Source organism: Mangifera indica, chromosome 8, assembly GCF_011075055.1.
Source record: "Mangifera indica cultivar Alphonso chromosome 8, CATAS_Mindica_2.1, whole genome shotgun sequence".
Lineage (NCBI taxonomy): Eukaryota > Viridiplantae > Streptophyta > Magnoliopsida > Sapindales > Anacardiaceae > Mangifera > Mangifera indica.
Window position 1 is genome coordinate 10,639,654 of NC_058144.1, and position 71,540 is coordinate 10,711,193.

The 71,540-nt window shown below is 30.6% G+C and overlaps 7 protein-coding genes and 1 pseudogene across 14 annotated transcripts; all 8 read right to left on the bottom strand.

The window, feature by feature from the left end:
- Positions 1-2,013: 2,013 nt before the first annotated feature.
- On the bottom strand, positions 2,014-6,170 carry LOC123224184. Of its 3 annotated transcripts, none has more exons than XM_044647773.1 (6): positions 5,661-6,170; positions 4,433-5,317; positions 3,873-4,067; positions 3,602-3,753; positions 3,053-3,163; positions 2,014-2,384 (listed from the first exon to the last, which is right to left on the bottom strand). In XM_044647773.1, exons 1-6 carry the CDS (start codon positions 5,814-5,816, stop codon positions 2,324-2,326), a joined length of 1,560 nt encoding a protein of 519 aa, XP_044503708.1. In that variant the 5' UTR covers positions 5,817-6,170; the 3' UTR covers positions 2,014-2,323. The 3 variants fall into 3 exon arrangements, with proteins under 3 accessions (XP_044503708.1, XP_044503706.1, XP_044503707.1); XM_044647771.1 differs by having other exon boundaries at positions 4,433-5,326; positions 5,625-6,170; XM_044647772.1 differs by having other exon boundaries at positions 4,433-5,326; positions 5,661-6,169.
- A 1,713-nt stretch (positions 6,171-7,883) lies between these two features.
- LOC123223968 lies at positions 7,884-11,259 on the bottom strand. Its single transcript, XM_044647460.1, has 6 exons — positions 11,247-11,259; positions 10,619-10,697; positions 9,087-9,205; positions 8,497-8,611; positions 8,284-8,385; positions 7,884-8,157 (listed from the first exon to the last, which is right to left on the bottom strand). Exons 1-5 carry the CDS (start codon positions 11,257-11,259, stop codon positions 8,301-8,303), a joined length of 411 nt encoding a protein of 136 aa, XP_044503395.1. The 3' UTR covers positions 7,884-8,157; positions 8,284-8,300.
- Positions 11,091-14,794, bottom strand: LOC123224450 (pectin acetylesterase 8-like). 2 transcript variants are annotated; one of them, XM_044648108.1, is made up of 13 exons: positions 14,595-14,794; positions 13,942-14,063; positions 13,775-13,857; positions 13,301-13,430; positions 13,113-13,192; positions 12,928-13,014; positions 12,724-12,848; positions 12,565-12,625; positions 12,362-12,415; positions 12,203-12,280; positions 11,810-11,915; positions 11,575-11,720; positions 11,091-11,438 (listed from the first exon to the last, which is right to left on the bottom strand). In XM_044648108.1, exons 2-13 carry the CDS (start codon positions 14,060-14,062, stop codon positions 11,298-11,300), a joined length of 1,212 nt encoding a protein of 403 aa, XP_044504043.1. In that variant the 5' UTR covers position 14,063; positions 14,595-14,794; the 3' UTR covers positions 11,091-11,297. The 2 variants fall into 2 exon arrangements, with proteins under 2 accessions (XP_044504043.1, XP_044504042.1); XM_044648107.1 differs by lacking the exon at positions 14,595-14,794 and having other exon boundaries at positions 13,942-14,071.
- Positions 14,795-27,032: 12,238 nt separating this feature from the next.
- LOC123222482 lies at positions 27,033-30,101 on the bottom strand. Of its 3 annotated transcripts, none has more exons than XM_044645279.1 (6): positions 29,863-30,101; positions 29,713-29,782; positions 28,237-28,346; positions 27,648-27,762; positions 27,434-27,535; positions 27,033-27,306 (listed from the first exon to the last, which is right to left on the bottom strand). In XM_044645279.1, exons 1-5 carry the CDS (start codon positions 29,924-29,926, stop codon positions 27,451-27,453), a joined length of 444 nt encoding a protein of 147 aa, XP_044501214.1. In that variant the 5' UTR covers positions 29,927-30,101; the 3' UTR covers positions 27,033-27,306; positions 27,434-27,450. The 3 variants fall into 3 exon arrangements, with proteins under 3 accessions (XP_044501214.1, XP_044501213.1, XP_044501215.1); XM_044645278.1 differs by having other exon boundaries at positions 28,237-28,355; XM_044645280.1 differs by lacking the exon at positions 27,648-27,762.
- Positions 30,102-30,258: 157 nt separating this feature from the next.
- LOC123222481 (pectin acetylesterase 8-like) lies at positions 30,259-34,013 on the bottom strand. 3 transcript variants are annotated; one of them, XM_044645276.1, is made up of 13 exons: positions 33,786-34,013; positions 33,133-33,254; positions 32,966-33,048; positions 32,490-32,619; positions 32,302-32,381; positions 32,118-32,204; positions 31,914-32,038; positions 31,755-31,815; positions 31,552-31,605; positions 31,393-31,470; positions 31,000-31,105; positions 30,765-30,910; positions 30,259-30,628 (listed from the first exon to the last, which is right to left on the bottom strand). In XM_044645276.1, the coding sequence occupies exons 2-13, from the start codon at positions 33,251-33,253 to the stop codon at positions 30,488-30,490; spliced, it is 1,212 nt and encodes a 403-aa protein (XP_044501211.1). In that variant the 5' UTR covers position 33,254; positions 33,786-34,013; the 3' UTR covers positions 30,259-30,487. The 3 variants fall into 3 exon arrangements, with proteins under 3 accessions (XP_044501211.1, XP_044501212.1, XP_044501210.1); XM_044645277.1 differs by having other exon boundaries at positions 33,875-34,006; XM_044645275.1 differs by lacking the exon at positions 33,786-34,013 and having other exon boundaries at positions 33,133-33,262.
- An 11,056-nt stretch (positions 34,014-45,069) lies between these two features.
- LOC123222532 (putative ankyrin repeat protein RF_0381) lies at positions 45,070-46,869 on the bottom strand. The gene is made up of 2 exons (XM_044645369.1): positions 46,560-46,869; positions 45,070-45,811 (listed from the first exon to the last, which is right to left on the bottom strand). The coding sequence occupies exons 1-2, from the start codon at positions 46,679-46,681 to the stop codon at positions 45,202-45,204; spliced, it is 732 nt and encodes a 243-aa protein (XP_044501304.1). The 5' UTR covers positions 46,682-46,869; the 3' UTR covers positions 45,070-45,201.
- A 2,682-nt stretch (positions 46,870-49,551) lies between these two features.
- LOC123223969 (probable polyamine transporter At1g31830) lies at positions 49,552-57,095 on the bottom strand. The gene is made up of 2 exons (XM_044647461.1): positions 56,955-57,095; positions 49,552-51,208 (listed from the first exon to the last, which is right to left on the bottom strand). The coding sequence occupies exons 1-2, from the start codon at positions 57,093-57,095 to the stop codon at positions 49,781-49,783; spliced, it is 1,569 nt and encodes a 522-aa protein (XP_044503396.1). The 3' UTR covers positions 49,552-49,780.
- Positions 57,096-63,406: 6,311 nt separating this feature from the next.
- LOC123224371 lies at positions 63,407-64,946 on the bottom strand (annotated as a pseudogene).
- Between the last annotated feature and the right edge of the window lie 6,594 nt (positions 64,947-71,540).

Genomic DNA, 71,540 nt, shown 5'->3' on the forward strand with positions numbered 1-71,540 from the left:
CAATCATCAAATAAATAAAATTTTGAATTAATGTTCATACAAATACTTGGGTATAATGAACTTCCTTCGTCGATTTCAATATGGAGAAAATGAGAATTTTTAATCTTTATAAGGATTAGTTATGATATTAGTTTGTAAAAAGCATTAGACATTATATAAATGACCGTGAAAGTATTTTGGTATTTAAATTTGAGTTTTGGTATACCTATATAACCCTTAAAAAGTTGGTCAATTTCGTGTGCACCTCTTAACTTTTGGTCATTTTAATTAGGCTAAAAGACTTATTCCCACCCAAGATTCAGTTCATTTCCAAACTCCCACTCACTAAGTTTTGAAAACCCAAATACCCGCTCATTAACTGTTAAAATTAACAAAATTCGTTAGTTTCATTGGTATAATTATCATTTAGCCTGTAATATTAAAAAAAATAAAATTTTATTTTTTTTTTCTCACCTTAATTTTAAGAACTAACAATTTTCATCCATCCTAAATTTTGAAAAGTTATATTTTTCCCTGTTAAGGTTTTATCTTTTTTCAACCATCTTCTTTGTCATTAGCCGCTTCTTCAATCCACCCATCTTCTTCTCCGACAGTCTCTCTCCCTTCTAACACATCTCATGGACCGAATGGCAATTGAAGCCCACCCATCTAAATCAATTTTGAACAAATGGCGAATGACAATTCGATTTTGAACAAAACCGAATGAAGACAAAACTATAGATAATCAATTATAGACTCTTTGTTTACCTTATAAAGAGCGTCGATTTGGAACGAAATCGAACGATTGTGACATAAGACAAATCAGCACGGCGAAGTGTGAGAGACAAAAATGCGTTAGTGTTGGACGAGGGTTCGACTGCCATTCATTCAACGAAATACACCAGGAGTAAAAGCGAGTGTCGAAGAAGAAGATGGGTGGGTTGAAAAAGTGGCTCACAATAGGAAGATGGCTAGAAAAGTTGAAAAAATAAAATAAAATCCTAAAAGAGAAAATGTAACTTTTCAAAACTTTTGTTGGGATAAATTATTAGTTTTTAAAATTAAGATAGAAAAATAAGATAAAAATTTATTTTTTTAATATTACAATTTAAATAACAATTATACCCTTGAAATTAACGAATTTTGTTAATTTTAACCTTTAATTAATAAATATTTAAACTTTCAAAATTTAGCGAATGAAAATTAAAAAATACACTAACTCTTGGGTGGAAATGAGCCTTTTGGAATTTTCATTAAATAACCAAAAAGATACTCTACTGAACACGTTTATGCTGTAACAATTTTGTTATTTGAACCCAAATTCCAAAAATGATTACTAAGTTGAAATTAAAAAAAAAAAATCAAGAGCCGTTTTAATTCGGAAATTTTTCTTAATTTCAATGCGTTGTCGCTTTTTATAAAAAAAAAAAAAGGCAATTATATATGTGTGTGTGTGTGTGTCCTGTTTCCAATCTCCTTTATCCCGCACTCAAATTCTATGAAAGGCATCAGAAGTTTTGTTTGTGTTTTATTCAACAAACTTAGAGGTTTGGGTCAAGGAATTCTATGTACCTGAATTTGATTTTTGAGCCTAACAAGTAATGCAACAGCTGTTGCACTTCACAAACTCAGGTTCGACTGGATTCCCCTGAGGTTGAAGGCAAATTATTTTGATTCTAAAAGCTTCAGTTTTTCATAGAAAAACAAACCACCAGAAAGCTTTATGATAAGCAGTTCTTGCATTCACATTTTACCTTAGTTTTGCTGTTGTCCTCTGCTACTTCAGCTTGTTCTGCAAAACCATTTTCTTTTGAAACTAAATCTAATAGAGTGCATGTTTAAAATGATTTATCCGTACATGTTTTACAGGACTGCAAAGTGACATAATGCCATTTTATTATACTAATTTTCAACGCAATTCTTTTGATAATAGCTAATATGCACTTCTAGTCTCCTTGTTCTAACTTGGGCGACTTCAACTTTTGATCATTCTTAGTGGAGCAAAAATGGAAATAACCTTAAGTAGACGAGAAATTGGCAACTTGAAACACATCAGACATTTTTCTGAACAAATCAATGACATTTTGGGACCATGTAACAAATATCAATAATCAGAAATAACAAGTACTCTCAATCGGGCTCCGGCTACGTTTCCGAATGCAAGTAGATCAGTCCATTTCTACTGAGTTTGGATATTTGTATTGTGCAATCAAAGCCATAAACGTACACCAAACCAGCCACACTGGTAGAAAAGGCAGAACTTACTAAAACCTGCCAACTAGAGAACTTAAACTACTGCTCAGGAGTTCTAATTGTCTTTGAAGAAGAGAGCACACCGGGCACCTTAGTTCTCCTTCAGCAAGAAATACGATTTGCAGATATCTCCACGACAAAGAGGACAAACTCTGTAAGCAATTGAGAAGTTAGTATGATGTCTCAACACAAATATTACCAAAACAAAAGACAATTAATGTCTGCAAGTTTCACAACAGTGGAAACCTAATTCAAATGCAATCAACCTGAAAAATAATAATTTAAGATAACCATAAATTTATCTAGGAAACAATGTTCGTGCAATTTCTATGACAAGTAACATTTGAAATAGAGCAATATGCATAGTTTGAAATTGAATGAAAACAGACCAGCATATAACAAGATAAAGCCAGGTGGGTTTGCTTTAGGTCCCAGATTCAAAGAATTATACAAGATAAATAAGTTGGAAGATCAAAAGCATATGCAACTAATGAAGGCATGATAATGATAAGATTCTGGGGTTGCAATTGGTGTTTCAATCAGTTTCCAATATGTATTGCCAACATAAATATGCCTCATTGTTATTATGCCTAGTAAGTACAAACTATAACAAAAGATAATAAACTTATCTATCTCAGTTTTCCAAGATAATTTTTATTTATAGTTCATCAATTTAAATAAATGTACATTAAATTTCATGGGTCTAGGGCAAAGTGGCTCAACTAGCATACTGATTTAAAGAAAACATAAACATCTTTGTACTAATCATATATTAAGCATTAAAACAATAAGCAAAAGAAATCCATCCCCTAAGTCAGACCTGTGAACCTCCTTGAGCCATTTATCTATGCAAGTTCTATGGAATTCATGATGACAAGGCAGTACCCGCACACTGTCACCTTCATCATACTCCACAAGGCAAATGTAGCATCTGTGAATTTGAGTGATAGGCAAGGCAAACAACCATTAGAACAAGTAGATGCTAACTGAAACATTGTTTCATTGTAAGCACTACCTAATGATAAACTTTTTTACAAGTGTATTAACTTCTAAAACCTAACAAAAATTCAGAATAATACATGTTGTGCAAATAAAATATGAGAACTAAAGGCCAATTGTTACCCCACATGGAAAACTTCCAAATTTGAGTAAGAAAATAAAATGGTCAAAATATAACGAAATATTTCTACTTTGTAAATTAATATACACACACAGATGGCTATTCATCTTCAAAAAAACACAACAGATATGTTTTCATAATTTTTCAGAATAATCCACCACACCTGTTACTAAAATAAAAAGAGAAACCATCTCCATCAAAGATCTTAATTACAAGGAACGCTAACCTCTGGAGGAACATAATACTTACTGTGCAACCTCCTCGTTATAATGTTTCTGTGACTTGGTGTAAGATTTGACTGGCAAAGATTCCACAACCTCTTGAGGTGCAGGAATAGATCTTAATGAAGACAAAGGCCGAGAGGATAACACCACAGATTGCTGATGTATTTCATCCAGAACCTAACAAAAATAAGCCGAAGAAACTCAAACTTATATGAAAATAGAGGGAGGGTGGTGGGGTTGTGTGTGGGGTGGGTTGAGGAGGAAGTGAGATTACAATGTTAACATTACAACATTACCTCAAATAGTGCTTCAGCTAACATTACAATTCTCGATATGCTAGCTCTAGCGTTGGTATCTTCATTAGAGCTGGCATCTCGATTACTCACACGACATGTGCAATGGCCCGTTCTATTTTGACCAAATAAGATACAAGACCTCGCATGCCCAGACAGGTTCTCAAAACGACTTCCCAACCGTTGAAGAGCACGAACCTAAACAATGTATGTGCTTATCACTAATCTAATTATGTAACATCATAATAAAGAATGATATGGAAGCAATTCTAAGATGAACAAATTATTCATAATGGCTTTATGGAAGAATGGAATATTGGGCAGCAACTAAGATGTGCACAGCACAATTTACATTTAAATAGGCTATATAAGCCAGTGTTACTCTTTGAGTTTTTTCCTATATTAGCCCACCATATGCTTCACAATCATACTACAGAACAAAAGCATGCATTTATCCACTGAATATTGTGACATGAGGATGGATGACATTTCATTACTCAAAGTTATCAAGCATGTGATAATATGTCGTGTTCTCTGATTGAGAAACTGAGCAAGAAACAAACCTGAGAGCGTATTCTTCTCCTTCGTTCAAGGAAATTTGATCTATGTTCCAATAAATCATGATACCTGGCATCTCTTGATTGTGAAGTTTCAACCTCATGATCTTGTATGTCGAACAAGGTGCTAGACATACTGGATGGTGGATAACCAGATGTTGCTGGAAAAGTACCAGCATTACCTTCAGAAGTTGGAATTCTATTGTCACTGTCAAAGAGATACCTCCCACCGCTTTGATTACCATCTCTCACTTCTCTCTCTTGTTGCAAAGGACAAAATGTTAAATCAGTCAATGATGATCGGCGAAGAACTCTATCACGGAGTCTCCCCACACTGAGAGTTCGGCTAAAACGAACATTCCTTTCAACAGGTTCCTGGGCTCCACTCTGTCTAGTTCCAATGTTCTCCAACTCATTCAGAACTCTAGGAGAATGTAAATTTCCTTCAACACCTGTTCTAGTGCTACTACTGTATAAGGAAGAAACAGTTTGATTGTCTTGCAAATTATCCCAATTTAACTGATAATTAATCGTACTATCTTGACAACTCGTCTGAGTTTGAGGAAGCAAATCACCACCTTGTTGCGCTTCAATCCTATCAATAAAGTTACCACTACCATAACCAGAACGTGGTTGAAGCTCTGGTTCATCGGAATAAGCTCTTGATGACCCTAAACTGGTTGCTCTGCTTAATCTAAAGTTTATATTACCAGGAGTGAAGCTAAAGCGTGACAGAAAGCAATTAGGTGTAGAAGATGATCGACTAGAATTGCTACCATCAACCTCAGCATTTGAAGATATACACGAGATGTCATTTTTTACTTTCCTGTCACTATCAATTTTCAACTCATCTGACTCCATCTCAGCCTCGTCCGTACCCTCCTCTGTATGCTGCTCATACTAAAACAGGGCATTCAAAAAATAAACATCTCCATTGTATAAAATACTAATTAAGTAATGAATACTACTACACTGCACGATGACGAACTCCCAAGAGCCGGTAACATTACCAAGTCTAGTAACCCTAGCCGATTGTATAAGCTTTTAGTTTACGTTATTTTACCAGCAGTGAAATAAACATTTCCACTTTCAATAAACAAATAACAAAACGGCATGAGTCACTACAAAAGTAAGTGGCCGTCAACATTACCGGAGTATCGACTCCAAATATTCAAATTCAAACGGCTGGTAACCTTACCGAGTCAGGTACCCTAGATAAGTCAGAGTGACGAACCTGGTCTTGACGGCCATCGCAGCAAGATCCAGATGGAGCGCCGAGACAAGAAGACTGAAAAGCCCAGCCGACTCTCGATTTTCGAGTCTTGCTAGACGAAGCCGACGCTGCCGCCGATTGATCAGAAGCAGCAGCTTTACTTCCACTGGATCCCATTGATGGATTAGGAAACGAATTAACAATTACATAGAACAAAGGGAAAAGGATGGAGCATTCAGATCTAGCAACTCCAAACACATTAATTATAGAGATTTTTCTTTGCAGTGAAATGAAATGTGAGGAAAAAGACAGAGAGTTTAGGTGAAGAATGAGACAACGCAACTTGTAGAGAGAATAAGAGAGATTTTCATTACAAATGAAGTTATCGTTCCGTTCCGTTTGGTTTCCTTTTCTCTGTGTATGAAGTCTGTGGGAGTTTGAATTTGTATTATTGAGATAGCGAGAGGCCTAGAACAGGCAGCAAAATAAGAACATGGCTTTTCTTTGCTTTGGTCCTCACATTCTCTGCCCGAATTTTTGGGACAATTTTCAATTATTTATTTATTTATTTATTTTTGTTAATGGCAAATTGGACTGCAGACGTGGAAGTCATCTTCCAATCACAATTTGACTTGTCATATGCTGTGTCCTGACAGCATCCTCGTCACTTTCATTGTAACTTTATTATGGATAAAATCACTTACCCCCTCAAGTTTCATCAAATTAACAAATTATGTTAGGATTTTAAGATAAAGAATAAGACACGTTAGAAAGTTTGAGTTATAGTTTGGGGTTTATACGACTTTAGACTCTCCAACTTAATAGATAACTTTTGAAGTGTAATTCTCCTAAGGTTTATATTATTTAATATCAGACTAATTCTCATGTCTCTCAGTTGTAATCGTATAATACAAGTGTTAACACCGGTATTGTAATGTTCACCTGAAGATAGCAAAGAGCTAGCGCATAACTAACCCGTATGGGCATTAAAACCAGAGAATGTGATGATATATTAAGATCCCAAATATAAAATATAAGACTTAAATCCTATAGTTAAAATAGGAAGTATAAGGTATAAATCTTAGATCTCATATTAAAAAGTATAAACTTCTAATATCAGATTTATATAGTTGTAAACTCTCCAATTTTAATAACTAACTTTCGAGATATAGTTATTCTAAGGGTCACATAAAATTCCTTCGCCATGACTTTGATTAATGTTTCATTTGCCTCGAACTTAATAAAATTGCTATCATTTTTTGCCATAAAGTTACATCTTTCACAGCCTTTGAGACATTGAAATGATCAAACATATAGATGAGATTTATTCTCCATAGACATCTATTAAAAATTAAGTCATTTTTAAAACAATCTCTTTTGCAACATCATGCACAATCTATCGAAATACTTTTTCAAAATTATCAATAATATAATTGTATGTTAGACTCACATTGGTTGGGAATTGATTTGGTTAAGTGTGAAAAAAAGTTTCACCACATTTGGGATGAGAGAGACTAGATAACGTAAGTAGAGGGTTTTGAACCGTTTACTCATCTCGAGAGCCATTAACTTTCTACATTGCCCATAAATTCAGATTTGTTTGATGAGATGTGAAAGTTGTAGTTTGATAACTCAATGTGTTGATTGTGGGAGTATTGCTAGAAATCCCATTGGGAATTGATTTGGGTGTGTCTTGCTTCCCTGTATCTAATCCCGTCACATTCTCCATCATTTTCACCACAAAATTTCCTCATCCTCAACATTATGTTCTAATCCTAACCAGCCCTTTGCTTCTGTCAATTCATGGCTTCACCAGTTCTCCAAGCAAGTCAAGTTCTTGATGTAAGGATGATCACAGTCCCGTGGCAATGACTCTCTCTTAATCGTTTTGGATAGAAATTGTTCATGGTACACTTGAAAGCCTAGCTCCAAGACAAAGTCCCATCGACTTTTAGGTAGTGTTAAAGAGATTAAGCACCAGTATAATAAAAGATTACTTCACACCAAACATCGCTTTAGTGTGTATTTGGCTTAAATAATTTTTTATTACAAAAATAAAAAATTGGTATATATATAAAACGTAATTAAATGATTTTAAATTAACAATAAAATAATATTCAATCACATGATGATAAATATAAATATGTATCTATTTATGTATTTAAAATTGGTATATATAGTATTTCTCAATAATTTAAATACTATTTGTTTGAATGGAATGAAATTATAAAATTGTTAATAATCTAATAAAAAATCAGCCAAGTGAAACTTGTGTCACTGCAAATGTTGGTTAACATTAATCAAGATAATTTTTTGTTTTATGGAGCTTGAGCCACATTAAAATCCCAAGAGATGGACACCAGAAAGCTCAAGAAAAGACTTGCTCTGAAAAGATAACTCAACCTGGGGCACAATAATCGTACAAGTCGAACCTAGTATTAAGTCAGAGGGAAATATACTATAGCAACTTTTATGCTGCTAATGTGATTTAGCTTTCACCCAAATGGACTGCCCCATGCTGAGCCTCATGCCATAATCATAAACAATACAAAGGAAAGAAAAAAGCAGTGTTAACAACCAACAATAAATATAAAAAATCTGTACACTTTTAAGTACATAAAAAGGTAAATGCTTTTAATTGTACCATTTTGGAAGATAAGGCTAAAGATTTCTTCGACCCAACTGCCATATAAGTTGATCAACAGACAACATAGCACGAGATGCTGAGCCAATTGAGCCATCATACCTGCCACAAAGTAATGTAAAAAGCACTATCCTTCGTACGCTCTTGGTTCTTCATTATAATTACACAAAGTAAAAATATGAATATGTTGAAACTAATACAGATAACTCTTACAGAGCAACTAAAAGGAATGCCTTTGTCTGCATAGCAATAGCACCTTCACCAGCAGGTTTTAATGTGTTCATGCATCTTGCACAAAACCAATTCTCATGAACTGAAGTAACCACATCTGTCATGAGAATTCCATCATTATTTCTGAAATGCAATAAATGAACCATTGAAATGGAAAAGAAATATAAATTCAAGAATAAATATAATCAAACAATAAAGTTAGAGCCCAATTATTCGAAAAGAAATCTGATTCCCATCTTTTGTAGCCAGCCAGCCACATCATAACTGACCATCCAAATTACGATGTAAAACATGCCCTGTTAGCATTCCATTCTACAGGGAATTTCCAAGAAAGAATTTTACCAACCATATCAAGCCAATATTTTTATCCTACGATATTGGAAACAAATACAGCATATGTAGGTTTAAAACAGACAAGGGGGAGATAAAGACGATGAATGTAAAGAAAATGAGAAATGCGATTAACTATCAAAACCTCAAAGCAGAGCCTTAGCAAGGCTACTTAGTATTTTTCTTTTCTAATTCAGTTCACAAATATTACGACGGACATCTGTAGCAGTAGCACATCTTACACTGGTTTGGCCCAATGATGAAGCTTTGAGTCTGGAGATTATTTTGTTTGATAAAATCAACAAATTGACTCAATTCAATGGGATTAACTTTTTGTCCTTCCTGCTCAGCACTGCAAGCACCGAAACCAACCGTTAAATTTAGTACTTCTAAGCAAAACAAAATCATCTAATACAACAGAATGAGCATATCTCCTGTAACATTAAAATGGCGATTTGTAAAAAGAGAAATTTGTAACTTGCACCATTAAAGGCATTAATAGTCATGGATAAGTATACAAGCCTTTCTCAATGAATCACCATAGCCTCCATCATATAACAAAGGAAAGACACCAACCACGAAAGACTGAATTTATTTCTTGGCCATTGATCCTATAACCTAAACAGATTAATGTTATGACACTGATAGTTATCTTTCTGCATGTTTTATGTAGATTTCAAAAGAATGTTGGACCTGGATCTTGTCTTCAAATTGGGTATTCAAGATACAATTAACAATAATAAGGATAATGTTTTCCTGAGATGAAACTTATAAAAGAATGCTTTGCATATGAGGACCTGGGATCTCCAAAAGTATTCCCAACTTGAATTGTACATTTTCTTCTCATTTTCAACTATATTCCTAGCTGTAAGGTGTCTTCAGTTTTGACTAAAGTCTTGTGACTTTAAACAAATGGGATTCAGAAAGTTTTTAATAGAATATCATTGTTTAGCTTCTCCCTTTCAAGGCCCTAAAATGAATGTTTGGTAATACCACCAATTTCATTGAACAAGATCCCTTGCCCTGAACCAAAGATCAAAATCAAATCTTTTCTTCAACATCTGCATCAACAAAGATAAAAGCCACCGGCTTTGCAAACATTAGGTGATGGAATAAATTTAACAAAAGCCAAGAGGTTAATATAACAATACAAGGATGAGAATATGAACACAGAGTTTAACGTCATAGTCTAGCCATGGTAGTTTAACCATATGAATAACTTGTGTCAGACAAGTATCTTAATGGTTTCTCCCTAATGGCAGACATCTTATCGATGAATTCTAAAGACACAACTATGGCATTGAATACTTAGCATTTCATAATATGTCCTAGAAACCAAAACTCACATGTAGCCTCTCTTGGAAATCTACCAAAAAAAATTTCTCAAACACGATAAGATCTTACTCTTTTGGAGAAATATTCACAAACATGGGTACAACAATTATTAACACCTGAATTAACAAAAAATATCATCACTATATTTTTCCAGCGATTAATCAGAAAGGGCTCCTTTTCCCTCCAATTCAAATATATTAGTGTAATATCCCTTCAAATTATTGACAACGTCAACATAAACCGCGTTTAGCATAATAAAATTTACTATGCTCTCCATGAAAATTTTCAAAATTACAGCAGTGGCTAAGCCTAATATCCCCGATGAAAATTCTAACGTGAAAGGACTAAAAAAATAACAAATTTTTTTCTTTTTAAAAAAAAAAAGGTGTGGATTTATATAGCATAGTTAAACCCAGAACTTGAGGTGAATGAAACTTACATGGTAGACAACAAGCGAGAGGGTCCATTGGGGTCATAGTTAATGAGCAAAGCTGCCTTCAGTGGCTCCCCTACAAACCCTGAACTATATCAAATTCTGAGATTAACTTTAAGAATAATGCCACCAGAAAGCTTCAATCCATTGTAAGTAACAAGGTTTCGGGGAGAGACCCAGGGCCACATCAAATTTGATTCGGTGAAGACGAAAATCCTGTAACTGTTTCGCTTGAATCTAGCATTAAACGGGTTTTGAAGCCCATTGCTTTAAGTAAATGGGGTGCCTATAGCGATTAAACCTTTGTTCAACGGTGCTTGTATGTTCAACAAAATTGCCAGTTTATTTTAAATTATTATTTATCGAAGCTTTTGTTTTTTTTAAATTAAATGGATCAAATTTGTTTTTTCAATAGAAAAAACTTTGTAACAATAGACTTTGATGCATCACTTTGTATCAAAATTACTACTGTCTTACGTTGATCACAAACAATGTATTTCATTGAGATAACATTAATGCATTACATAAAAATTAGGGAAGACATCCAGCACACAGATTGGGGTGTACTGCTTGTCTTTCTTTATTTCATACACTTGATCAATCATACCATTTTTTTTTTCTTATTCTAGCTTACATTCGATAATCATTTCTGGAATCATAACTTTGGTTGTACCTTGACACAAATCTATATATCTATCTCTAGTTGATGAATGGAATTAGGATCGAAAACACGGTTGTGGCAAGTCGGGTTGCAAGGATAAGGGCAATCAACCTTTTGGAAAGGACTCCGGTCATAAAACCAGTCTCCCACTGCCTTAGCAATTGACTGCAGAATCGATTTCAGATCAGAAAAATGAACTAATATGTCACCATATGAAAGAAAATCAAAGTAATAATAAGATTACATATGTAAAAGGATCGACATTATGCATAAATAAAGAGGAGATAAAGCAGACTCTTACCATCTTATCGAGAACCGGAGAGTCGTCCCCTAACCATGTCTCCTGCGTTTCAGTTTGGCAATGGGCATAGCAAGAGTCTATAAACATCCCTTTATTTGCTGATTTGCCAAGTCCAGAAATTGCGATCAAGAATTGATTCCTGAAATCTGAATATAAACCTCAGTATGAGATCCCAGGATACAGTGTTCAACAAGAGTTTGTAGCAATACTGCAACTTATCTATAAAGAAAGTTACCTTGCATTGTTTGCAGCTGAGAAGCTGAACACTTGTTTATATCGAGCTTGCAGCTGTGCCAAGTTCCATGGGGATCAGCAACACCCGGTGCCAAAATGTTCTTTATCTGTTTATACGTATCACATTTTGAAAGGATCAGAGAAATTGAAAGAAGCATCGCCTTACAGGGGAAAACTTTGAAGAAAAAATTACATGTATGCTCAGATTTCGCATTGTATCATATCATTGAAGAAAACAAAATTCAAAACCAACTGAATGTAGCTATTTCCTTTTAATATTTTTCAATTCTAAAGATAAAATTCAAATTCAACACCTGCTGCCTTACATTTTTCATGTAAACGGAAAGAAACCAAGCATATTAATTGTGCTTCTCAAAGCCAGTAATGTACTAACCTGCCATGAATCATAGGCTGCATTTACAAGAAATATTGGTGTAGCTATTTCCCTCGCCATGTATTGTGGGAAGAAACACTGTCATTTTATTGGGAAGAACCAGTAAGAACCAAGAGGAGACGACATAAAGAGTGGAAACATTCAAATTGCGAAGCCTACCAATCCTGGTTTCAATTTCGAAGTGCAGTATGCTGGCAAATTCTTAGCCGATTGCTGCACAAGATTTAAATCAATTGTCAGAGAGGTATTCCAGGAAACATATATCAGTGACAATCAGCAGAGCATTTCAATCCATAAAGAAAAGTGTAATGAATCATAATAGTGCATTAGTGTGCAAAGGTAAGTGAGAAAGAGGACAGTACGTGTGTTGCGACCACTTCACTGTAAAACTGTTCAATGTGATTTGCTCCAGAAACATCCTTCCTGTTTAACAAAACTTTAGTATAAATTATAGAAAACCACCGCATATGAAGGAACTCTACAAGCATGTAAGGTTAGGTAGAAGGTTGAAATGAGCATACGCATTGATAAAATAACCAGCATCTGCAAAGCATTTCACTTTGGTGCCCGTGGGAAAGAGACCTCGGAATTTATCACAATGCAAAATCGAAGTCAATCCACCAGCTGAACAGCCGGACAGAACAGCCTATCAAAAGTTCTAATAAGTTACCTAGAAAACTAACGATAACATAATTGAAAAAGAAAAATAAACAGAAATTTCTTACATTTTTAGCGTTCTTCATTCCTTTAGCCATTAGATCCTCCATGATGGCAAGAAAAACCCTGGCTCCTCTGTAGTGAAGATTAGTTGCCTGATAAAACTCTAGTTAATAAATAATCCCAAAAAGACTCAAAAGATTTTTTTTTTTTTTTAAATCTAGCTTTAGTTGTTGGTGAAAAATAAACTTACAGGATTTACAGCTTCCACATCGCCAGTAAATGATGCCCCATCACAGTATCTAACCTTAACTTTATTCCAATCAAAAAAATCTAGAAAAAGAAAGATAATTTGATTACATATACAGATAAATTTAAAGTTCCAGAAAACAGATGACAAAATTGAACAAGATGTCAATTTTATGAAACAGAAGGCCATACCTGGGTTAAACTTTTGCTTGTTGCTCAGCATTCCTGAAAATGCAACTTTCTTGACCATTTTCGTAGATGAACCTAAACGGGTACTTTTGCGGGAAAGACAAGTTGAGGCATTGTTGCACCAGCCACCACCCTATGACCAAAAGAAGACAAATTTGGAGATGGGCTAACCAAAAAATGATATATATCTGAAAACTTTGTAACTCTATATCTTTTGATGTAAAACTTGTTAAAGCTACCCAAACCATAGACAAAGAAGTTCTCTGGAAGTTAAGTAGCTTAATAAATAGGCCTATGGCTTTAAAATTCATAAGATCAAGCATCCTTATTATAAACACAGAGTAGATTTGAAAACATAAAGCTAACTGTAAATCTGAAGCAAGAATACCAAAAAAAACTGAAACTTTACTGCTCTTAAACACAAAACAAAATTTTCGAAATAATTTCAATCTTCCTCATAGATGGACTAGAACATACCTCAATATGCACCAACCAATTGTTTACCCCAGCACCAAACCCCGGACTGAAATGGTAAGCAGGCGCACTACCATCCAAACAAACTGTAAAACATATCAAGCTTTAAAGCAAGTTTACAAATTCAGAATATACTAAAAAAGAAAATTGTGAATTGCTATCATTCTCACCGGCTCCTTTTGCTACAGCACTGTCAACATAGGTGATATCCACATAATAGCCATCTGTTTTCAGGATTATCAGTCCACAAACTAAAAGAATTAACAATTGGCCCAATCTTGAAGCAACCATCCTGTCCATTTCAAGAATTGTGTTATTACATCATATATACTCAAGAACAGAACAGAAAATTATCAAAAAAGAAACTAACTTGCTGGCAAATTAACAAATCAATAAGCATACACATACTTGAAAATTAACTAATAAAAGAAGTTTTCATAGATCTGAATGAAGCTAAATTCCAAAGGAAAACCAAACCTTTTTATATTAAAACCATAAATTATAACACAATCTAAGTCTCAACTCAATAAACAAAATCCCATTTTGGCATATTGTTTACGGCTCAACAGTTAACTATTTAACTTCCCATCAACGTAAATTCCAAAAAAAAAAACTTGTATAAAATTATATATACTGAAAAACAATATATCTCCAGCTTCTGCATGATCAAAACTCCAGTTAATCACTTATATCTCACAAAAGAAAAATTAAAACTTCAACATTCAAAAGCCATTTTGCATATAGAATAACGTAAAGTCGTGACTTATCTCCATAACTCAGCATAATTACAACGGGAAGAAAAGAATATTCACGGCTTTTTTACCTTTAAAAATGCTAATGGGAAGATATCAACTTCCAAATTATTCTATCAATCTCAGAGAGGCACCGATAAAGAAAGAATGTGGAACGAACCCAGTTCAGCGCATTAGATTTAAAGCTTCAAAAAAACAAAGAACGAGTGACTTGAGCTACTGAAACTACCCAGAGGAAGCAATGGTGAAACCTTCTGCTCTCAAGAGTTATGGTTTTTATATTCATATTTATAAGGACTTTGTTTTGAGTCTATGAGCAGAGAACCCGAGAGCGGACACTGATTTGGCTAACAAAAAAACATTTTTTTTTAATTTGGAAAAGAATAATAATTTGAATTTGGACATGTTTCGGGTTGGGTCAACCCGACCCAAGTATTTACTAAAAAACATGCACACCGAAAAATCTTATCGGTTTACGCGCTTCACAATAAATGAGCGGTTCAGATGAAAGACAAAGAATGTGCGTATTGTATTTATTTTAATTTTTTCGTGTGTGCGTTCCCACTGTAGTTACCATGAGCCTTCGCCGCTTCCTTTGGTAGTACACAGATAAGGTGAAAGTGGATCCGGGTCAGACTGTGTTCATGTCCTGCCAACTTTTTTCTCATCTAATTTCAATTTTTTGACTTTTGGGTTAAAAAATAAACTCAATCAAATCAACGTCAATTATTTCATTAATCAAAAAACAAAAAAATTGATGGATAAGTTTTAAAATATAAACACGTAAATGACAAAAATAAGTTTTTATTATATTTATAAATTTTTAATTTATTTAATATAATAATTATAAATTTAATTATTATATAATAAATTTATTTGATCAATAAATACGGCTTTGATTATCAATCATCATATAATTTCTTATAATAAATAGTAATTTATTAATAATTATTACATATAAATTGATATGATTAATGTTTTATGAAAAAAAGTCAACCTTATAGTTATTATTAGATGAATGAAAAATATGGGTTCTCTAACATTTCTTGAAATAAATCTAATAAGTGAAACTTACTGAAATAGAAGTTGTCGGTTTGCATGGTTGAAAGGGTCATGTTTTGTCGTATGTAGAGACAGTAAAAAAAGTGGGAATTAATATTTGAGAATTTGTGCCTAACTTGTTTAGGGAGGACAACAAAGAGATGGTATTGGATTATTGTTTACATTTTTTTTTAATGAGAAATTTTATTTAAATTGAATTATCGTATTAGGTTGAAACCAACATTATTGAATAAGATAAATTATGAATCTAATAATCAATTTTATAACTAGTAAAAATTAAAAGTTTAATATTAATATATCCTTATTTGAACCCTTTTTTTTATAGGCCAAATGAGTATATTTCACCGAAAATTTGATGTAAATCTAATTTTGTATTCGTTAACTATCGAAAATCTAAACTCTCACCCGTTAGTTAAATTTTATTATTATTATCAAAAGTAAAATTATCATTTAAAAATTTTTATTTAAACTTATATTTTTTATAATCTCTAAGTTTTCAAATTTTTATTTTTACTCGTAAACTCATATTTTTCAAGTTTAAAAACTTATTTTTTTCTCTCAAGTCTAGGGTTGAAAACTTTTTTCCGTATCTTACCCCCCAACATTTTAGAAAGTTGTAGTTAAACCCAACTTTATTTCTCTTTCTCCTCCCTCCTAGTCACCCTCTCTTTGCTATCGGACTATCTTTGTCAAAGATGAAGACGAAGGGTGAACTCATTTAATGACACATATAAATGTGTGTTATTATATACTCAAAATAAATATATATAGTATTACTCAATTATGATATATTTTTTAATGAATGAATTAAATTTTGATTTTTTATTATTAAATTGGATAAAATTTTCAACTTTTCCACTAAATTATCAAATTTTATTATTTTTCTATTAAATATCCTATTCTTTTACTATTCTATATTAAATATATTAAACCATCACTTGAATTTGAATAAAATTTAATCTCTTTAATTAAAAAAAAAAAACTTTGATTTTTCATTAAAAATAATAATTCCATCCCTCTAAATATTATTATTTTAAACATTAATTTCTATATACATGATGCATGCCTAATTTGCCATGTGAAAAAACAAAAAAAAGAAATTTGGTTAAAAAATTTATTACTTTTGGAAAGTGCTATCATATGTGGAAAATTTAATATAGAATTTCTATAAATCAAGAGTATTAAAAAATTTAAAAAAAAATTGACCATAAAAGCTTGAAAGCAATGTGAAAGGAATATCTCGCGACGTTTTAAATGCAACTGAGTTGTAAAGGCATGCTTTATGGGAATGTCAATTTTACTTCTGTATAAACGTAACCATATTATTATTATTATTATTATTATTACGAGTAAAATTAATAAAATTTAAATAATTTTAAAATTAAAATTTAAATAATTTTTTTTATTTATAATATTTTAATTTATTTAATATAATAATTATAAATTTGATTATTATATTTTAGATTTATTTGTTTAATAAATATTAATAAAATTCTCAATTATTAAATATATATATATATATATTAAAAATCTTAAAAAATAATTTTATATATAGATATATATTAAATATTAATAATTAAGGACATTAATATATATTTACTTGTTAATTTTTTATATTATAGGAATATCTACTTAATATTTAATTTCAAGTTTAATAATAAACTCATTTGATAAAAGGGGGTTGGTGGGATTAATATTATATTAGAGAGCACCGTATTATATAAGTAAATTATAATTTGATCAAGGCAGATCTAGTGACCGACGGTGCACGAACATGTCAACAACGTGCACGTGATTGACGTTGATTACAGATTGCCTCATATGGAACCCATTTAAACGAGTGAGCGCCATGCATTTCACAACAACGTTTATTGGTAATGAATTGACCTGCGTTTGTTAGCTGAGCTGTAACTTGAAAGTTGAAAGCTGTCACCCACTGAAGTTGTTGATTCCGCGAATTCTCAATTTAAGCGCGTAGATGCACGACCCAATCTAGTATTTCTACCTGGCAAATTAAAGTAAAGTGGAATTCGAGTGCGCGGAGAATCGGATCCGGATAGAATAATGGAACCAAACCAAACAGGTTGAATCCAAGGAAGTCTTAGAAAGAATTAAGTTATTATTATTTTAGCACTATCACTTGTATATATTTTATTTTATTTTTATATAATTTAAATATATAAATAATTTATTATTATATAAATTTTTAAATTAAATTATTGATATATTTAGAATATAAATAATAATATATTATTATATAATTAAATAATTTTAAATTAAAAATAAAATAATACCCCATCCTAATTTTGTCTGATTTAATTTAGCGGCGTCAGCTGAAAAACCTTAGGGCTAGTCAATTGAATTTTCTAAAAAGGGAGAAAACATGGCCATTTCTTTCTTTCTTTCTTCTCTTTTTTTTTTTTTTTTTTTGTGTGGGAAACAACGTTTTTAGAAAGGCAATATAAACCACAAAACGACGTTTCCTCTTCCTTAAGAATTAAGGCATGAAAATTCGCATGATTTTGTTTTGTTTCCTGACTGTTTTATGAATACTAAGAAGCAAAATCACTGTTATAGAATTTTTGAAAATTAGTAGAATGGTAAATTTTTTTTTTAAAAGTAATGTTATATAAATAAATAATATATAATTTTATATATAAATAATAATATATTATTATATAATTAAATAATTTTAAATTAAAGATAAAATAATTTTTAATCCTATAACGACATCTGATTATTCGTGTATATAGTTTTGTTATTTGAAAATATGTAAGAAGCTAGGGTTAGGGTTGATCCGAACATAGTTAATTCAATTTCAAAAACCAGATCAACTCTAACTTATTTGATTCAAATTCAAATTGAATCCAAGCTAAAAGGTTTAGTTTGTTGTTCAAAACGAATCAAACTCAAACTAAAAAGTATTTAACTCGATTCGATTCGAATTTATAACTCAATTCGATTTGGATGAACTCAAATTTATAATTCAAATTGATAGTTTAAAGTTATAGTTTGGTTTAACTCAAATTTACGGTTCAGTTTAACTCAAATTCATGGTTTGAATTAGTGATTTATATATTATTTGAGTAAAATAATATCATTTTATCAATAAACTATGAATTTATACTACAAATTGAAACTATCAATTTGAATTATAAATTTAAGATAAACTAAGTCACAAATTTAAATTATTGATTTAATCAAATTTAAATTATCTTCAATTTTAATTTGACAAACTCAAACTAGAGTTTATTCTATTTATACTAAATTTAAATTAAAAAATATTTATACTCAATTTAATTCATATCCACCCTTAGATAGGGTTAGCCATCTAAAAGTACTTAAGTATTATTTTATTTAGGAATTAGATAATAAAAGTAAATTAGATTTGAACAAACAATTAGTTCTTGAATTAATAAAAATTAATGAAGATCATTAAATGTGATTATGACTAATTCAGGCACTTTACTGTGAAGAAAATGACAATTATTAATAATAGTGACACTCGAACTGCACAAGACCCTTTCAGAGGAAAGTGGGCACAGCCTGATCGAATAATACAATTTGTTTGGACCATTTGGAGAAAATAAGTGTGCATGGCTTAATCAATTTCAAGTTCCACGTCTCTTGTTTTCTTGATCATCTTTTGTTCTTTACCAAAAATCCTAAATAAAAAATTAATGTCAATACTTTCTTTAACATACGTGTTGCTGTTTATTTGCTTTCTTGAAACTCAAAATATAAGGCAAAGAGGCTTATTCCCACCCAAGTTAGTGTAATGGTAAACGTTTAGTTAAATTTTAAAAAAATCCACTTATTAACGATTAAAGTTAATAAAATTTATTAAATTTAAGAATATAATTATTATTTAATCAATAAAATTTTATTTTATTTTTTCATCGTAGTTTTAAAAACTCAAAATTTTTTTTAATATAAGTTTTAAAGAGTTATATTTTCTTTTTAAAATTTATTTTTTCTTTCATATTTTTCGGTCATTGGAACCGTCTCCAACAACCTTCTTCAACTCAATGTCTCTACCTTTCGACGCAAATGGAGCACTCTCTCTCTTGAAAGATCGACCATCTTTATCGCGACAAAATTGAAGCGAACATGACGGAAACAATTGCTTCTTCAAATGAATCTCAATGATTTTTCAACGATGATGGATTTTGATGAAGACCGTTGTTGACAAAACCTATATATTCTATAAAAGATATGTGTTGTTGTTTATTTGGTTCCTAAATACTCAAAATTAAAAGTGTCAATGGGTCGGCTTCGACTTGGCTCATCAGACTAATAGGTCAGGCCGGACTCAAAACCCAAACAATAATGGGTTTTCGGGTCGGGCTGACCTATTAATATATAAAGGTCTAAGGCTTGGCCCATATAATAATGGGTCTTAATCGGGATGGTCTGGGTTGGGCTTTAAATGGGTCGGCTCGACCCATTTAATCAATATTTAAAAAAAATTATGTAAAATTTTTAAACACAAATTATTTTTCAATTATTAAAACTTAAAGCAATACTCGAATATTTTTTTTGTAATCTCTCACTTATGATAGAGGAATATCGTGGTTATATGATGAAAAATATTATAAACTGATAACATAGTATAAATAAATTAATTTACATACTGTATAAATTATAAAACATAAATAAATATATACTATGATAATATTCAAATTAATTGAATTCATTTGATACTTGATCATTTTGTAACAATAAAATAAAAATAAAAATAAAATTATAAATACAAAAAATTATTATTTGGAAGAGAGTTGATGAGAGAAAATGAGATTGAAAAAATAATGAAATAATTGAGATTGAGATATTTATAAATAAAAGTGAAAATGAAGAAAAATTGAATGAGTTTATATAGAGAAAAAATAAATAAATTAAAAAAATATATTAAGGAGGCCAAGGCTTCTGCCATAAGGCTTTTGCCTTGTAGCGGAAGTCTTCTGCCTAGCGGAAGTCTTCTGCCTGGCAGAAGGAAGCACACAAGATAGAAGTAAGAAAAATTTTTTTATTTTATTTTTAAATAGTATTAGGTCGGGTCGGGTCAACCCATGAGTTTAATATTAAAACCTAAGAGCCAATCTAATAGGCTCATGGGCCTAGTCTAACATGCTACAATGTTAAATTGAGTCGATCCAATTGGCATGTTTATCTCAAAATATAACCGATATATTCTATGAATATATATATGCCCAAAACACACAGTTAAGTTATTCCTTATTATTTGATCTTCGATTGGTCAAAAGACTTATTCCAACAGAAGTTTTAGTTTATTGTCTATTCTCATCATAAAGCTTCAAAAATCTAAATATTTATTTATTAATTATTAAAGTTAAAAAATTTTGTCAATATTAAAGATATTATTATTATTTAATTAGCATCATAAGAAAAAAATAAAAATTTATTTTATTTTTCTATCTTAATTTAAAAAGTAACAATTTTTTTTTACCTAAATTTTAAAAAATTATATTTTTCTCTTTATTAGAGTTAATTACTCAAAAGGGCAACACATTTTCCTATAACCTTCTTTCTTTGCTCCGGCCACCTTTAATGGCCTTTTTTCTTCACTTTGTTTACCTTCAACAACCTTTTTTTTTTTTTTGACACTCTCTATCACTCATGACAACCCATCTTCTTTGGAATCCCCCTAGGGTTTCATTTCAAATAAAGATGAAAAATTGATTCATCTTCATCGCCAATTCTTCGCTTCATCTAATCTTCATTGTCAACTCTTTGCTTCATCTTCATCGTTGTGAGTCAAAGACAGATGAATCGGCTCTTCATTGTGCACTCTTCGTCTTTGTGCCTTAAATATATATCATTTTCATCTTACATTCAAAATTTTGTCACTTTTACCATTTCAATGCAAATTAACATAATTTTATTATAAACTGAGGCTTACATATATAGCTATAGCATTGTTAATCTTTATATATAAAGTTGTATTTCTATAGAACAACAGTTGGTAATCATTCAAACTAGGGTTTTCTCATAACTTGGGCTGTCCTATTAATTTGTTTAGATTTATTTACATTGATTAAGTGCTCGGTTAGGCTGTTAACATAAAATAATATTATATATACATATTTTTTATACACAATTTAGATATATAGATGATGAATTATCATATTATTAGATGTTATTATATTTTTAATTCAAAATTATTCAATTATATAATATCAAATTATTCATATATTTATTTAAATTTTGTATAAAAAATATATACATATAATTTTATTGGTTAAGATATATGCTGTCAGTTTTTTCATTTAAGGCTTCCTTGTGAGACAACTCTTTTAATTAATAGGATGTATTGGAGAGAATATTTTGATTGAATGATTGAACGTCAAGATGAAAGTGATAAGGAGTTTGTGGATTGTATGAAAAAATGGATTTATGGAGGAGTATTAAATCGTCAAGTTGCCATCCATCTGGTGACATGAGAACCAATTAGACAAAGGCAGACCTTATCTCGAAAAGAGTATTTGATTTAGGAAATTTTTTATTAGTAAAATTGAAAAATTATCTTAAAAATAAATTATTTTTTTAATTATTTGGTATAAATTATTATTATGTTGGATAAAATTTGATAAATTGATAGGTATAAATGATTATTGTGTTTGATTAGAGATAATAAAAAATATTAACACATTATTTTACTTAAATATTTTTAGGTATAATTATTCTAAAATATTTTTTATATTATTTGTTATATTAATAAAAAATGAGATTATTTTTACTCTAAAAAAGTTCATAAATCAGAATACTCTTTATATTATTTATTACATCACCATTGATAATAGATTATTATCAGAATCTTTTATTATTTATAAATCAAATAAAATAATATAAGTAATAAAAGTTAAATTACTAAAGTAATCTTTAATACCCCCTAAAGAGTTAAAATTTTCATCTAAGGTTTGGTTAATTCCCAAATTTTCACTTGTTAAGTTTTAAAAATCTAAATATCTATCATTCTATTAGAATTTTTTATTAGGATTAAAGATAAAATTATCGTTTAACAAAAAAATTAAAATTTTATCTTATTCCCCCTTTAATCGTAATAGTAAATTTTAATAAAACGTTAATTATTCGAGTTTTTAAAATTTAACAAGGCCAAAGGACTATTTCCCACTCAAGGTATGCTGCAATCTCAAGTTTTCACCCTTTAACTATGGAAACACCAAACACCCACCCATGACCGGTTAAATTTAACTGTGGTAAGGGTAAAATCATCATTTTCTCTATAATATTAAAAAATAAACTAAAAATTTATCTCTTTTTGCCCTCCTAAACTTTAAAAACTAAAATTTTTCCCCAGCCTAAGTTTTAAAAAATGACAGTTTCACCTTAGGGTTTCGTTTTGAAATTTCCGGTGACATCTCCGGCTCTATTACTGACGGCTTCTCCCTCTCAAAGCATCCTCTCTTTCCGATGATCTCTTTCCTCCCATTTTGAAATCTTTGACGTCGATTCAACGTCCAAATGGGAGGAAAGAGATCGTCGGAAGGAGAAGATGCTTTGGGAGGGAGAAGCCATCAGTAATAGAGACGGAGATATCACCAGAGATTTTAAAACGAAACCCTAAGGTGAAACTGTCATTTTTTAAAACTTAGGCTGGAGAAAAATTTTAGTTTTTAAAGTTTAGGGGGCAAAAAGAGATAAAAATTTTAGGCGTTAGAGTTCTGTTAAATTTAACCAGCCATGGGTGGATGTTTGGTATTTTCATAATTAAAAGATAAAAACTTGATATTGCAACATACCTTGGGTGGGAAATAGTCCTTTGGCCATTTAACAAATGAAAGTTTGAAAATGGAGCAACCCTTAAGTGGGAATAAGTCTTTTGGCCTATTGTTAATGTTGAAATATGAAGTACAGATCTCTTAACTCTTAAGCTGTTTTCTTCTACGTAACACTCAATGAAATTATAATCAAGCTCTTCCATTTATCTTAGTTGCTTATAGCAATATGTGTCATACTCAATAATTATATACTAATACATTGAAATTTATATCCTTATTTATACTGTTTATAATACATGTATTATTACTTTATAATAATTAATTGGCCAAAGAACTATTTCCCACCCAAGGTATGCTGCATTCTCAAGTGTCTCTCCTTTAACTATGAAAATACCAAATACCCACTTATAAGCAGTTAAATTTAACGGAACCCTAACACCTTAAAATTTTATCTCTTTTCCCCCCTTAACCCCTAAAAACTAACCATTTTCCCCTAGGCCAAGTTTTGAAAAATAGCGTTCCCCCCCCTAGGGTTTAGTTTTCAATCCCCGACGCCAAATCCGGAGCCATTGCCGACGAGGAAGCCTTCCCGACGCACCACCATGCTCCGACGGCCTCTCTTCTCTCCTCTGGAATGCCGATCGGCCTAGATCTGGCGAAGACGACTACCTGAAACGACAAAGCTCTTTGTCTGGCACGAAGCTCTTCATCGGGAGACGAGGCTCTTCATCTTCCCAGACGAAGACGACGAGCTCGTCTCTGTCTGGAAAGATGTCGCGTCTTCCCAGACGGAGAAGAGGTAGTCGTCGTCTAGGAAGACGAAGAGCCTCGTCTCCCGACGAAGAGCTTCGTCGTTTCAAGTAGTCAGTTTCGCCAGATCTGGGGCTGATCGGTGTTCTAGAGGAGAGAAGAGAGGTCGTCGGAGCATGGTGGTGCGTTGGGAAGGCTTCGTAGTTGACGATGGCTTCGGATTTGACGTCGGGGATTGAAAACTAAACCCTAAGGTGGGGAACACTATTTTTTAAAACTTGACCTATGGAGAAATGGTTAGTTTTTAGGGGTTAGGGGGGGGGGGGGGAGATGGGGATTAAATTATAATTTATTTTTAATATTACAGATAAAATGACGATTTTACCCTTGAATCCGTTTTTTTTAACAGCTCATGAGTGGGTATTTGGTATTTTCATAGTTAAAGGGGGGAAACTTGAAAATACAGCATACCTTAGGTGGGAAATAGTTGTTTGGCCTAATTAATTGGATAAACATAAATAGAATGAAAATTGAGGACTAGAAAATAAATGAATTGGGGTATTAAACACCTTCTTGAGGCCAATAACTATAGAGCAATGTTATGTGTATCTATTTTTGGTATACAATTTATGTACATAGTGATGTGTCATCATGTAATTAAGTGATTTTAAAACATGTGTCATATATGATAAAGAAATATCTAATCATATGATAACATTTTATCTATGTATATAAATTATGTATAAAAAATAGATACGCATAATTTTATTGATAACTATAAGCCCAATTGTTCCAAATATTTTATCCTTATGTAATCTAGTCTAATTAGACATAGAAGAACCGTCTTTGTCCATTTCTTTGAGCGCTAACAACAGCTCCTGAGTGGCTGATATGGGAAGATAGATGGAAAGGGCTGGCTATCGAAATAGGGGAGATGGTCAAAGAATAAAAAAAACCTTAGGGGCACAAATAACTTTAGAGGTTAACAGTATAGCTCTAGTTATCATCTGATGCCAACAATAATTGTCTTTTTAGTTTCATGGGCGGTGCAAAGAGCACAATGCTATCTGAAGAAGACCTCCAGTTTGGCTCTTCGAGGATTTACAGCTCGTCAGTCTATTGCTACCCCCATCAGAACACACTGACAATATGGCGCTTTAAGGATTTAGGGTCATAGGCATCTAGTAGGGTGGCTACAGTAGCAAACCAAGCCTCTCATGGGTCATGTCAAAAATAGGGGCTCATGCTGAGCCTGGGACCGGCCCGGCCCCTTGTCTAGTTCCATGCCTCACATGATTCCAACGAGCTGAAAATTTATTTTCCTTCTATCATTGGCCAAAGCTTAGAAAAATGTATGACAACCCTCTGCCTATCTTTCAACACAAATCTTGGACCGAGCAGTTTTGCGAAAAAGTTAACAGTTCTTTCCACGGAAATGTTTCTGAATCCAGCTCTACTACGGATTATAAGATTGGTAAATCCGAAATTAAAAACAGAATAATATCAAAATAACAAAATTATGTTACGATTTTAAGAGTAAAGAATAAGACTTGAATCTCACATTAAAAAGTATGATTTATAGTATGAGGTTTATATGACTTTAGACTCTCTAACTTAATAGATAACTTTTAAGGTGTAATTCTCCTAAGGTTCATATTATTTAATATCAGAGTAATTCTCATGTCTCTCAATTGTAATCATATAATACAAGTGTTAACACCGGTATTGTAATGTTCACCTGAAGATAGCAAAGAGCTAGCACATAACGAATCCGTATGGGCATTAAAACTACGAAATGTGATGATATGTTAAGATCTCAAATGTAAAGTATAAGACAAAAATCTTATAGTTAAAATAGGAAATGTAAGGTATAAATATTATATTTCATATTAAAAAGTATGAACTTTTAATATTAAGTTTATATAGTTGTAAACCCTCCAATTTTAATAACTAACTTTGGAGGTATAGTTCTCCTAAGACTTATATAAAATTCCTTTGCCATGATTTTGATTAATGTTTCACTTGCTTTGAATTTAATAAAATTATTAGCATTTTTGTCTTAAAGTTACATCTCCCACGGCCTTCGAGACATTAAAATGATTAGACATATAGATGAGATCTATCCTCCATAGACATCTATTAAAAATTAAGTTATTTTTAAAACAATCTCTTTTGTAACATGATGACAATTAGTGGAAATACTTTTTCAAAATTATCAATAATATAATTGTATGTTAGAATTCTCATATTGGTTGGCAATTGATTTGGTTTAAGTGTGAACAAAAGTTTCACCAAATTTGGGATGAGGGAGACTAGATAACGTAAAGTGGAGGGTTTTGAACCGTTTACTCATCTCGAGAGCCATTAACCTTCTACAGGGCCCATGAATTCAGATTTGTATGATGAGATGTGAAAGTTGTAGTTTGATAACCCAGTGTGTTGATTGTGGGAGTATTGCTAGAAATCCCGTTGGGAATTGATACCAGCCCTTTGCTTCTGTCAATTCATGGCTTCACCAGTTCTCCAAGCAAGTCAAGTTCTTGATGTAAGGATGATCACAGTCCCGTGGCAATGACTCTCTCTTAATCGTTTTGGATAGAAATTGTTCATGGTACACTTGAAAGCCTAGCTCCAAGACAAGTCCCATCGACTTTTAGGTAGTGTTAAAGAGATTAAGCACCAGTATAATAAAAGATTACTTCACACCAAACATTGCTTTAGTGTGTATTTGGCTTAAATAATTTTTTATTACAAAAATAAAAAATTGGTATATACATAAAACGTAATTAAGTGATTTTAAATTAACAATAAATTAATACTGATGATAAATAAAAATATGTACCTATTTATGCATTTAAAATTGGTATATATAGTATTTCTCAATAATTTAAATACTATTTGTTTGAATGGAATGAAATTATAAAATTGTTAATAATCTAATAAAAAATCAGCCAAGTGAAACTTGTGTCACTGCAAATGTTGGTTAACATTAATCAAGATAATTTTTTGTTTTATGGAGCTTGAGCCACATTAAAATCCCAAGAGATGGACACCAGAAAGCTCAAGAAAAGACTTGCTCTGAAAAGATAACTCAACCTGGGGGCACAATAATCGTACAAGTCGAACCTAGTATTAAGTCAGAGGGAAATATACTATAGCAACTTTTTGCTGCTAATGTGATTTAGCTTTCACCCAAATGGACTGCCCCATGCTGAGCCTCATGCCATAATCATAAACAATACAAAGGAAAGAAAAAAGCAGTGTTAACAACCAACAATAAATATAAAAAATCTGTACACTTTGAAGTACATAAAAAGGTAAATGCTTTTTAATTGTACCATTTTGGAAGATGAGGCTAAAGAAATCTTCGACCCAACTGCCATATAAGTTGATCAACAGACAACATAGCACGAGATGCCGAGCCAATTGAGCCATCATACCTGTCACAAAGTAATGTAAAAAGCACTATCCTTATTAAGCTATTGGTTCTTCATTATAATTACACAAAAGTAAAAATATGAATATGTTGAAACTAATACAGATAACTCTTACAGAGCAACTAAAAGGAATGCCTTTGTCTGCATATCAATAGCACCTTCACCAGCAGGTTTTAATGTGTTCATGCATCTTGCACAAAACCAATTCTCATGAACTGAAGTAACCACATCTGTCATGAGAATTCCATCATCATTTCTGAAATGCAATAAATGAACCATTGAAATAGAAAAGAAATATAAATTCAAGAATAAATATAATCAAACAATAAAGTTAGAGCCCAATTATTCGAAAAGAAATCTGATTCCCATCTTTTGTAGCCAGCCAGCCACATCATAACTGACCATCCAAATTACGATGTAAAACATGCCCCGTTAGCATTCCATTCTATAGAGAATTTCCAAGAAAGAATTTTACCAACCATATCAAGCCAATATTTTTATCCTACGATATTGGAAACAAATACAGCATATGTGAGTTTAAAACAGAGGAGGAGATAAAGATGATGAATGTAAAGAACATAAGAAATGAGATTAACTATCAAGACCTCAAAGCAGAGCCTTAGCAAGGCTACTTAGGATTTTTTTTTTTTCTAATTCAGTTCACAAATATTATGATGGACATCTGTAGCAGTAGCACAACTTACACTGGTTTGGCCCAATGATGAAGCTTTGAGTCTGGAGATTATTTTGTTTGATAAAATCAACAAATTGACTCAATTCAATGGGATTAACTTTTTGTCCTTCCTGCTCAGCACTGCAAGCACCTAAACCAACCTTTAAATTTAGTACTTCTAAGCAAAACAAAATCATCTAATACAACAGAATGAGCATATCTCCTGTAACATTAAAATGGCGATTTGTGAAAAGAGAAATTTGTAACTTGCACCATTAAAGGCATTAATAGTCATGGATAAGTATACAAGCCTTTCTCAATGAATCACCATAGCCTCCATCATATAACAAAGGAAAGACACCAACCACGAAAGACTGAATTTATTTCTTGGCCATTGATCCTATAACCTAAAAAGATTAATGTTATGACACTGATAGTTATCTTTCTGCATGTTTTATGTAGGTTTCAAAAGAATGTTGGACCTGGATCTTGTCTTCAAATTGGGTATTCAAAATACAATTAACAATAATAAGGATAATGTTTTCTTGAGTTGAAACTTATAAAAGAATGCTTTGCATATGAGGACCTGGGATCTCCAAAATTATTCCCAACTTGAATTGTACATTTTCTTCTCATTTTCAACTATATTCCTAGCTGTAAGGTGTCTTCAATTTTGACTAAAGTCTTGTGACTTTAAACAAATGGGATTCAGAAAGTTTTTAATAGAATATCACTGTTTAGCTTCTCCCTTTCAAGGCCCTAAAATGAATGTTTGGTAATACCACCAATTTCATTGAACAAGATCCCTTGCCCTGAACCAAAGATCAAAATCAAATCTTTTCTTCAACATCTACATCAACAAAGATAAAAGCCACCGGCTTTGCAAACATTAGGTGATGGAATAAATTTAACAAAAGCCAAGAGGTTAATATAACAATACAAGGATGAGAATATGAACACAGAGTTTAACGTCATAGTCTAGCCATGGTGGTTTAACCATATGAATAACTTGTGTCAGACAAGTATCTTAATGGTTTCTCCCTAATGGCAGACATCTTATCGATGAATTCTAAAGACACAACTATGGCATTGAATACTTAGCATTTCATAATATGTCCTAGAAACCAAAACTCACATGTAGCCTCTCTTGGAAATCTACCAAAAAAAATTTCTCAAACACGATAAGATCTTACTCTTTTGGAGAAATATTCACAAACATGGGTACAACAATTATTAACACCTGAATTAACAAAAAATATCATCACTATATTTTTCCAGCGATTAATCAGAAAGGGCTCCTTTTCCCTCCAATTCAAATATATTAGTGTAATATCCCTTCAAATTATTGACAACGTCAACATAAACCGCGTTTAGCATAATAAAATTTACTATGCTCTCCATGAAAATTTTCAAAATTACAGCAGTGGCCAAGCCTAATATCCCCGATGAAAATTCTAACGTGAAAGGACTAAAAAAATAACAAAATTCTGAGGTGAATGAAACTTACATGGTAGACAACAAGCGAGAGGGTCCATTGGGGTCATAGTTAATGAGCAAAGCTGCCTTCAGTGGCTCCCCTACAAACCCCGAACTATATCAAATTCTGAGATTAACTTTAAGAATAATGCCACCAGAAAGCTTCAAATAAGGTAATTACCAGAAGACCCAACACCGACCGGTGCCCACTTCTCCCAAGTTTCATGTACGAAGCTCCAATCCATTGTAAGTAACAAGGTTTCCGGGAGAGACCCAGGATTACGTCAAATTTGATTCGGTGAAGACGAAAATCCTGTAACTGTTTCGCTTGAATCTAGCATTAAACGGGTTTTGAAGCCCATTGCTTTAAGTAAATGGGGTGCCTATAGCGATAAAACCTTTGTTCAACGGTGCTTGTATGTTCAACAAAATTGCCAGTTTATTTTAAATTATTATTTATCGAAGCTTTTGTGTTTTTTTAAAATTAAATGGATCAAATTTGTTTTTTCAATAGAAAAAACTTTGTAACAATAGACTTTGATGCATCACTTTGTATCAAAATTACTACTGTCTTACGTTGATCACAAACAATGTATTTCATTGAGATAACATTAATACATTACATAAAAATTAGGGAAGACATCCAGCACACAGATTGGGGTGTACTGCTTGTCTTTGTTTAGGTGTACTGCTTGTCTTTGTTTATTTCATACACTTGATCAATCATACCATTTTTTTTTCTTATTCTAGCTTACATTCGATAATCATTTCTGGAATCATAACTTTGGTTGTACCTTGACACAAATCTATATATCTATCTCTAGTTGATGAACGGAATTAGGATCGAAAACACGGTTGTGGCAAGTCGGGTTGCAAGGATAAGGGCAATCAACCTTTTGGAAAGGACTCCGGTCATAAAACCAGTCTCCCACTGCCTTAGCAATTGACTGCAGAATCGATTTCAGATCAGAAAAATGAACTAATATGTCACAATATGAAAGAAAATCAAAGTAACAATAAGATTACATACGTAAAAGGATCAAGATTATGCATAAATAAAGAGGAGATAAAGCAGACTCTTACCGTCTTATCGAGAACCGGAGAGTCGTCCCCTAACCATGTCTCCTGCGTTCCAGTTTGGCAATGGGCGTAGCAAGAGTCTATAAACATTCCTTTATTTGCTGATTTTACAAGTCCAGAAATTGCGATTAAGAATTGATTCCTGAAATCTGAATATAAACCTCAGTATGAGATCCCAGGATACAGTATTCAACAAGAGTTTGTAGCAATACTGCAACTTATCTATAAAGAAAGTTACCTTGCATTGTTTGCAGCTGAGAAGCTGAACACTTGTTTATATCGAGCTTGCAGCTGTGCCAAGTTCCATGGGGATCAGCAACACCCGGTGCCAAAATGTTCTTTATCTGTTTATACATATCACATGTTGAAAGGATCAGAGAAATTGAAAGAAGCATTTGCCTTACAAGGGAAAACTTTGAAGAAAAAATTCCATGTATGCTCAGACTTCGCATTGTATCATATCATTGAAGAAAACAAAATTCAAACCCAACTGAATGTAGCTATTTCCTTTTAATATTTTCAATTCTAAAGATAAAATTCAAATTCAACACCTGCTGCCTTACATTTTACATGTAAACGGAAAGAAACCAAGCATATTAATTGTGCTTCTCAAAGCCAGTAATGTACTAACCTGCCATGAATCATAGGCTGCATTTACAAGAAATATTGGTGTAGCTATTTCCCTCGCCATGTATTGTGGGAAGAAACACTGTCATTTTATTGGGAAGAACTAGTAAGAACCAAGAGGAGACGACATAAAGAGTGGAAACATTCAAATTGCGAAGCCTACCAATCCTGGTTTCAATTTCGAAGTGCAGTATGCTGGCAAATTCTTAGCCGATTGCTGCACAAGATTTAAATCAATTGTCAGAGAGGTATTCCAGGAAACATATATCAGTGACAATCAGCAGAGCATTTCAATCCATAAAGAAAAGTGTAATGAATCATAATAGTGCATTAGTGTGCAAAGGTAAGTGAGAAAGAGGAGAGTACATGTGTTTCGACCACTTCACTGTAAAACTGTTCAATGTGATTTGCTCCAGAAACATCCTTCCTGTTTAACAAAACTTTAGTATAAATTATAGAAAACCACTGCATATGAAGGAACTCTACAAGCATGTAAGGTTAGGTAGAAGGTTGAAATGAGCATACGCATTGATAAAATAACCAGCATCTGCAAAGCATTTCACTTTGGTGCCTGTGGGAAAGAGACCTCGGAATTTATCACAATGCAAAATCGAAGTCAATCCACCAGCTGAACAGCCGGACAGAACAGCCTATCAAAAGTTCTAATAAGTTACCTAGAAAACTAACGATAACATAATTGAAAAAGAAAAATAAACAGAAATTTCTTACATTTTTAGCATTCTTCATTCCTTTAGCCATTAGATCCTCCATGATGGCAAGAAAAACCCTGGCTCCTCTGTAGTGAAGATTAGTTGCCTGATAAAACTCTAGTTAATAAATAATCGCAAAAAGACTCAAAAGATTTAAAAAAAAAAAAAATCTAGCTTTAGATGTTGGTGAAAAATAAACTTACAGGATTTACAGCTTCCACATCGCCAGTAAATGATGCCCCATCACAGTATCTAACCTTAACTTTATTCCAATCAAAAAAATCTAGAAAAAGAAAGATAATTTGATTACATATACAGATAAATTGAAAGTTCCAGAAAACAGATGACAAAATTGAACAAGATGTCAATTTTATGAAACAGAAGGCCATACCTGGGTTAAACTTTTGCTTGTTGCTCAGCATTGCTGAAAATGAAACTTTCTTGTCCATTTTCGTAGATGAACCTAAACGGGTACTCTTGCGGGAAAGACAAGTTGAGGCATTGTTGCACCAGCCACCACCCTATGACCAAAAGAAGACAAATTTGGAGATGGGCTAACCAAAAAATGATATATATCTGAAAACTTTGTAACTCTATATATCTTTTGATGTAAAACTTGTTAAAGCTACCCAAACCATAGACAAAGAAGTTCTCTGGAAGTTAAGTAGCTTAATAAATAGGCCTATGGCTTTAAAATTCATAAGATCAAGCATCCTTATTATAAACACAGAGAAGATTTGAAAACATAAAGCTAACTGTAAATTTGAAGCAAGAATACCAAAAAAAACTGAAACTTTACTGCTCTTAAACACAAAACAAAATTTTCGAAATAATTTCAATCTTCCTCATAGATGGACTAGAACATACCTCAATATGTACCAACCAATTGTTTACCCCAGCACCAAACCCTGGACTGAAATGGTAAGCAGGCGCACTACCATCCAAACAAACTGTAAAACATATCAAACTTTAAAGCAAGTTTACAAATTCAGAATATACTAAAAAAGAAAATTGTGAATTGCTATCATTCTCACCGGCTCCTTTTGCTACAGCACTGTCAACATAGGTGATATCCACATAATAGCCATCTGTTTTCAGGATTATCAGTCCACAAACTAAAAGAATTAACAATTGGCCCAATCTTGAAGCAACCATCCTGTCCATTTCAAGAATTGTGTTATTACATCATAAATACTCAAGAACAGAACAGAAAATTATCAAAAAAGAAACTAACTTGCTGGCAAATTAACAAATCAATAAGCATACACATACTTGAAAATTAACTAATAAAAGAAGTTTTCATAGATCTGAATGAAGCTAAATTCCAAAGGAAAACCAAACCTTTTTATATTAAAACCATAAATTATAACACAATCTAAGTCTCAACTCAATAAACAAAATCCCATTTTGGCATATTGTTTACGGCTCAATAATGAACTATTTAACTTCCCATCAACGTAAATTCCAAAAATAAAAACTTGTATAAAATTATATATACTGAAAAACAATATATCTCCAGCTTCTGTATGATCAAAACTCCAGTTAATCACTTATATCTCACAAAAGAAAAATTAAAACTTCAACATTCAAAAGCCATTTTGCATATAGAATAACGTAAAGTCGTGACTTATCTCCATAACGCAGCATAATTACAACGGGAAGAAAAGAATATTCACGGCTTTTTTACCTCTTAAAATGCTAATGGGAAGATATCAACTTCCAAATTATTCTATCAATCTCAGAGAGGCACCGATAAAGAAAGAATGTAGAACGAACCCAGTTCAGCGCATTAGATTTAAAGCTTCAAAAAAACAAAGAACGAGTGACTTGAGCTACTGAAACTACCCAGAGGAAGCAATGGTGAAAGCTTCTGCTCTGAAGAGTTATGGTTTTTATTTTCATATTTATAAGGACTTTGTTTTGAGTCTATGAGCAGAGAACCCGAGAGCCGACACTGATTTGTCTAACAAAAAACTTTTTTTTTTAATTTGGAAAAGAATAATAATTTGAATTTGGACATGTTTCGGGTTTGGGTCAACCCGACCCAAGTATTTACTAAAAAACATGCACACCGAAGAATCTTATCGGTTTACGCGCTTCACAATAAATGAGCGGTTCAGATGAAAGACAAAGAATGTGCGTATTGTATTTATTTTAATTTTTTCGTGTGTGCGTTCCCACTGTAGTTACCATGAGCCTTCGCCGCCTCCTTTGCTAGTACACAGATAAGGTGAAAGTGGATCCGGGTCAGACTGTGTTCATGTCCTGCCAACTTTTTCTCATCTAATTTCAATTTTTTGACTTTTGGGCCAAAAAATAAACTCAATCAGATCAACGTCAATTATTTCATTGATGAAGAGACAAAGAAATTGATGATTAAGTTTTAAAATATAAACACGTAAATGACAAAAAAAAGTTTTTATTATATTTATAAATTTTTAATTTATTTAATAAAATAATTATAAATTTAATTATTATATAACAAGTTTATTTAACCAATAAATACGGCCTTGATTATCAATCAACATATAATTTTTTATAATAAATAATAATTTATTAATAATTATTATATATAAATTGATATGATTAATGTTTTATGAAAAAAAGTCAACCTTATAGTTATTATTAGATGAATGAAAAATATGGGGTTCTCTAACATTTCCTGAAATAAATCTAATAAGTGGAACTTACTGAAATAGAAGTTGTCGGTTTGCATGTTGGAAAGGGTCATGTTTTGTCGTATGTAGAGACAGTCAAACAAGTGGAAATTAATATTTGAGAATTTGTGCCTAACTTGTTTAGGGGGGATAACAAAGAGATGGAATTGGATTATTGTTTACAAATTTTTTTTAACGAGAAATTTTATTTAAATTGAATTATCATATTAGATTGAAATTAATGTTATTGAATAAGATAAATTATGAATCTAATAATTAATTTTATAATTAATAAATTAAATAAATTAAAATTTTAATATTAATATATTCTGACTTGAATCTTTTTTTTTTTATAGGCCAAATGACTATTTTCCACCCAAAGTTTGATGTAAATCTAATTTTTTACTCGTTAATTATCAAAAATTTAAATTATCACCTAATAGTTAAATTTTATTATTATTGTCAAAGGTAAAATTGTCATTTAGAAAATTTTATTTAAACTTATATTTTTTATTATCTCTAAGTTTTCAAATTTTTATTTTTACCCCTAAACTCATAATTTTTCAAGTTAAAAAACTCATCTTTTTCTCTCAAGTCTAGGGTTGAAAATTTTTTCCCATATTCCTACCCCCAAACGTTTTAAAAGGTTGTAGTTGAACCCAATTTCCTTTCTCTTTCTCTCTAATGACGATTTGCCAGAGATGACAACTGAATCTCTTTCTCCTCCCTTTTCTCTCCCTCCCGGTCACCCTTCCTTTGCTATTGGACCGTTTTCGTCAAAGACAAAGACAAAAGGTGAACTTACTTAATGACATATATAAATGTGTACAAGTATATATTCAAAATAAGTACGTATAATATTACTCAATTATGATATATTTTTTTAATGAATGAATTGAATTTTGATTTTTTATAATTAAATTGGATAAAATTTTCAACTTTTCCACTAAATTATCAAATTTTATTATTTTTCTATAAAATATCCTATTCTTTTACTATTCTATATTAAATATATCAAACCATCACTTGAATTTGAATAAAATTTAATCTCTTTAATAATTAAAAAAAACTTTGATTTTTCATTAAAAATAATAATTCCATCCCTCTAAATATTATTATTTTAAACATTAATTTCTATATACATGATGTATGCCTAATTTGCCATGTGAAAAAACTAAAAAAAGAAATTTGGTTAAAAATTTTATTACTTTTGGAAAGTGCTATCATATGAGGAAAATTTAATATAGAATTTCTATAAATCAAGAGTATTAAAAAATTTAAAAAAAAATTGACCATAAAAGCTTGAAAGCAATGTGAAAGGAATATCTCGTGACGTTTTAAATGCAACTGAGTTGTAAAGGCATCCTTTATGGGAATGTCAAATTTACTTCTGTATAAACGTAACCATTTATTATTATTATTATTATTATTACGAGTAAAATTAATAAAATATTAAAATTTTTAAAATTTAAATTTAAATAAAAATTTTTATATTTATAATATTTTAATTTATTTAATATAATAATTATAAATTTGATTATATTTTAGATTTATTTGTTTAATAAATATTAATAAAATTTTCAATTATTATAAAAATCTTAAAAAATAATTTTATATATAGATATATATTAAATATTAATAATGAAGGATATTAATATACATTCACTTGTTAATTTTTTATATTATAAGAATATCTACTTAATATTTAATTTTAAGTTTAATAATAAACTCATTCGATAAAAGTGGGTTGGTGGGATTAATGTTATATCAGAGAGGTCCGTATTACATAAGTAAATTATAATTTGACCAAGGTAGATCTAGTGACCGACGGTGCGCCAACATGTCAACAACCTGCACGTGATTGACGGTGATTACAGATTACATCATATGGAACCCATTTAAACGAAGTGAGCGCCATGCATTTCACATCAACGTTTATTGGTAATGAATTGATCTGCGTTTGTCAGCTGAGGCTGAGCTGTAACTTGAAAGTTGGTAGCTGTCACCCACTGAAGTTGTTGATTCTGCGAATTCTCAATTTAAGCGCGTATATACACGACCCAATCTAGTATTTCCACCTGGCAAACTAAAGTAAAGTGGAATTCGAGTGCGTGGAGAATCGGTTCCGGATAGAATAATGGAACCAAACCAAATAGGTTTGAATCCAAGGAAGTCTTAGAAAGAATTAAGTTATTATTATTTTAGTACTATCACTTGTATATATTTTATTTTATTTTTATATAATTTAAATATATAAATAATTTATTATTATATAATTAAGTTTTATTTTTATTTTTAAATTAAATTATTAATATATTTATAATATAAATAATAATATATTATTATATAATTAAATCATTTTAAATTAAAAATAACACAATACCCTAACTTAATTTTGCGTGATTTAATTTAGGGGCGTCAGCTGAAAAACCTTAGGGTTAATCAATTAAATTTTCTAAAATAATAAAATTATGTGTACCCATTTTAGGTTCATAAATATATACATATTTATATGTGTTATCATATGATTGGATGATTTTAAATTAAAAATAAAGTAATAACCAATCATATAATAACACATATAAATGTGTATATATTTGTGTATCTAAAATAGATACTAGGGTTGGATTCGAGCCGAGCTGAGCTCGGCTCGCAGCCAGCCCGGGCTCGGCTCGCTTTATTTAGGAGCGGCTCAAGTTCGGTTCGAGCTTGACTCGAGCTGAACTCGGCTCGGCTAGAGTTCGGCTCGTTTTTTGCTCGGCTTGTTTTTTGTTCGGCTCGGCTCGGCTCATTTTTTATATCAAAACGACATCGTTTTGTGTATATATATAGATCAAAACGATGTCGTTTTGTATAAAAAATTTTTAAAAAAATCTGCCCTGCCAAGCCGAGCCAGCTCCAGCTCGATGGAGCCGAGCAGAACCCGACTAGTTTCAGACTCAAACTGAGCCGAGTCAAGCCTGAGTTTGAGCTAACTCGGCTTGAATCTAACCCTAATAGATACACATAATATTGCTCTTTCTAAAAAGGGTGAAAACATGGCCATTTCTTTCTTCTCTTTTTTTGGGAAACAACGTTTTTAAAAAGGCAATATAAACCACAAAACGACGCTTCCTCATCCTTAAGAATTAAGATATGAAAATTCGCATGATTTTGTTTTGTTTCCTGACAGTTATATAGAATTTTTGAAAATGAGTACAATGGTAAAAACATTTTTTTTTAAATATAGTATTTTATATATAAATAATATATAATTTTATACATAAATAATATATATTTTTATATATAAATAATAATATATTATTATATAATTAGATAATTTTAAATTAAAGATAAAATAATTTTTAATCCTATAATAATATATTATTATTCGTGTATATAATTTTGTTATTTGAAAATATGTAAGAAGCTAGGGTTAGGGTTGCTCTGAACATAGTCAATTCAATTTTGAAAACTAGATCAACTTTAACTTGTTTGATTGAAATTCAAATTGAATCCAAGCTAAAAGGTTTAGCTTATTTTTCAAAACAAATCAAACTTAAATTAGAAAGTGTTTAACTCGATTCGATTTAAATTTATGACTCAATTCAATTTATAATTCAAATTAATAGTTTAAAGTCATGGTTTGGTTTAACTCGAATTCACAGTTCAGTTTAACTTAAATTCATGATTTGAATTAGTGATTTATATATTATTTAAGTAAAAATAATATCATTTTATTAATAAACTATGAATTTGTGTTATAAATTGAAACTATCAATTTAAATCATAAATTTAAAATAAACTAAATCACAAATTCAAATTATTAATCGAGTCAAATTTAAATCATTTTTAATTTTAATTTGACAAACTCAAACTAGAGTTTATTCTATTTATACTAAATTCGAATTAAAAAATATTTATACTCAATTTAATTCATACCCACCCTTAGATAGGGTAGCCATCTAAAAGTACTTAAGTATTATTTTATTTAGGAATTAGATAATAAAAGTAAATTATATTTGAACTAACAATTAGTTCTTGAATTAAAAAAAATTAATGAAGATCATTAAATGTGACTGTGACTAATTCAGGCACTTTACTGTGAAGAAAATGACAATTATTAATAATAGTGACACTCGAACTACACCAGACCAATTCAGAGGAAAGTGGGCACAGCCTGATCCCATAATACAATTTGTTTGGACCATTTGGAGAAAATAAGTGTGCATGGCTTAATCAATTTCAAGTTCCACGTCTCTTCTTTTCTGGATCATCTTTTGTTCTTTACCAAAAATCCTAGATAAAAAAATAATGTCAATACTTTCTTCAACACGTGTGTGGCTGTTTATTTGCTTTCTTGATACTCAAAATACAAGGCAAAGAGGGTTATTCCCACCCAAGTTTGTGTAATGGTAAACTTTTCCTCATTAAATTTTTAAAATATCAATTTATTAACGATTAAAATTGTTAAAATTTATTAAATATAAAAATATAATTATTATTTAATTAATAAAATTTTATTTTATTTTTTTATCGTAGTTTTAAAAACTCATAATTTTTTTTTAATATAAGTTTTGAAGAATTATATTTTTTCCTTAAAATTTATTTTTTTCTTTCATATTTTTTGGCCATTGGAACCGTCTCCAACAGCCTTCTTCAACTCAGTGTCTCTACCTTTCGACGCAAATGGAGCACTTTCTCTCTCTTGAAAGATCGACCATCTTTATCGCGATAAAATTGAAGCGAACATGACAAAAACAATTGCTTCTTCAAATGGATCTCAATGATTTTTCAACCGCTTCTTCAACTTCAATTTTGTCGATGATGAATCTTGATGAAGACCGTTGTTGACAAAACCCATATATTCTATAAAAGATATGTGTTGTTTATTTGTTTTCTAGATACTCAAAATTAAGGGTGTCAATGGGTCCGGCTATGCCAACTTCGGCTTAGCCCATCGGGCTAATAAGTTGAGTCGGGCTCAAAACCCAAACAATAATGGGCTTTTGGGCCAACCTGACCCATTAATATATAAAGGCCCTAGGCTTAGCCCATATAATAATATGCCTTAATCGAGTCGAGCTAGGTGGAGCTTTAAATGGGTCGGTCTGACCCATTTAATAAATATTTAAAATTTTTAAATACAAATTATTTTTCAATTATTAAAACTGAGGGCAATACCCCGAATATTTTATTTATAATTTTTCACTTATGACAGAGGAACATCGTAGTTACATGCAATGATTGAAAAACCGGATCGGACCGACCAATTTAACCGTGACCCGGTACTGTAGACGGTTTATATAATAGATAAAAGCGTCTTAGAGTAAAAATCGAATTGGACCGCGGTTAAACCGTCGGTTCACATCTAGTGCACGGTCAAATCTGGTTTATTGGTTCATTGTTCAGTATTTTATTTAAAAGTGAATAATTTTCTTCTTTCTTTTTTTTCTTCTTTCATGCTGTGAAGTTTTGGTTGCCGGCTACTTATTCTAACTTCATCCCAACAATTGATCTTTTGCCAACGACATTTGGAAGATTTTTGCCGATGACGACAACAGTTGACAACGACAAGGACACTGTTGAATATTAGTTTCGATCAAAGGTCTAGACAACAACAAATGTTAATGTCTGTATTTGTTGTTGCTGTCAACGATATCGCAGGCTGAGATGACAAATTTTAGTGCTACAGTAACCAACGATTGTACTCCAACAATACCGACGACAGGCTAGTCATTGTAAGGCTGTGTAATTTTGATGAACATATAAAAATTTTTTCGTTTGAATGTATAAACTGAGAGCTGGAAAAGTGCGTTTTGGAAAAGTAAAAGTAAACTGTTTATATTTATTTTGAATTGCTGCAACAATGACACTTTATATTTGTATTCTTTTGTCAAAACTTGTAACAGTAAGATTTTGTTTTCTTTTGGTTAATTGATGCACCGCAAGCCAGCAAAATCATCATCATGTTTATTTGTTTTTGTAATTTAATATGTTTAAGCTTTTGTTTTCTTTTGGTTAATTGATGCACAGCAAGCTAGCAAAATCATCATCATGTTTATTTGTTTTTGTAATTCAAGTTAGTTGATTTTATATTTTATTTAATGCATATATTAGATTTCTGATTTGTTTGAGTGTTTAATAATTAATAATGCATGTGTTTGTAGAATTGAATTTGTTTAATGCATATGTTTTATTTTGATGCAAAGTCAATTATTATTACTTATTAGATTTATGTTCAATAATACATATACTTTGTTAATTATGAAAACTGAAAATATGCACAGTATAAAATTTACTATGTAAAACACATATAATTACTAATTAGATAAAATATTTTTAGGTTTCTACATAAAACTGTAATTCCGGTCCAACCGACCGGTTCAAACGGTCCAATCGATTCGACCGAAACTAATACTTAAAACGGTTTTTATCCCGGTCCGGTCTTGAAAACCTTGGTTACATGATGAAAAATATTATAAATTGATAACATAGTATAAATAAATTAATTTACATATTCTATAAATTACAAAACATAAATAAATATATACTATGTAATATTCAAATTGATTGAATTTATTTGATACTTAATTCTTTGGTAATAATAAAATAAAAATAAAATTATAAATACAAAGAATTATTATTTGATAGAGAGTTGATGAGAGAACATAAAAAAAAATTGAATGGGTTTATATAGAAAAAAAATAAAAAAATTTAAAAATAAAAAAATATATATATTAAGGAGGTCAAGACTTCTACCACAAGACAAAACGAAGCAAGGCTTCTGCCTTGTAGTGGAAGTCTTCTACCTCACAGAAGGAAGTACACAAGGCAGAAGTAAGAAAAGAAATTATTTTTATTTTTAAACAGTATTGGACCAGATTGGGGTAACCCATCTGTTTAATATTAAAGCCCGAGACTTGACCCAATAAATCTATGGGCCTAGCCCGATATGTTACAGTATTGAACTGGATCTTCTCATGTTGTGCTATTTTTTCACACTTTGTGTTGAGCTTTTATTCGATCTGATCTAATTGACGTGTCTATCTCAAAATATAACCGATATATTCTATGACTATATAAATGCCCAAAGCACACAGTTAAGTTATTCTTTATCATTTGATATCCAAATTATATACATCCATAAAAAAAAAATTATAATAATATATGAATTTGGGTTCGTCCAATTTCACACAATTCAACTGCCTTTATAAGATGATGTCTATAAGTAACAATTTACTATTGGTCAAAAGACTTATACCAACAGAAGTTTTAGTTTATTGTCCATTTTCACCGTAAAACTTCAAAAATTTAAATATTTATTTATCAATTACTAAAGTTAAAATTTTTTTATCAATATTAAAGATATAATTATTATTTAATCAATAACATTAGAAAAAAATAAAAAATTATTTTATTTTTTCATTTTAATTTTAAAAACTAATAATTTTTTCTGACCTAAATTTTAAAAAATTATATTTTTTTCTTTATTAGGGTTAATTACTCAAAAGGGCAACACATTTTTCGGCAACCTTCTTTCTCTGCTCCGACCGCCTTTAATGACCTTTTTTCTTCACTTTGGTTACCTTCAACGATCTTTTTTTTTTTGGTGCTTTCTATCACTTATGACAACCCATTTTATTTGGAATCCCCCTAGGTTTCATTTCAAATAAAGATGAAAAGTTGATTCATCTTCATTGTCAACTATTTGCTTCCTCTCATCTTCATTGTCAACTCTTTGCTTCATCTTTATCATTGAGTCGAAGATAGACAAATCAGCTCTTTATTGTGCACTCTTCGTCTTTGTGCCTTAAATATATAGCATTTTCATCTGACATTCAAAATTTTGTCACTTTTACCATTTGAATGCAAATTAACATAATTTTATTATAAACTGAGGCTTACATATATAGCTATAGCATTGTTCATCTTTATATATAAAGTTGTATTTCTATAGAACAACAGTTGGTAATCATTCAAACTAGGGTTTTCTCATAACTTGGGCTGTCCTATTAATTTGTTTAGATTTATTTACATTGATTAAGTGCCCGGTTAGGCTGTTAACATGAAACAACATTATATATACATATTTTTTATACACAATTTAAATATACAGATGATAAATTATCATATTATTAGATGTTATTATATTTTTAATTTAAAATTATTTAATTATATAATATCAAATTATTCATATATTTATTTAAATTATGTATAAAAAATATATATATATAATTTTATTGATTAAGATATATACTGTCAGTTTTTTCATTTAAGGCTTCCTTGTGAGACAACTGTTTTAATTAATAGGATGTATTGGAGAGAATATTTTGATTGATTGATTGAACGTCAAGATGAAAGTGATAAGGAGTTTGTGGATTGTATGAAAAAATGGATTTATGGATGATTATTAAGTCGTCAAGTTGCCATCCATCTGGTGACATGAGAACCAATTAGACAAAGGCGGACCTTATCTCGAAGAGGGTATTTGATTTAAAGAATACTTTATTAATAAAGTTAAAAGATTATCTTAAAAATAAATTATTTTTTTAATTATTTGATATAAATTATTATTATGTTAGATAAAATTTGATAAATTAATAGATATAAATAATTATTGTGTTTGGTTAAAAATAATAAAAAATATTAACATATTATTTTACTTAAATATTTTTGAGTATAATTATTATAAAATATTTTTTATATTATTTGTTATATTAATTAAAAATGAGATTATTTTTACTCTAAAAAAGTTAATAAATAAGAATATAGTTATAATAAAATGAAAATTATATTAGTAATTTTTTAATATCTAAGGTGGAGGGGTAATCAGAATACTCTTTATATTACTTGTTACATCATTATTGATAATAGATTATTATCAGAATATTTTATTATTTATAAATCAAATAAAATAATATAAATAATAAAAGATAAATTAGCAGAATAATCTTTAATGCCCCCTAAGGAGTTAAAATTTTGATCTAAGATTTGATCAATTCCTAAATTTTCATTTGTTAAGTTTTAAAAATCTAAATATCTATCATTCTATTATAATTTTTTGTTAGGATTAAAGATAAAATTATCGTTTAATAAAAAAATTAAAATTTTATCTTATTCTCCTCTTTAATCGTAATAGTAAATTTTAATAAAACGTTGGTTATTCGAATTTTTAAAATTTAACGGATGAAAGTTTGAAAATAAAGCAACCCGTAGGTGGGAAAAAGTCTTTTGGCCTATTGTTAATGTTGAAATATGAAGTATACTGCAAGACTAGGGAGGATAGATCTCTTAACTCTCAAGCTGTTTTCTTCTACGTAACACTCAAGGAAATTATAACCAAGCTCTTCCGTTTATCTTAGTTGCTTATAGCAATCTATGTCATACTCAATAATTATATACTAATATTAAGCGATGGAAAGATGTTAAATTAGAGATAAAATATGAACCAATAAGATAAAATACGTTGAAATTTATATCCTTATTTATACTGTTTATATATAATACATGCATTATTACTTTATAATAATTAATTGGATACACATAAATAGAATGAAAATAAATTAAACACCTTCTTGAGGCCAATAACTATAAGGCCAATTGTTCCAAATATTTTATCCTTATGTAATCTAGTCTAATTAGACATAGAAGAACCGTCTTTGTCCATTTCTTTAAGCGCTAACAACATCTCCTGAGTGGCTGATATGGGAAGATAGATGGAAAGGGCTGGCTATCGAAATAGAGAAGATGGTCAAAGAAGAAAAAAATCCTTAGGGGCGAAAAGTTGCTTTAGAGGTTAACAATATAGCTCTAGTTATCATCTGATGCCAACAAAAATTGTCTTTTTAGTTTCATGGACGGTGCAAAGAGCACAATGCTATCTGAAGAAGACCTCCAGTTTGGCTCTTTGAGGATTTACAGCTCGTCAGTCTATTGCTACCCCCATCAGAACACACTGACAATATGGCTCTTTAAGGATTTAGGGTCATAGGCATCTAGCAGGGTGGCTACAGTAGCAAACCAAGCCGCTCATGGGTCATGTCAAAAATAGGGGCTCATGCTGAGCCTTGGACCGCCCCGGGCCCCTTGTCTAGTTCCATGCCTCACATGATTCCAATGAGCTGAAAATTTATTTTCCTTCTATCTTTGGCCAAAGCTTAGAAAAATGTATGACAACCCTCTGCCTATCTTTCAGCACAAATCTTGGACCGAGCACTTTTGTGAAAAAGTTAAACAGTTCTTTCCACGGAAATGTTTCTGAATCCAGCTCTACTACAGATTATAAGATTGGTAAATCCAAAATTAAAAACAGAATAATATCAGAGAAGAAAAGGACAAAAAAGATATTAGCTATTTTATGATGTGTAAAATCTACATCATCCTAACTAATCAAGCATATGAGTTTCATGATGCTCCATTACTCTACTGGGACAGTCATTCTTAAATTACTCTTCTGTTCTATTACTATGATTCTTCATCCTCTTGAGTGTCGTCTGCAGTCAGCAGATGCTTAAGAGCTACTTTTGTCTTCTTTGGTTCTGATGAGGCTTCCTCAATATCATGCTCACCACTCTTTCTCTTCAGACTGGCTTCCCCCTGTTTTTCATCAGTGCCGGGAGCAGCAACTTCACCACCAGAATTCTCTGGGTTTTCCAGAAGTGGTTGCTTTGGATCAGTTCCTTCAGCATTCTCTTTAGGATTCAAATTTCCTTTCTTAGATGAATGTTCCCATTCTTCCAAAAAGGAGCGGATTTCTTCGCTACGTGCAAGATCAAGAGGTGTTTTCCCAGCTTTTGTCTTGGCACCAAGACTAGCACCTTTCTTAACCAAGTACTTAACAAGATCTAGATGAGACCCTTGAACAGCATAGTGAAGTGGAGTTAGGCCCTTGCGTGTGAGAGCTTTAACAGAGGCACCGAAAGAAACTAGAGCCCGGACAACTTCCAAATGGCCCTTTTGGGATGCAAAATGAATTGCACCCATATCATCCATGGCAGCAGCACCAACATCTGCTTTTTGCTTGCAGAGATAACTCACTACTTCTGTATGCCCAGCCCATGCAGCTAAATGTAGTCTAAGGTACAAGGTCGCTAGTGTCAAGGAAACAAATTGTAACACCAGGATACTAAAGTTGTAATAAAAACAAAACAAAAGAACCCAATTGATAGAGCCAGCTACCACTACACTGCAGATTAAGCAATCACTCAAACCAAAGCCAGAACAAAAATCTTCTTATGTTTTAGAATATTAAACAAGTCCAATAGCATCATATTCATTAAGGTAATACAACATGTATCTTCCTTCATAAAGGTAAGCCTCCATTCAGCACAAGTAAAGCCTTGATAAGCTACAACATAAGCATATTGTCAGAGAAACAAAATCTGCTTATACAAAAGGGCATTAACAGGCTCTTCTTACTATTACAGCCCATATCAAAGCAATTAAAAATGCCTTAAAACAGAATCTAGTGAAACTAAACACAAAACAAAATCAATTATAGAATCAAAATACCGCGCTATGACCCAAAAAGAAAAACCCCTTGACCAATTACAAGCCGTACAACTCAACTTAAAGAACCCTTTCCCGAATCAAATGAATGAAAAGGATCAACTCACTCATTACAAAAATTCACACACACAAAAAAAAAAAAAGAAGCAAACTAACATAATTTGTGGAAAATGTACAAATAGTTATATGCGATGAATTCTGAACGCAAACAAATTCTGAAACAAACCAATAAGATAATCGGCTAAAGATTCAACAGTAATTGACAAAAGGCCTTCGAAATATACACAAAAAGATAAAAAAAAGGAAAAGGATACGGAGTTCTGGAATGCTTATCTCTGGAGTTGAGGGACAAAGGGTTAGAGCTGAGTATCAGCTGCACAGATTTCAGGTCACCGGACCTGGCTGCTACATGAAGTTCCCCTTCTCTGCTGCCCATTTTTTCCGCTCTCTCGATGACCCAGATGCAACAACCAGCTAGGTTTTGTTATATTACGACGGGATTCGTCCGCTTAAGTCTAAGCGTATGTGAATGTTGATTTGTTCTCGTACAGAGGGGAAACGCTAAAGCTTTTCCATTGGATAAAGAGCGAATTACATATGCCCACCCAAGGTTTGGGTAAAAACGTTTAACCCCTTATATATATATTATCACACTTTACCAGGGTGTGATGGGTGAACAAAATACCTGAACATGTTGCCGAAACATGTTCTTGATAATTCGGTTTTCTTTTCACATTTTACTTAAGTTGATTCTTGAGCTGATGAGCTCATCAAGTTGACTAACTTAGCCACTTGAGCTCGGCACAAAAGTCAAACTCAAGTTGTTATAGTCTAGAGCCTCACTTATTTACATTCTTACTAAACATTTTCAATAAAATAGTTTAACTATTTTTAGAAATTTAGTCATTTGTAATTTTAATCCTTACAAATTTGGAAACTCTAGTCATCACCTTGAACAATCACAACCCACAACCCATAATCGGTTGTTTCATGAGCCTAGCAAACAATTGAGAAATCTCATCCATAGATGTTAAAGTCAATGAAATAGTCAAAGTGGGTTGTTGACATGCACAAAGAATATGGGAAAAGAAGAAGGCAAGTTCAATTTTGATGAAATTGTGGGTTAAGGAGATTGCGAAACTCCAAGGAAATAAGTGGTGGTTTAAGGCCAACTAAACGTGTAATAAAAAGGTGAGAGATAATGAGTGCATGAGATAGGATAGTTTATAGGGTTGAAAGTGTGGGATGAGTTGTTAGGGTACAAAGAGTAGTGACAGTAGAATGGTGATAGGAAAAAAAAATGTGTTGATGTAAATTCGGTATCTAAATAAGTGATACGATAATTTTATTAATTTAAGTTGATATAATAATTTTAAAAATTGAAATAGTTAGAGATAATATAATAGTTTAATTTTTTGACATTGTGTGAGAATTTTTATATTAACGGAGTTAGAGTTAGAGTAGGATCATATGATTTATGCATTTGAGGGTTGAAGGAAACGTGTTTAGGCCAAAGCTTAGTTGGAAAAATTTTATTCACTCTTTGGTAAATATTAGGGGCCTCCCAAATTAATAGTTTTTGGCTATGTATAAATTGTCATTCATCAAATATGTTAATTTGTAGCTCTTCCCATATGCATTAATCGAGACATAAATAACAACTTTTTATCTAAAAATTAACTCCATTAATGAAAAAAGTCTTGACACAATGGTGAAAGTTAAATTATTATGTCATTTATAAGTTTTCACTTTACAAAATTACTGTATCAACCCAAATTAACACAATTTTAAAATAGCTTTTAACATTTCTAATTTGTTATCAATGCTATTTTTTCCCCCTTTTTCACTTTACCTCAATTTCCTTGCAAATTCTGCCAATTTCGTTAAGTTCGTGGTGGGCTGGATGGGGGGCCATTGGGACGGATAGGATATTTAAACTCAGAATTGTATAGATTTAATTAAAGTCTTTCAGATATATTAAAAAGTCATACTATCGTGTTTGGAGTTTTAGTGGGTTGGGTTTGGGAAAGTGGTGGTTCTGATGGGATTGGTCTTGGGCAACTGAGGATTCTAGCGGGTTTGGACTTAGATAAATGAGGATTGTGATTATTAGAGTTTTCATACTTGAATATATAGGATTGACTCGTCAATTTTTAAATTTGTAAAAATGTTTAACTATCATATTTAAATCATTAGGGTCAAATTAAAGAGCTTTTTTATTTAATTTTTTCAAAATCTTTTATAATGAAATTATACTTTTACTTTTATAGTGTTAGTTGTTTTTTTTTAAAACCAGAATTAGATTTTGGGAGAAAAACATGATTTATAAATTTAATAGGTGAAAAAATTTACAAGGTTAAACCTTGGGTGGGAAAGGAAATAACTCAATTTTAGCCTTTTCAAGCATGCGAATTTAATGATTCAAGTTTTATGTTATGTTAAATAAAAAGGCCAAAAAAAAAAAAAAAAACTGTTCCATAATTCAATATCGATTTAAAAAAAAATTATAATGTGCTTTTTTTTTTTTGGTCAAAAATTGATATAAATTTGTTAAAGAAATAAGAAAATAGATCTGAGTAGATTTAACTTTTATCAAGATTACATAAAGCATTTGAAATTATGTTTTCGATATGAGCAATCGCATGCATATTTATTTTAAATATAAAAATAAGTATATATTTATTTATATATTATCATATGATTAGAGGTTATTTTATCTTTAATTTAAAATTATTCAATCAAATTATGATATATTTAAATATATACTTATTTATGTACTTAAAATAAATATATATAATTTTATTGTTTTGATATAAACTTTGATTTTTTACTAGCTCAAATTAACTTTGGATGATCATACCCATAGACAGAACTAAGATTTTATCTCTTATGATCGAATTGAATTGTGATTATATGTGGGATTCCAGTAAAAAATAGTTATCCTGCAAACCACATTTTCGAAAGATGTAAAGATATTTTTTAAGTTTTATCTGTGAAGTCAATAAAATTTATGGCAAAACTATATGTACATATTTTTGATAAATAATTTGTACATATATATATAATATATTATCATGTAAATTGATGATATACATCTAATTATACAATAATATATAATCTATTTATCTAAATTATATACTAAAAATATCTATATATAGTAATATTATAATATTTAAAATGAATTGAGAGTGTCTCTCTTTATTGAACTTGTTTAAATTTTAAAGTAATGACTTGATTTCGGAAGACAAGGAGTAATGCTAGTTCTAAATGGAATATGCATGAAGGAACAATTACCAAATCTACAACGTCATTGGGTCTATCTTACTAATTTGAAATTACACCTTAAGTTTCTAAATATTCAATGACCATTTCAATCAATCATCGCACGAAAAGCGAAGATAATGAGCAGCTATTGCTATTAAATAGGCACATAAGTTTATAAACAAGAAGTTGTGGCTTGCTTGTAGTACATATTGTGTTCTCTGAGACATCAGCCAGGATTTGTTATTCTATTAGTGCATCGGAATGCTCTTGGTTATGGCCATGAAAATCCGGGAGTAGAGAATTTCATCCATCTCTTTCTCTTGGCAAGCTTCAGACAAGGATGAATCACAAGGCCAATCACCACAGCAACAAGGCTTACAGCTGCATCTTGGAGAGAAGAAAGAGCCAACACAACACAAATCAGTATGGTCGGAGGAATACACATAAGAATTGTTCCAGCTGTGTTAACGGGTATCTTGTAAGGACGAGAAGCAGCTGGATATTTCATCCTCAATCGTATAAATGCTATGAACTCCAAAATCATGCCAAAACAGTACAAAAGGTTCTCTACAGCCACAATATGCTGACTGCTCAGCCATGACAACAGAATCGCGCCAGAAGCAGAGAACAAAATTCCAATTGAGGGAGTTCCATAACGAGATCTCTTAGCAAAACACTCAGGCAACATTCCTCGATCAGCCATCCCCAAAAGTAGAAAAGAATCACTGCTCATCTCCGCCAGAAACAAGCCCGCATTGGACATTGCTGCAGCCCCTTGAATCCACGTTCTCAACCAAGTTCCTCCAAGCAAATTGGCGACGTCTGAAAAATAACCATCAGTCCACAGCTCACGATGAAGTGGAATAGCGCCAGTACCAATAAGAAGGGGGAAGAAATACCCAAGAACAACCAAGATCAGTGCATAAAATAGAGACTTTGGGAGAGTCTTCTTTGGATTATCCACCTCTCCAGCTAATGTACTAATCGAATCCCAATAGTTTAAATTCCAGAAGAGAGTGTTCAAATACAAATTCCATTTCACGTTATGTAGATTCACCACCGGCCATCTTGAAGGCTCCAACTTTGGGATTGCCACAAATCCCATAACTACGAAAGGAAGGAGGGAAAAAACCCCTATAAGAATAGCAATCCATCCCACAATGACTAAACCTCTATAGTTCAACAAAGTGAGAATAATAGTCAAACCTAATGCTGAAAAGGTTCTAGGTAAACCACCACCTAGAGCCGGAATACCTGACTTCAGGTAGTCAAGAAATAGAACTGGGTACACAGCATTATCAATGACACCACGTATCCATTTCATCCAACCTTGCTGAAACCCCCAGTAGGGACCTAAGGCAGATGAGACCCAAACCACATAACCACCATTCTCAGGGAACATGGTACCCATCTCAGCAGTAATTAATGCCTCAGGAATACTCCATATAAGAGGAAAGATCAAGAAGCCGAGAAGGGCTAAAAGAGGACCAGCTGCCTTCACACTATCCTCGATACCAAAAGGGCCCCCAGAAACGTCATAGAAAATTAGGAAAACGAGAGGTAAAACTGATACTTTTTTAACATTATCCACTCCAGGAGAAGAAGGTTCTTCATTTATATTAAGATACTGAGCACCGTTATTGCCTAACATGGTCCCAACGGAAGCTTCCCTTTCTCTAGTCACAGGTTCACTCAGAACCTGCATTCAACATAATAAAAATCAAATTTCCCCATCAATTAAAAGAAACTATTGTTAGAAGATTTGTTTCCTTTTAAAAAGGTTTAGGAAGTAGAATTACTGATTCATTTCAGGTTTGACAGATGCTACTGTTAGAAGATTTGGTTAATTTTCAGAGTATAGGAAATGGAAGATCTCGTTAATTTTAGGTGAAAAGTTTTACTAAGATAGTAGATTACGAAAATTATTGTTTTGTTTTATTTTTCTTTTAATTCAGTTCAGTTCCATTACATTACCTTAAATTGATAATGTAGGTATAAATATTGGATGAATGAATAAAATGCGTCAAAAATTTATTCAAATTAAAAAAGGCCAAAAGACTTAGTTCCACCCAAGGATTGGTGAAATCCTAAACTTATACCCGTTATTTTTTAAAAACTCAAACATCTAATTTTTTTTTTTAGCTATAATTCACTATTATGATTAAAGATAAAAATATCATTTAACTAAAAATAATTAAAAAAACTAAAAACTTATTATATTTTCCTCTTTGGATTTAAAAATCTAATAATTTCTCTATACTTAAAATTTGAAAAATAATCATTTCCCTTCTAAAGTTTTTTTACTCATAACTTTTAACAGTTGTCATCGTCTCTGATTACATTTTCTCTCTCTACTAGCCCTGATTTGACAAAGATGTTTTGTTTTTATCAAACCAGAGTCGGGAGGGAGAGAAAACATAATTGGAGATGGCAACGACTACCTAGGGTGGTGAGAAAAAAAAACCTAGGGGAAAATTGTCTCCATTACCATTGTTTGTAGTGAATTTAATGAATTTCAAATAGGCATTTGTTATATTCTTTGATATGAAGTTATATTGAATTATCTATTAAAAATTATTTTAATGGGATCAGATTATTCAAAGAAAAATTGCCTTCATCATTAAGATTTATATACATTATATATACTTTAAATGCAAATCACACAATGACACCGAAAATCCAATAAAATGAGTATAACTTTGCTCATTGATCCTTTTTAATTCCATCTAAATATTGCTGTTTGTGTAAAATAGAAAAACTTTAAAGCATATATTTAATGAGGCCAAAGGACTTATTGCGCCCAAATTTAGATGCGTTCTCAAAGTCATATCTACAGAATTTAAAAAATCTAAAATTTCACCTATGAATCAACTACCATTAAAATTTTCTATTAAGAATAAGGGTAAAATTATTGTTTTATTAATAATATTAGAAAATATATAATTTTATCTCATTCTCAAATTTTGAAACTCGCAATTCACCCCAACCTCGACTTTGAAAAGTAAATTCCCCCCCAAATCCACTGCAAACTCCAACGACGATAATGGTGGTCATCACTATTTCCACCTTTAGATCGACAGAGGAGGGAGATATCTGACGACGTCAATGTCGACGAAGAAAAGAAGGTGATGAATCCTTCTCTTCTCTTCATTGACGAAAACAAAAGATGATAAAGATTTGTCCTCTTCTATCTTTGTTGATGAAGAGACAAAGACGAATTGTCTCCATCTCTTTCTCAATGAAGAGACACGATAGATTCATCAATGGAGATGAAATTCTTCGTCTTTGTCAACGTCGTTGGTCATCTCCCTCCTTTACGGGGCTAAAGGTGGAGATGGTGGCCACCACTGTTGCCTTTGTTAGAGTTTGCAACGAATTTAGGGGTGTAAATTTACTTTTTAAAGTTGAGACTGAGGTGAATTGAGAGTTTTCAAAATCTAGGGGAAAAATGAGATAAAATGATATATTTTTTAATATTATTATTAAAATAATGATTTTATCCTTAGTTTTAACAGAAAATTTTAACGGTAATTGGTTTATGGGTGATACTTTAAATTTTTAAACCCTACAAATATGTATTTACCTTTGTATTAAAATTTGGGTGGAAATTAGTATTTTGGCCTATTTAATGAATATAATAAAGTTATGACCTAAAGAAATACCTTTTTTTCATGTGGCATGAAATGCATGGTATTGAATTACACCTTGCAAATGAGTGGACACGTCGGATCAATATAGGTATTGAGTTATAAACGAATTGAGTTATATGATTAATAATTTTTAGAATCTGTATCCAATTTTATAGGTACGAGTCAACCCACATATTACTTACTAATATTACTTTTTTACTTATTCTCTTTTGGTTTTATTATTTTAATATATTCATTTTATAATTTTCAATATTTTTTTCTCTGAAAGTATATAAGTATTTTGTAGAGAAACGAAAATTTAACTTAAATTATAGAAATGTTTTATTTAAATTTGAAGAATTTTAACATTAAACACAAATATTTATAACAAAGTATTTATTACTCGTATTTTTTAAATTTGTTTTCAATACAATAAATTATTTAATTTTAAAGTGGATTTATGTTTATTTCATGTCAAAAGAAAAAAAAAATGTAAAATTTGTGTTGAATGCATTGTAAATTGATGTTAAAGAGGAGAAAGAAGATGGATAAAAAAATTACCAGATAACCTCCAGATATCTATAAATATATCCAATCTACCCATACAAATTTACTATTTAAGTACAAATCCAAAGATCTAAAATCTATCCTAACTTTTGAGGTTACCTATAGATCCTGCAAATTACCTGGTTGTTTTATTAAGCCAATATCGAATAAGGACAACTTGATGACTCAAATTGTGGTGGGAGCCGCGTGGCAAAGGCAAACCTGTGCCACGCCTGTTCAAATTGTCTTAAAATGGAACAAGTTTCATTGTGTTGCAATAATATTATTGGTAATATTTGTTAAATATATTGTCAGAATTACTTACCAGTTACCAGTGATACGACATTTTTTCTTTTCAAAATTTCCATCCATAAAAAATAAAAAACATATCACTCGTTTATTTTAATTATTCAAAAAGAGTTTAGGGTGTTGAACAAAATTATTTATTTGATCACCGTGGCGGTAGAAGAGTAAGTGAAAGTGTTTTTATAAAGGATTTTATGGAGCAAGTGTTAAGCCCATAAAGCTTGCCAAGTCCAAACTATGGGTCTTTTAGGTCAGATTGGATCCTGAGACTAAGTGTTAAGCCCAGAGGTCACCCTAGTCTGGCCCATTATTATTTATAATTTTTTCAAAAATTATAGTTAATTAATTAATAAATAATAATAATAATATAAAAATTATAAATATTTATAAGAAATAAAAAATTTTAGACTTGAAAAAATGAGTTTGAGTTCTTTGGATCAATCTCAAATGTATAAGATAACCAAAATTTTAGTTTGGTTGAAACATATTATTTAATCTTTATTTATAATAAATGAAGGAAGTGAAAGATTTTATTATTTTCGATGTATGATTTTTTGCAAAGTGTAAATGTCTTACTTTCAAAAGAATACAATCATTCATTCTCTTGATGTACTATAAATAAATATTAAATAAAGTAGAAAATTCAACCAAATTTATGTTTTAAATCTCACACTGGTGAGATTGATTATGAAAACTCAATTTACTTATAAATAAGTTTGTCTTTTTTTTTTTAAATCACAATTTAATTTTCTAATATATTTTCTAAAAAATTATTTAATAATATATTTTTTTATTAAAGTTAATGGGCCAACCTGATAAGGGCCTATGAGTCAGGTTTGCTTGAGACTTAACCTGTTGTATATAGAGTTTGACTTAAAGTTTTCTTAGGCCAATTTAACACAAAGACTCATTACTGTACAGGTCTAAGGCTCAACCTATGCGCTCAACGGGCTAAGCTAGAGCCGCCCAATTTGGCCCACCATCATCTCTAAGCAGAGCTCATATATAGAAATAAATTTCATTGTTTTTTCAATAAAAAAAGTATATAAAAAAATAATAATGTTATATATACATTTTTTTTATACATAATTGAGTATAAAAATAATGTGTTATCATATAATTTGATAATATTTAAAATCACTAAATTACATACTAATATATTATGTGTAACTATTTATGATCTTAAAGATATATACAGAGACTTTTAGGGATAACAAAAAACTACTCTGTAAGTAAAAATCAAAAGAGATTAAAAGGATTATAATAAAAAAAATAGATTATAATATGTAATTAAATGGTCAAACTTAGACAAAATCTCTCTCTTTATTTTCCCTCTCTCTCTCTCATATATATATAAAATTAAATATGCAAATAATGTATTATTATATAATTAAATTATTTTAAATAAAATTAATTATATACTTTCTCTTTCTCTTTGTTTTTATATAAAAAAAACTATTATTCATATAAAATTTATCAATTCCAATTATTTTGTCCAGCACATTTCTCTATCTAAGCTTTTCATTGTGAAGGCTGTCCTTTTTTTAATTTGAAAAATTGACATCTTTTTACTTAATTTATTTCTTTGTCAAAATTATTATTTTAAAGGATAAAATAGTATATTATTATTCATTGAAATTCATATATACCCTCGTGTCAAAATTAATTAATTTAACTTTTTAAATAATATTATATAATTTTAATCAACTTTTAGATTTATATAAATATAGCTAAGCTAAGACTCTTATTTAATATCTATTTTATTTTTTTTCTCAAGACTCTAATTTAATATCTGTTTTATTCTCATTCCTAATTTTAGAACTTTAACTTTCCAAATTTATTTTTCTTTATATTTTCATCTAAAAATTAGTTTGAAAAAAATCAAAATCATCTGAATTTGCCTATAAGGTGGAAAACTTAAATTCAAGTCTTTCAACGATATATCAAAATTATACTGTTTAGTGACCTAATGTAATAGTTATGTTGATTCAACCTCAAAAAAACAATCAAACTAAGAGAGGATTCCTTATTATCAAAAAAGAAATTATCTTAATTCAAAAAGTAATATTTTATCATATTATTTATTACATAATTGTGAACCTAAATCTCCTATTAATTAATTTAAATTAATCATGAGTTAGAATAAATTAAAATGCACAAATAATTAATATGTTTAGTTAATAATTAAAAATAATATACAAATAAAATTATCACCACTTTAGTGATGAATGATTGTTTCTTTTTCTTTATTTGCTTTGGAGATTATCGGTATATTTAGTCATTAAAAATATTAACTATGAAACTTTAACGTTATTTATGATAAAATAAAAAAATTTTAATTTTTTACCATAGATATTTGACTGATTTAGCGTTTAAAGTTAGGGTGGTCTAATTCGAGAAAATTTCTTGTTTTCAGAAAAATTATTTTAATTCAAATAAGTAGTATTTTGTCATATTATTTGTTGTTTTATTTGAATATTTGAAATTAAAATCTAAAGATAGTTGTTATGTGGTGATGAATCTTCTTGTGTGAACTCGTAAATTATTGTTTTATAGTTAATTTAGTTATTAAAATAATTTATTTATATTAAAAGTCTCTAGTTTTTTTATATTAAATTAACATAAAACAAAATGCTTAGAAAGTAGATATAAATAACATCGATGGATAGGTTTGAGGCAAGAAATTAAGATTATTATCTTAGTAAAAAATGAATTTCTTCTTTTCTTCTTTTTTCGGTTTTTGAGATTATCAGTATTTTTAGTGATTGAAAATACTAACTATGAAACGTCAATGTTACTTATAATAAAATAAGATGTTTTTAAATTTTTTATCAAAAATATATGACTGGATTAATCAATGTATTTTTTAATGTATTTTTAAATAAAAAAATTTCTTTCATAAGCGATCTCAATTATAAGAATCAAGAAATAAGGTGAAAAAAGTTGAAAAAGAGATGAAGTTACCTCATCATCCTTAACCACGTGTGATGAATTATGACTAATCGTTTGTGACGGAGGTTGATCTTGTATAGTATTTTCACAGTCAACGGTTTGTTGATTTATTATTTCTCGTTCACCAGTAACCTTTACCTCCAACGTAGACATTCCTAGATTTGAACTTCTCAATCACAACATGATGGAAAAATCAGATCAAAAAGAGAACAAGTAGGTAAAAAGAAGTACAATGAGTGAATCTAAAGGCATATGCGCGTAAAAAGAGAGAGGATCTGAGAAAATAATAGTTAATTGTGTTCATGGGAGAACTTACATCAATTCTGCTATTTGTTTATATTTTCCTTTCTTTGGTTACTGAATTTGATTGTATTGATTTTTTTTTTTTTAATTAAAAGGGAAGTATTGGATACATCAACATCAGGTGCACTGCTTTCTCTCAAAGTTTTTCCACGAAAGTAATCTCGTGTTTGACTTTTGATTTGTTACTTTGAATAATTTTAAAAAAAATGGAGAATACAAAAATAAAAATAAGATATAAATTTTAATATATTTTTAAGTGAAGTTTGATATATTTCTTAATACAATATAAATATATTAAATAATAAAATTATGTAAAATTAAAACCAACCTACCATTTCAAATGTTATAAATAACATATATTAACCACTTTAATTACATAATAAAAACCTAAATAAATTTAAAAAATATAAACTATCTAAAATTATAAAAGATATTATAATATTTTAAGTAAAAATATTAATATAAAAAAAATGAAATAGAGGCGGGGTGGGGAGAAGACACATGTATCTCCATCCCTGATCTGGCTATTCCCTTATTGTGGGGGTTAAGGTCTATTGCTTTTTTTTTTTCTCATGAATGCAACTACGTACAACATAAATGTGTAATTCCACGTTTGTTGTTTTGATAAGAAATTCTACACATAAATTTTCTGCTTCTTGCCCCATTCGGGACACTAATTTGCCTATTCTTCCACAAGGAAAATGATGTTGGATTGGATCAATAGAAGTCTTGATTCTAACATTCAAGTAAACTCTAATATTAACGTATTTGACACTCTAATCAAAGTCTTTGTCTTACTAGGTTAACATTATCCTCATGCGAGTGGTTATACTTTTATAAGAAATTTTCATTACTTAGCTTCCTTTCTTTTAAATCTTTATCATCTTTACTTAGCTTAAATTAGAATCACGTGGATAATAGAGTGATTCTATCTAAGCTTTCAAGAGAAAGACCTTGCAGAATGCCCATTATGTTTCATCTTTTTTTCATGCTCTTCGCCTTGTTACTTAAGCTTTTTTCAAGTTGAGTTATATTAAATTTGATGACAGGCCTTAGAGGACGGTTCACAATAGCAATCTAGACATTAATTAGGGAAAAAAAATCTATGGTTGCCAGCTCTTTGATGTGGATACTAATGTTGCTTCTCCTCTGGCGATGACAAATGCATATATGGTAAAATGTATCAGACTTGACTTACAAGTGTCTATGTCTTACATTCATTTCTGAAATGCCTATTTTGCATATAAAGACAGAGGTGAACACTTCAAGTTTGTTATTGTAAAGCAACTTCGATTGGCAAATTAATTTCTCACGTAGTTTTCTTGAGAAATTCGTGTTTGTTGTTTTGTTGACAAATTCTACACACAAGTTTTCACTTGAAAATGAACTAAAACCTTTTATTTATAATGGTGGCAAATCTGCAATTTTAAAATTCTAGATTGCCCAATAAATTCATACTTTGAAGTCTTGTCATGCATGTATACCAAATATATACCTTAAACATCTTAATCTTATCTCACTAATATTTTAACTTTTAAAATGTTATTTTTGTATTCATATAACATTTTATATGATTTTTATTATCCTTTGGAAGGTGCTACCATCTCTGAATAATTAATTCTCCCTCTCAAAAGTTTGGTTTATTAATGTTGCTCTTTAAATTCATCATGACATAGGTATGAGTCCCTTTTAGGACAATTCGAAAGTGTATTCTCAAACTCAACAACTATAATAAATATCTAACAATGTGTCATAGTGTAACATCCCTCCCTAGAAATACTACCCTCTGAAGGAGAAACGTTACGAATTAATATTTGGAGCGTCTATTTTTTTTTAAAATACTTTAAAATGAACTAATCACTAAAAATGTTTAGAAATTATTTTAAGAAAACTGAAAATCTGGAAGCGAACAAAAGATGTATATATCCCATGTGAAAACTCATCTAAAAATATCTGAGATCATGGAGTAATAATATACATGCCCCTAGATACAACTATATAACTATCTGAATAGGACAAAAAATCAACAATATCATATGCATGTAACAAAAACCATACGGAACCAGCCTTAACCTGGATCTATCTTTGTTAACCTAACCTTGCCTCGTAGTTACCTCGATCATCCATACCTGCGATGATGAAAGAAAAAGAAGTGAGAGATAAAAACACTCAGTAAAGGAAAAAAATTAAGTAAACTATCTCCTTTCTTGTTCTAAATCACCCTCGAGACTCAGTCTCACATCATAGCCTTCTCAAAGAATCGAATGCATAATCTAGTTCATCATTTATTATTTGGGTCACGCTTTGTCCCATCTAGTGTCTATTTGATACTTTTTGGATGCTGACTACAAGGATTTAACACTTTTCTAAGCTTAAGCTCTCTTCCTTTCTCTCACTATACCATTTCTAAATCTGAATTGTGCTCCACTACGAGCATACTCTATTACGAGCAGACCCTACTACAGGTCTATGTCCTACTACGGATGTGCCCTACTGAGGGCAGTGTAGTGTAAAGTGCCCCCTCATTGTTCGAAGCATGTATGCGTGCTTATCTCTTACCAATCTTGTTTCTATTTAAATCTATCTATAACCCACCAGACCATACTCTTAGGATGACTCTTGAATCCTGAGCCCCAAATTCTTTTTCTTGTTTTTCTTTATTTTCTTTTTCTCTCATTTCTTTCCATTCTTTCCTTTCCTTTATTTCTTTTCTTTCCAAAAACTGTAAATTACTGTTCATTTCACATTTTAATTAAGTTGATTCTTGAGCTGATAAGCTTATCGAGTTGACTAACTTAGCTACTTGAGCTCGGCTTAAAAGTCAAACTCAAATTGTTCAAGTCTAGAGCTTAACTTATTTACATTTTTACTAAAATTTAACTTTGTTTAAAAAAAAAAAACTAATGTTATAAGAGCATAATAATACTTTTATCAATTTTCACATACTATAACATTTTTATAGATCATGTAAACATTTAAAATAAAACAGTTTAACTATTTTACAAATTTAGTTATTTGTAATTTCAATCCTTACAATTTTGGAAACTCTAGTTGTCACTTTGAACAATCACAACCCATAATTGGTTGTTTCGTGAGCCTAGCAAACAATTGAGAAATCCCACCCATAGATGTTAAAGTCAATGAAGTAGTTGAGGGAAATTGACTATTTCCCACCCATTTTTTAGGCCTATCTCAAACTGATACCCACAGGAGATGAAAAACCCTTTCTCTCACCCATGACCAAACTGTCATCCAATTTCTTAGTTAGGGACAGGGGCAAAATTGATATTTTATTGTTTATATTAAAAAGTTATAAAATTTATTATTTTTCCCCCTCTTAGGTTTTAGAAACTAACATTTCATCTTTAACCAAAGTTTTTAAACTTTGAAAACTAACATTTTCACCCCCAAACCTGGGGTTTTCATATTTTTCAAACGCAGTCGTCCCCCATAACTTTCAAAAATAGCAGCTTCACCCCCATTCTTCAACTTCATCTTCCGACGTCGTCACCGACCTTCTTCTCCTGGTGCGATGACGGTGGTACAACGAAGAGATCTTCATCTCCTCGTTGCACGGTGTGACGAAGAGACGAAGATTTTTTCGTCGCATGATGCGACGAAAAGACAAAGATCTCTTCATCGCACGATGGTCCTTCGTCTGTTCTTCGTCGCACGAAGATAGAGATTTCTTCGTCGCACCATTTCCCCCTCCAGACACGACGACGAAGCGTCATCCTTCGTTCGTTCTTTTAGATTTGGAAGATGCTTCATCGTCCAGATCTGAGCGACGAAGGGTCATCTTTTGTAGTCGGAGATGCGAGATTGGTGGAATGTGTCAGTCGTCGGTGGTGGCCGGAGAAGAAAGCAAACCCTAGGGGTGAAATCTAAACTTTTTAAACTTTGAGGATGGGTTGAGTTGTTAGTTTTTAAAACTTGGAGGGGAAAAATGGTGAAATTTTAAAGTTTTAAGGTTTTAAACAGTGAAATATCGATTTTGCCCTTGTCTCTAATTGAGAAATTAGACGACAGTTTGGTCATGGGTGAGAGAAAAGGTTTTTTATCTCCCGTGGGTATCAGTTTGAGATAGACTTAAAAAATAGGTGAGAAATAGTCCTTTTCCCAATAGTTGAAGTGGGTCGTTAACATGCACAAAGAACATGGGAAAAGAAGAAGGCAAGTTCAATTTTGATTAGGCCAATTTTGATGAAATCGTGGGCTAAGAAGGATATTTCGATTATCCAAGGAAATAAGTGGTGGTTTGGGACCAACCAGACGTGTAATAAAAATGTGAGAGATAATGGGTGCATGAGATAGGATAGATTGTGTGGTTGAAAATGTGGGGTGGGTTGTTAGGGTGCAAAAGGTGACTGACAATAATGGTGGTAGAGAAGAAAAATGTGTTGATGTAAATTTAATATCTAAATAAGTGATATGATAATTTTATTAATTTGAGTTGATATAATAATTTTAAAAACTAAAACAGTTAGAGATAATATAATAATTTAACTTTTTGATATTGTGTTAGAATTTTTATATTAACGAAGTTAGATTTAGAGTAGGCTCATATGATTTATGCATTTGAGGGTTGAAGGAAATGTGTTTAGGGCAAAGCTTAGTTGGAAAATTTTTATTCACTCTTTGGTAAATTTTAGGGGCCTCCCAAATTAATAGTTTTTTGCTATGTATAAATTGTCATTCATGCATTAATCGAGACATAAGTAACAACTTTTTATCTAAAAGTTAACTCCATTAATGGAAAAAAGTCTTGCACAATGGTGAAAGTTAAATTATTATGTCATTTATATAAGTATTTCACTTTACAAAATTACTATATCACCACAAATTAACACAATTTTAAAATAGTTTTTTACATATCAAATTTGTTAGTAATACTACTTTTTTTCCCTTTTTCACTTTACCTCAATTTCCTTGCAAATTCTGCCAATTTTGTTAAGTTCGTGGTGGGTTGGATGGGTGACGATTGTGACGGATAGGATATTTAAACTCAGAATTGGATAGATTTAATTAAAGGTTTTCAAATATATTAAAATGTCATACTGTCTTGTTTGGAGTTTTAGTGGGTTGGGTTTGGGAAAGTGGTGGTTCTGGTGGGATTGGGCTTGGGCAAGTGGTGGTTTTAGTTGGGATAAATGATGGTTGTGATTATTAGAGTTTTCATACTTGAATATACTATCATATTTAAATAGTTAGGGTCAAATTAAAGAGTTTTTTTTTTTTTTTAAATTTCAAAATATTTTATAATCAAATTATAATTTTACTTTTATAGTGTTAGTTGTTTTTTTTTTTTTTATAAAAAAAATAGAATTAGATTTTGGAAGAAAAACATGATTTATAAATTTAATGGGTGAAAAAATATTACAAGGTTAAACCTTGGGTGGGAAAGGAAATAACTCAATTTTACCCTTTTCAGGCATGCGGATTTAATGATTCAAATTTTATGTTATGTTAAATAAAAAGGAAAAAAAAATGTTCCATAATTCAATATCGATTTTAAAAAAAAATTACAATCTGTTTTTTTAGTTTTGTCAAAAAATGATATAAATTTGTCAAAGAAATAAGAAAATAGATATGAGTGGATTTAATTTTTGCCGAGAATTACACAAAACATTTTTAATTATGTTTTTGATACAAGCAATGGTATCTATTTTAAATATAAAACTAGGTACACATTTATGTGTCATCATATAATTAAAAATTATTTTATCTTTAATTTAAAATTATTTAATTACATGATAACATATTTAAGTGTATACTTATTTTTATACTCAAAGTGAGCACCTACAGTTTTATTGTTTTGATATAAACTTTGATCTTTTTTACTAGCTCAAATTAACTTCAGATGATCAGATCCATAGGCAGAACTAAGACTTATATCTCCTATGATTGAATTGAATTGTGATTATGTGCTAGATTCCAATAAAAAATAGTTATTGCGCAAACCACACCTTCGAAAGATAGTAAAGATATATTTTAAATTTTGTCGGCGGAGTCAATAAAATTTATAATAAAAGTATATATATGTAATTTTAGTATATAATTTAGATATAAATATAATATATTATTATGTAAATGAATAGTATATCATTTATTAATTCAAATTATATATAAAAAATATATAGAACTAATATGGCTCTAAATAAGAAGTTGTGGCTTACTTGTAATAAGAATTGTGTTCTCAGACATCAGCCAGGATTTGTTATTCTATGAGTGCATCGGAATGCTCTTGGTTATGGCCATGAAAATCCGGGAGTAGAGAATTTCATCCATCTCTTTCTCTCGGCAAGCTTCAGACAAGGATGAATCACAAGGCCAATCACCACAGCAACAAGGCTTACAGCTGCATCTTGGAGAGAAGAAAGAGCCAACACAACACAAATCAGTATGGTCGGAGGAATACACATAAGAATTGTTCCAGCTGTGTTAACGGGTATCTTGTAAGGACGAGAAGCAGCTGGATATTTCATCCTTAATCGTATAAATGCTATGAACTCCAAAATCATGCCAAAACAGTACAAAAGGTTCTCTACAGCCACAATATGCTGACTGCTCAGCCATGACAACAGAATCGCGCCAGAAGCAGAGAACAAAATTCCAATTGAGGGAGTTCCATAACGAGATCTCTTAGCAAAACACTGAGGCAACATTCCTCGATCAGCCATCCCCAAAAGTTGAAAAGAATCACTGCTCATCTCAGCCAGAAACATGCCCGCATTCGACATTGCTGCAGCCCCTTGAATCCACGTTCTCAACCAAACTCCTCCAAGCAAATTGGCGACGTCTGAAAAATAACCATCAGCCCACAACTCACGATTAAGTGGAATAGCGCCAGTACCAATAAGAAGGGGGAAGAAATACCCAAGAACAACCAAGATCAGTGCATAAAATAGAGACTTTGGGAGAGTCTTCTTTGGATTATCCACCTCTCCAGCTAATGTACTAATCGAATCCCAATAGTTTAAATTCCAGAAAAGAGTGTTCAAATACGAATTCCATTTCACGTTATGTAGATTCACCACCAGCCATCTTGAAGGCTCCAACTTTGGGATTGCCACAAATCCCATAACTACGAAAGGAAGGAGGGAAAAAACCCCTATAAGAATAGCAATCCATCCCACAATGACTAAACCTCTGTAGTTCAAGAAAGTGAGAATAACAGTCAAACCTAATGCTGAAAAGGTTCTAAGTAAACCGCCACCTAGAGCCGGAATATCTGACTTCAGGTAGTCAAGAAATAGAACTGGGTACACAGCATTATCAATGATACCACTTATCCATTTCATCCAACCTTGCTGAAACCCCCAATAGGGACCTAAGGCAGATGAAACCCAAACCACATAACCACCATTCTCAGGGAACATGGTACACATCTCAGCAGTAATTAATGCTTCAGGAATACTCCATATGAGCGGAAAGATCAAGAAGCCGAGAAGGGCTAAAAGAGGACCAGCCGCCCCTACACTATCCTCGACACCAAAAGGGCCACCAGAAACCTCATAGAAAATTAGGAAAATAAGAGGTAAAACTGATACTTTTTTAACATTATCCACTCTAAGAGAAGAAGTTTCTTCATTTATATTAAGATACTGAGCACCGTTATTGTCTAACATAGTCTCAACGGAAGCTTCCCTTTCCCTAGTCACACGTTCGCTCAATACCTGCATTCAACATAATAAAAATCAAATTTCCCCATCAATTAAAATAAACTATTGTTAGAAGATTTGTTTTCTTTTAAAAAAGTTTAGGAAGTAGAATTCCTGATTCATTTCAGATTTGAAAGATACTACTGTTAGAAGATTTGGTTCATTTTTAGAGCATAGGAAATAGAAGATCTCGTTAATTTTTGGTGAAAAGTTTTATTAAGATAGTAGATTACGAAAATTATTGTTTTTTTTTTAATTGTTCTTTTAATTCAGTTCACTTCCATTACATTACCTTAAATTGATAATATAAGTATAAATACTGGATGAATGAATAAAATGTATTAAAAATTCATTCAAATTAAAAAAAGGTCAAAAGACTTATTCCACCCATGGATTGGTGAAATCCCAAACTTATACCCGTCATTCTTGAAAAATTCAAATACTCACTCTTTTGTTATAATTCACTATTAGGATTAAACGAAAAAATATTATTTAGCTAAAAATAATAAAGAAACTAACAATGTATCATTTTTTTTCTTGGATTTAAAAATCTAATAATTTCTCTATATTTAAAATTTCAAAATTTGTCATTTTCCTTCTTGGGTTTTTTTACTCACTATTTCTGGTAATCGTTGTTATCTCTAACTACATTCTCTCTCTCTTGACCCTGATTCGATGAAGATAAATGAAGACGTTTGTTTTTGTCAAACCATAGTCGAGAGGGAGAAAAAACATGTTTGGAGGTGATGACAACTGCCAGAAGTGGTGAGAAAAGAAACCCAGGGGAAAATTGTTCCATTTCCATTGTTTGTAGTGAATTTAATGAATTTCTCATAGGCATTTATTATATTCTTTTATATGAAGTTAGATTGAATTATCTATTAAAAACTATTTTAATGGGATCAGATTATTGACAAAAATCGCCTTCATCATTAAGATTTATATACATTATATATACTTAAATGCATATCACACAATGACACCGGAAATCCAATAAAATGAATATAAGTTTGCTCATTGATCCTTTTTTATTCCATCTAAATATCACTGTTTGTGTAAAACAGAAAAAGTTTAAGGTATATATTTAACGAGGCCAAATGACTTATTTCGACCCAAAGTTAGATGTGTTCTCAAAGTCATATCTATAGAGTTTAAAAAAACCAAAATCCCACTCATGAACCAATTGTCATTAAAATTTTTTATTTGGATTAAAGATAAAATTGTTATTTTACTAATAATATTAAAAAATATATAATTTTATCTTATTTTTTTTCTCGAATTTTGAAACTCGTAATTCACCCTAACCTGAACTTTGAAAAGTAAATTCCCCCCCACCAAATCCACTGCAAACTCCAACAATGACAATAGTAGTCGTTACTATTTCCATCTTTAGCTCAGTAGAGGAGGGAGGCAGTTGACGATGTCAATGGAGATGAAGAGCTTTATCTTTGTCGACGAAGAAGAGAAGGTGACGAATCCCTCTCCTCTCTTCGTTGGGAAAGAAACGAAGATGATTCTTCTTTGTCTCTTCGTCGACGAAGATAGAAGACAATAGAGATTTGTCCTCTTCTATCTTGATTGATGAAGAGATGGAGACGAATTGTGTTTGTCTTTCTTGACAAAAAGACGGGACAGATTCGTCTTTGCCTCTTCTTCATCAACAGAGACAAAATTCTTCGTCTCTGTCAACATCATTGGCCCTCTCCCTCCTCTATGGGACTAAAGGTGGAGATGGTGGCTGCCACCATTGCTATCGTCAGAGTTTGTAACATATTTAGGAGGGAAAAGTTACTTTTCAAAGTTGAGACTAGGGTTGAATTGCAAGTTTTCAAAATTTGAGAGGGAAAAAATGAAATAAATTATATATTTTTAAATATTATTAATAAAATGATGATATTACTTTTAGTTTTAATAAAAAATTTTAATGGCAATTGGTTTATAAATCGAATTTTGAGTTTTTTAAATTTTACGAATGTATATTTGTCTTTATATTATAATTTAGATGAGAAATAGCCTTTCGGCCTATTTAATGAATATAATAAAGTTATGACCTTTAATTAAAGAAATTCTTTTTTTCATGTGGCATGAAATGCATGGTATTGAATTACACTTTGCAAATGAGTGGACAAGTCAAATCAATATAAGTACGAGTCATAAATGAATTAAATTATATGGATAATGATTTCTAGAATTCATATCTAATTTTATAGGTATGGGTTGACCAGTATGTTACCTACTAATATTAATTATTCATTAATTCTCTTTTGGTTTTATTATTTTAATATATTTATTTTATAATTTTTAATATTGTTTTTCATAAGTACATAAGTATTTTGTAGAGAAACAAAAATTTAACTCAAATTATAAAAATGTTTTCTATAGAATTAAAGAATTTTATCATTAAACACAGAATGAATATTTATAACAAAGTGTTTATTATTTATATTCTTTAAATTTGTTTTCAATACAATAAATTCTTTAATTTTAGGATAAATTTGAGTTTATTTCATATCAAAAGAAGAGAAAATATGTGAAATTTATATTGTGTGTGTTGTAAATTTAATATTAAAAAAAAAGAAGAAAGTGAATTAAAAAAAATAGTGGATGACTCGTGGGTATTCACAGGCATATCCAACCTACCTATAAAAATTTACTACCTGTAGGTACAGATAAAAAAATCTAAGATCCATATCAATTTTTACTCGGGGTATTTATAAATCCTACAAGTGATCCATTCGTTTTACTAGGGTATACCGAATAAGGACAACTTGATGACCCAAATAGCGGTGGGAGCCGCGTGACAAACCTGTGCCACGCCTGTTGAAATTGTCTTAAAATGGAACAACTTTCATTGTGTTACAATAATATTATTGGTTATGATATTGTTAAATATATTGTCATGCTTACTTACCAGTCTCCAGTGATGTAACATTTTTCCTTTCAAAATTTCCATCCATAAAAAAAAGAAAAAAGAAAAAAACATATTAGTCGTTCATTTTACACTAAAAAAGAGTTTAGGGTGTTGAACAAAAAATTATTTATTTGATCACTGTGGCAGTAAAAAAGTAAGTGAAAGTGTCTTTATAGAGTATTTTATGGAGCAGGACTCATATGCTTCTTCAATAAAAAAGGTATATAATAAAAAAATAATATTATATATACATATTTTTTTATATATAATTAAATATAAAAATAATGTGTTATAATATAATTTGATATGATATTATACTTTTATTTTAAAATTATTAAATCACATATTAATATAATGTTAAATTATGAACTTAAGAGTATTTTAAAATAATATTATATATACATATTTTTAATGATAACAAAACAGCCGGACGTGTAAGTGAAAATCAAAAGAGGTTAAGAGGATTATAATAAAAAAACAGTTAATAATACGTAATTAAAATGTCAACTTGGGCAAAAGTTATAATATCAACAAAATTATATATATATTTTAAGTATATAATTAAATATAGAAATAATATATTATTATATAATTTTAAATTAAAAATAGAATTATATTTAATAACATAACAATACATTATTTGTATACTAATTATATATTTCTCATATATAATTACTCATATAACATCTATCAGTTTCAATTGTCCTATTAAGAAAACTAATAATTGTTTTTTCGATGGGTGTGACAAAAAAATAAATAAACAAAAGAAATCCATTAACCGATAGGCGAAAATTCCCATTATTTTGCCCAATACATTTCTCTGTCTAGGCTTTTCATTGTAAATGCTGCCCTTCTTTTTATTTGAAAAACTGATATCTCTTACTTAATCTATTTCTTTCCCAATATCATTATTTTAGAAGATAAAATAGTATATTATTATTCATCAAAATTCATATATACCCTCCTATCAAAATTAATTAATTTAACTTTTTTTAATAATATTATATAATTTTAATCAACCTTTAGATTATATGAATATAGTTAAGATCTGAATTTAATATCCACTTTATTTTTATTGCTAAGACGCTAACTTAATATCTATTTTACTCTCATTCCTAGCTTTAGAACTCTAACTTTTCAAATTTATTTATATTTATATTTTCATCTAAAAATTAGTTTAAAAAAAAAAGATCAAAATCATCTTAATTCACCCACGAGGTGAAGAGCTTAGGTTTAAGTTTTCCAACGATATATTAAAATTATACTATTGAGTGACCTAATCTAATAGTTATGTTGGTTTGACCCCAAAAAGAAAATCAGACTTAGATAAGATTCCTTGTTATCAAAAAAGAAATTATCTTAATTCAAATAAGTAGTATTTCATCATATTATTTATTATATAATTGCGAACTTGAATCTCCTATTAATTAATTTAAATTAATCATTTGTTAGAATAAATTAATATATACAAATAATTAATATGTTTGGTTAATAATTAAAAATATAATACGAATAAAATTATCACCTCACTAATGAATAATTGTTTATTTTTCTTTATTTGCTTTGAAGATGATCGGTAAATTTAGCCATTAAAAAAATTGACTATGAAACTTTAACATTATTTATGATAAAATAAAATGTTTTTAATTTTTTTATCACATACATTAAATCAGTTTAAGGTTTAAAGTTGAGGTGGTTTTATTTGAATAAAATTCTTCATTATCAAAAAAAAAAAAAAGACTTTGATCTAAATAAGTAGTATTTTGTCATATTATTTATTGTTTTATTTGAATATTTGAAATTAAAATTTTAAGATAGTTTTTATGTGAAAATGAATCCTTTTGTGTTAACTTGTACATTGTTGTTTTATATTTAATTTAGTTATTAAAATAATTTATTTATGTTAAAAATATTTAGTTTTTTATATTAAATTAGCGTAAAACAAAATGCTTAGAAAGTAGATATAAATAAGGTAGATGTGTAGGTTTGAGGTAAAAAATTAAGATTATTATCTTAGTGACAAATGAATTTCTTCTTTTTTGATCTTTTCGGTTTTTGAGATTATTAGTGTTTTTAGTGGGGTATTAATTAAAATTAGCAATAATTTTTTTGTCTAAACCTTTTAAAACAAATATATAGTTGTTTTATTTTTATAAGTAAATTTAATTTTAATTCTAAGAATAATTTCTCAACTAATTACGTTACTTTGGCTAATTACGTTGAATTTGATATAAGATAAGTTATGATTCCAAGATTTAGTAACTCATGTTTCAAGAATTCAAAACATATTTAAAAATTGATAAGTTTTTATTCAAATATAGATAAGAATGAAAAGATAAGCGTAAGTGAGGATAATGGTGAGTGCAAACGGGTGATGTGTAAGATACATAGGATACGCGAGTTATATAATATAATATTATATTATAATATAATATATATTAATAATCATAATAATTTTTAAATGTATATATTATATTGTTATTTATATATAATAATAATAATAATAATAATAATATTTTTTAAATACTATAGATATATAATGCGCACACTCTCGCGCATTCTTATACACCCTACGCACTCATATGTACTCTTACATACTCATATATGCCCTTACACACCCATATGCACCCTTATACACCTATACACACTTTTATGCACTCTACGCACCCATATATGCCCTACGCGCCCCTACACACCCGCGCATACCCTTACGCACCATTCTTCGCACTTATGTTAATCTTTTTATTTCGATCTATATTATAACAAAAATTGATTATTTCGAATAAGTTTTTGAATTTTCAAATCATAACCTAACAAATATAGAATGTTCATAGGCTATCTAAAAAAAATATTTTGATATAATTAACCGAGAGAGTGATGTAATTAGCCGATAATGGTGTTATTAGAAGCAAATTTAAATTTGCTTGAAAAATAAAATTACTATAAGTTTGTCTAAAAAAGTTTAGGCAAAAAAATTGGTGCTTACTTTAATTAATAACCCCTTTTTTTAGTGATTAAAAATAGGAAAAAAGACAATTTCCCACCCCTGATGAAAAATCCAAATATCCACCCAAAGTTTAATCTGTTTGGACCCACCTACATATTTTCTGTTAGGATTAAGGGGTGAATTTATCATTTTATCAATAATATTAAATAGTTAAAATTTTATCTTAGTTTCCCCCCTTTATTTTGAAAAATTAACATTTATCCCTTAAATTAAGTTTTAAAAAATTTATTTTTCCCCTGAAATATAGCCACTTTCTCCAACGACGGTGGAGAAGTTTTCGTCTAAAGGTCGACCACCTTTAGACGACGATTGTCGTCCAGATCTGAATGACAAACGTTGTCTAGATCTAGACGATGGAGAGTCATCTATTCTGGATAACGAAGCGTCATCTAGTCTGAACAATGGAGAGTCGTCTATTCTGGACGACGTTTCATCATCTATTCTGAACGACAAACGTCATCTAGAGAATGGACGATCCTCCGTCGTCTAGTGAAGGTCAATGAGCGTCGTCCAGATTTAGACGACGCTCATCACTCTCCCTCCAACCATGTTGTCGTCGGTGGCTAGAGGGAAAGTGAAAACAAAATTAGGGATTTGGGGGGGGGGGGGGGTGAAAGTCACTTTTCAAAGTTCAGGGATGGGGGTAAAAGTTAATTTTTAAAATCGAAGAGGGAAATACGATAGAATTATATAATTTGAATGTAAATAGTAAAATA

Coding starts and splice junctions, on each gene's coding strand:
- LOC123223969 (XM_044647461.1), bottom strand. CDS start 57,095: ATGTCTACGTTGGAGGTAAAGGTTACTGGTGAACGAGAAATAATAAAT. Junction 51,209..56,954: donor ACGTGGTTAAGGATGATGAG/GTAACTTCATCT, acceptor TGTTGAATGCAG/GTTCTGAGTGAACCTGTGAC.
- LOC123223968 (XM_044647460.1), bottom strand. Junction 9,206..10,618: donor TCTCGCTTGTTGTCTACCAT/GTAAGTTTCATT, acceptor GGTTGGTTTCGG/TGCTTGCAGTGCTGAGCAGG. Junction 8,386..8,496: donor GCATTCCTTTTAGTTGCTCT/GTAAGAGTTATC, acceptor ACTTTGTGGCAG/GTATGATGGCTCAATTGGCT.
- LOC123222481 (XM_044645275.1), bottom strand. CDS start 33,262: ATGGACAGGATGGTTGCTTCAAGATTGGGCCAATTGTTAATTCTTTTA. Junction 31,816..31,913: donor GCTGGTTATTTTATCAATGC/GTATGCTCATTT, acceptor TTTGTTAAACAG/GAAGGATGTTTCTGGAGCAA. Junction 31,606..31,754: donor GTGAAGTGGTCGAAACACAT/GTACTCTCCTCT, acceptor AATCTTGTGCAG/CAATCGGCTAAGAATTTGCC.
- LOC123224450 (XM_044648107.1), bottom strand. CDS start 14,071: ATGGACAGGATGGTTGCTTCAAGATTGGGCCAATTGTTAATTCTTTTA. Junction 12,626..12,723: donor GCTGGTTATTTTATCAATGC/GTATGCTCATTT, acceptor TTTGTTAAACAG/GAAGGATGTTTCTGGAGCAA. Junction 11,721..11,809: donor TCAGCTGCAAACAATGCAAG/GTAACTTTCTTT, acceptor GTTTATATTCAG/ATTTCAGGAATCAATTCTTG.
- LOC123222532 (XM_044645369.1), bottom strand. CDS start 46,681: ATGGGCAGCAGAGAAGGGGAACTTCATGTAGCAGCCAGGTCCGGTGAC. Junction 45,812..46,559: donor GATAAGCATTCCAGAACTCC/GTATCCTTTTCC, acceptor CTTGTACCTTAG/ACTACATTTAGCTGCATGGG.
- LOC123222482 (XM_044645278.1), bottom strand. CDS start 29,926: ATGGATTGGAGCTTCGTACATGAAACTTGGGAGAAGTGGGCACCGGTC. Junction 29,783..29,862: donor GGTCGGTGTTGGGTCTTCTG/GTAATTACCTTA, acceptor CGGGGTTTGTAG/GGGAGCCACTGAAGGCAGCT. Junction 27,763..28,236: donor CATCATTGGGCCAAACCAGT/GTAAGTTGTGCT, acceptor TTCTCATGACAG/ATGTGGTTACTTCAGTTCAT.
- LOC123224184 (XM_044647771.1), bottom strand. CDS start 5,816: ATGGGATCCAGTGGAAGTAAAGCTGCTGCTTCTGATCAATCGGCGGCA. Junction 3,754..3,872: donor TAGCTGAAGCACTATTTGAG/GTAATGTTGTAA, acceptor TATTTTTGTTAG/GTTCTGGATGAAATACATCA. Junction 3,164..3,601: donor TATAACGAGGAGGTTGCACA/GTAAGTATTATG, acceptor TCAAATTCACAG/ATGCTACATTTGCCTTGTGG.